The sequence below is a fragment of the Quercus robur genome, chromosome 7 (genome assembly GCF_932294415.1).
Source record: "Quercus robur chromosome 7, dhQueRobu3.1, whole genome shotgun sequence".
NCBI classification, from domain to species: Eukaryota; Viridiplantae; Streptophyta; class Magnoliopsida; order Fagales; family Fagaceae; genus Quercus; species Quercus robur.
In genome coordinates, this window is record NC_065540.1 from 12,647,791 (window position 1) to 12,718,939 (window position 71,149).

At 37.6% G+C, this 71,149-nt stretch overlaps 5 protein-coding genes across 11 annotated transcripts; 1 reads left to right on the forward strand and 4 right to left on the reverse strand.

Moving 5' to 3' along the window:
• Nucleotides 1-13,490: 13,490 nt before the first annotated feature.
• On the reverse strand, nt 13,491-16,416 carry LOC126692299 (reticulon-like protein B12). Of its 4 annotated transcripts, none has more exons than XM_050387856.1 (5): nt 16,296-16,416; nt 15,825-15,992; nt 15,297-15,506; nt 13,973-14,184; nt 13,491-13,858 (listed from the first exon to the last, which is right to left on the reverse strand). In XM_050387856.1, exons 2-5 carry the CDS (start codon nt 15,893-15,895, stop codon nt 13,689-13,691), a joined length of 663 nt encoding a protein of 220 aa, XP_050243813.1. In that variant the 5' UTR covers nt 15,896-15,992; nt 16,296-16,416; the 3' UTR covers nt 13,491-13,688. The 4 variants fall into 4 exon arrangements, with proteins under 4 accessions (XP_050243813.1, XP_050243814.1, XP_050243816.1 ...); XM_050387857.1 differs by lacking the exon at nt 16,296-16,416 and adding an exon at nt 16,092-16,201; XM_050387859.1 differs by lacking the exon at nt 16,296-16,416 and having other exon boundaries at nt 15,297-15,477; nt 15,825-16,203.
• Nucleotides 16,417-16,828: 412 nt separating this feature from the next.
• Nucleotides 16,829-23,724, reverse strand: LOC126692298 (ataxin-3 homolog). The gene is made up of 2 exons (XM_050387855.1): nt 23,188-23,724; nt 16,829-17,970 (listed from the first exon to the last, which is right to left on the reverse strand). The coding sequence occupies exons 1-2, from the start codon at nt 23,485-23,487 to the stop codon at nt 17,245-17,247; spliced, it is 1,026 nt and encodes a 341-aa protein (XP_050243812.1). The 5' UTR covers nt 23,488-23,724; the 3' UTR covers nt 16,829-17,244.
• A 2,773-nt stretch (nt 23,725-26,497) lies between these two features.
• LOC126692301 (OVARIAN TUMOR DOMAIN-containing deubiquitinating enzyme 3) lies at nt 26,498-31,374 on the reverse strand. Of its 2 annotated transcripts, XM_050387860.1 has the most exons (9): nt 31,210-31,374; nt 30,927-31,083; nt 30,540-30,627; nt 29,212-29,259; nt 29,070-29,133; nt 27,827-27,932; nt 27,644-27,698; nt 27,467-27,520; nt 26,498-26,879 (listed from the first exon to the last, which is right to left on the reverse strand). In XM_050387860.1, the coding sequence occupies exons 1-9, from the start codon at nt 31,232-31,234 to the stop codon at nt 26,736-26,738; spliced, it is 741 nt and encodes a 246-aa protein (XP_050243817.1). In that variant the 5' UTR covers nt 31,235-31,374; the 3' UTR covers nt 26,498-26,735. The 2 variants fall into 2 exon arrangements, with proteins under 2 accessions (XP_050243817.1, XP_050243818.1); XM_050387861.1 differs by lacking the exon at nt 29,212-29,259.
• Nucleotides 31,375-41,755: 10,381 nt separating this feature from the next.
• Nucleotides 41,756-48,671, forward strand: LOC126692302 (acetyl-coenzyme A carboxylase carboxyl transferase subunit alpha, chloroplastic). 3 transcript variants are annotated; one of them, XR_007644961.1, is made up of 13 exons: nt 41,756-42,126; nt 42,549-42,926; nt 43,029-43,103; nt 43,787-43,894; nt 44,023-44,183; nt 44,336-44,450; nt 44,539-44,693; nt 45,972-46,023; nt 46,103-46,171; nt 46,542-46,619; nt 46,705-47,863; nt 48,077-48,133; nt 48,225-48,671. XR_007644961.1 is itself a non-coding variant. In XM_050387864.1 (12 exons), the coding sequence occupies exons 2-11, from the start codon at nt 42,576-42,578 to the stop codon at nt 47,860-47,862; spliced, it is 2,322 nt and encodes a 773-aa protein (XP_050243821.1). In that variant the 5' UTR covers nt 41,757-42,126; nt 42,554-42,575; the 3' UTR covers nt 47,863; nt 48,225-48,671. The 3 variants fall into 3 exon arrangements, 2 of the variants coding, with proteins under 2 accessions (XP_050243821.1, XP_050243819.1); XM_050387864.1 differs by lacking the exon at nt 48,077-48,133 and having other exon boundaries at nt 41,757-42,126; nt 42,554-42,926; XM_050387862.1 differs by lacking the exon at nt 48,077-48,133 and having other exon boundaries at nt 41,758-42,126.
• A 2,708-nt stretch (nt 48,672-51,379) lies between these two features.
• On the reverse strand, nt 51,380-52,310 carry LOC126692303 (steroid 5-alpha-reductase DET2). The gene has a single exon (XM_050387865.1). It carries the CDS (start codon nt 52,261-52,263, stop codon nt 51,478-51,480), a length of 786 nt encoding a protein of 261 aa, XP_050243822.1. The 5' UTR covers nt 52,264-52,310; the 3' UTR covers nt 51,380-51,477.
• Between the last annotated feature and the right edge of the window lie 18,839 nt (nt 52,311-71,149).

Here is a 71,149-nt window from a genome sequence, read left to right on the forward strand (position 1 = left end):
AGCATGTAAAAGGAATATCAATGAGACATATAGGCATGTTCACCCAAGCATATCATGAAAGAAACAAATAATGACTTGTTAAGCATTTATTCAAGTATGTGTAGAAAGTTAACATAATTAACTACTTACCAGCATAAAGCATAAATTAAAAGGAGGAAGTGATCACTTAAAGGGCTAGGGAGAAAGCAAGGAAGTACTAAACTACAACCAAAGTAAGAACAATGGTTTCACAATAGCTTTTCTTTTCTGCTTTCTCACTAGCACTCCAGAGAGAATTCGGGGGTCCAGAAAATGAAAGAGGTCTTCTCTATTTATAGGGGAAGGGATGGCTTAGCTTTAAAGCTAAGTTATTAGCTTTCTTCTGAAGATAAGGGAGGAGATAACCTGTATAAATGAGCTGGAACGGATTTGGTGTTGATCCCCATTTGAATTTTGAAAGGAAGTTGAAGATGATGCTGCATCTACTTCGTATTTTGGCTCTAACTTTCTGCTCAAAATTCCAATTGATTCAAGATTGGTGTTTTTTGAAAGGATATTCAATTATCTACAACTTTTTCAGAAATAGAGAAAACTAAAATTTCAACATTTTCCAGGCCAAAAATGCATTTCAAATTGCTGCTGAAAATAGTAACATTTTTTGAGCATTTTTGAAATTTTTCACAGGATGTATCTGTTGCTCTATCCAATTTATTTTTCAAAAAACTTTCTTCGGAAGCTAAGGGAAAGGATAAGACTATTAGATAAGCTTGAACAGATTTTATGTTGATCCCCATTTGAAATTTTGAAAGAAAATTGAAGATGATGCTGAATTTGTGTTATCTTCTGCACCTGTTTCGTATTTTGGCCATAACTTTCTGTTCAAAATTCCAATTGATGATAAACTGATATTTTTTGAAAGGAAATTCAATTCTCTACAACTTTTATAGAAATAGAGAAAACCAAATTTCAACGTTTTCCAGGCCAAAAATGCGATTCAAGTTGTTACTGAAGATAAAGACGTTTTTTGAGCATTTTTCTGTTTTTTTTTTTTTTTTAATTTTCATGGATCATATCCTTTTCTATCTCCAGATTTTTTTCAAAAAAGTAGATAAGATGCCATAAAGGAAAACATTTTTTATTATTTCATAAAAAATGAAATAAAATAAAATCCAATAAAAAATCATACTTAATTAATTTTAAATTAATTCTTGTGAAAACCAATCAAAATTAAGTGTTTAAAATAGGACGTAATTGGGCCTATCATGTAGGTGAGCCATGATCATTGAAAATTGTTTGTATGATAACTTTTGATCAGGTGGTTTGATCAAAACCCATACATACCATTATGATCGTTAGAGCATCAAGATGTGTTTTGTATCACAAATCTAAAGATCTACCGGTTAGTTAAATGCAAGTTGCAAAATGGGATGTCTACACAATATTATAATTATGTAATTTAAATATTTTCTATTAAATTATGCTTTTCATGTATATATGTACAAAGAATCACTAAGCACCTTATAAATGTGGAGCCAAGAAGAGACACAGATCCCTTAAACTAGAAAATTCACATTTTTTTTTTTTATACAAGATAGAATTTTTACTCTAGCCTAATCTAATAAGTGTATATATGTGTGAAGCTCTCTCTTGGAGACTTGAACCCCGGCCTTTGTCCCCCATACTTTACAAGTATTTATACTTGTAAAGTGACTACTGCACCAAGGATGCGCAGTGGTTAGAAAATCCACTTTTGACTTAGAATGCTACATGATAAACTTCATAAATACATTGATGCGAAAGTTGACACTCATCGTTGCCAATTCAGTGTTCAATTAATAAGGTGGCATCCATCAAGATATTGTATTTATTCATCATATAATTTTCTATTTTTGTTAATCTTACTTTGGAGACTTCCACATCTTTTACTAGTAGAGCTAACCACAGGCATTTGATACAAAAATTTTGGGGGAAAAAAAAGCATTAGCAAGGTTTAATTTAAAATGGTTCAAACAAAAACTTAGGAAGAAATAAATATCAGAAATAACTAACGCATTATAAAGATTTATACAAGTAATATGTGGTAAGAAAATTCACTGAAACGGATTACATAGATGATGACCCAAACCCAGGCTGGAGGATAAGGGAGTATACCAACAGAATTACCGCTAAAACTACTATATTAGGGTTTAAATATGTCATGTCAATTTGACCTCTTAGAGGTTTTCAGGTTGTAGTGATTCTAAGATTACAAATTATTCAACTTTTTGCTCTAATTTTATTGTGACAGACTGTGAATAGCTGGTTATTACTTACAAATAAATCTATAATTTTTTCTTCACTACTCACACTCTATCACGTATGTCCAATTGTAGCAAAGAAATTGTATAATGGTTTATGGTACTATGCTGCGAGTACCAAATACAAGTAGAATCGGATAAGAAGAATGTCATATTAACATATGTGTTTTCCTAATTCAATTAAAAATTTTATATTACTGGTCATAATTATAGACACTACTGGAGAGAAAAGTCAAACAAATAGGGGCACCATAAGCACAAATGAGGGTTCATTGCTGGTTCCTTCATCGTGCAATTTGGCATGTGGAGGGTAAAGTTAAGTGATGCGAGTGGCGATTCCAGTTCCACATTCAAGTCAGGCTGTTTACAGGAATACCTGACTTGGAAAAAAAAAAGCGCATATATATATATATTTGTAAAAAAAAAAATTATATACTAAACTAGTCTATTTTGATGATCTTAAAAAATAAAATATAATATAATAAAATTCTGACTTTATAATCAAAAGAATTTGGCACTACAAAAAACGGGACTTTAAGCTGCGTTTTCTAGCCGCGTTTTTGCAAAACGCGGCTAAAAAAGAGACTTTGAGCCGTGTTTCCTAAACCCGGCTATAGCCCAGTCCTTAAGCCGCGTTTTAAGCTCTTCAAGCTGCGTTTTTAGGGGTAAGGCTGAAGCCGCGTTTTTAAAAACGCGGCTTCAGACCCATTCGTTTTTTTTTTTTTTTTTTCCAAGATTGCCCAAAGCTGCTTAAACAACTGAACTGAGCTGCGTTTTATAAAACGCAACTCAAACGTGAATTGAAGCTATGTTTACATTATTTTTACAATTTTTTTTTTTTTTTATGTGGATGTAGCATAACTTTAAAAATAATTATGGCCTCCAAACATAATCAACCCCTTGAAGAAAAGAAAAGAAAAGAAAAAAAAACTTAAATAACAACAATAAAATTATAACAATAATCATTAACCCAAATAAAAATAAGACTAGGCCAAACAACAAGTGAACTTTCGACAAAAATATATTCAAAAACCCAAAATAAAAATAAAAATCTCTGATCATTCAAATATGTAACTCATTCAACCCATTACATAAAAATAATTCCCAATTTAATTTTTGATAAAAAAAAAGGGTATCAAGAGATATATTATTATAGCCGTGTGCTCACAGTTTTAGCAAGTATCATCAATGTCTCTCTCTCTTCTCTATTATCATTTTAGACTCTTGCACTTTATTACTCTCATTTCAATATTCTTAGTTCTCATTTTATCTTTTATTAATCCCAAATTGAATGGTGATATTAATATATTCAAGTTATTTATTTATTAGATTTTATATCATCTAAGTTTTTTTTAGTGACTACCTGTGAAAAACTCCTATAACTAGAGGATCATTCATAGCCTATAACATATATAGGCCATAACAAAAGCTTAATTACATGGTAAAAAGCAAACGAAAGTGTAATTTCATAAGTGAAAGCATAGCACCAGAAATCCAAGTTGTCCACTTTGATTAGTAAAGGTCTGTTTGGTAAGCATACTCAAAAAAATATTTTCAGTTTTTAAACAATATTATACGTATTTCCACGTACTTTTTCACCCACACATATATCAAAAAAAAAATAAAAACAACATTACTCAAACTCCTCTATCAAACAGACCCTAAAACTCAAAATTAGAATAAATTATCTTTTAATCAATGAAATAATTAACGGGGAATGCAAAGTAAGATTACTGTAGTCTAAAATGCATGAGAAAATAGCAGTAATAAAAGCTGTTACAACTTCAGTCGCTAACAATTGTTAGAGCATTCAAATTGCAATGGGGGTAGAGGAACTGGTGTTGGCCACAATGGTTGCGAAAGTAAGAATACAGATATTTCACTCCAATATGATCTTCTTAGTTTGCCAGCCAATTGCAATTCCCTCGTCGACATGTTGCACACGACAAGGTAATGGCGGAATTTAAAGAAGACAATTTCACCATTGTTTGGGTGAAAAGCTAGGAATTCCACCAGTGAATCAGCGCAGTTCTCTGTTAACCCATCAAGCCTAGAATCTTCATAAACCATGTTTTCGGAGCAAACTTCGTGCTTCATGCACCACGTACCTGCATTATTGTAATCCTCAAGTTCCCAAACATAAGAGCTGAAAGTATGGTTGAGTTTAGCCTCAGGATTCAGGAATATGCGAAGGCGCCCACGAAACGCTCCAAAGGAGAAATCAGGGGAATTGGTCGCGATAAAATTCATATGTCCGCATCGAAACGCTCCAAAGGATAAATCGGGGGGAAGGTTTTTGGGTAACTTAATATAATGGAATCGTTTTGCATCGTTGAATGGATCGAACACCACAAAGCATTTGATCATTCCATATTCTTCTATATCCATCCAATGCAGCTTCCCATTGCAAGCAACAACATCATGAGCACCCTTAAACGAATTTCTGACGGGATTCAATACCCGCGGTGACGAAACAACTGATTTGCACCATTTACCAATCTCGGAAGAAAAAATCTCCATATGTAATTGAGTAGTATTGGGTTCATTGTGAGAATGAACGAGTACCACCACCTTATATCTGTAATGCGCAATTTTGTCACAGTTATAGGCATCGCAAATAAAGCCAACCTTAACGATTCTGTTCTCTCTCAGAAGTGGGAGCTTAAGCCATTGTTTGGTAAGTGGATTGCAGATGTAGTGCTTGCGAAATCTTAGAGGAGGAGGCCTCAATTTCCTTCTAATACTTCGTCTGTGACTGTATACTAGCAATAAGTCATTGAATGATGCCACTATGCCAAACTTATAAAACAAGTTTTCGTGTTTGAAGTGAGGAAGAAAGTTGAGAAAACCAAGTCCGGATTCGCCGGGCCTCAACTCAGAATTTTTGGATGGAAGAACCTGGATTTTTTCCTTAAGAAAACGCGCATGCGCTAACAGAAGATTAAAAGGATCTGAGTCTGAGTATGAGTCTTGGTGGCGGTGGTGGTGAATGAAGCCGCGAGCAAAGAGAGGATCGGAAATAAGTGAATACCAGCTCTTCGAAACCAATTGGCTTTGGTGAACAGTTCGGCAAGGTAGTCGATAAAGGATCTCGGACAACATAGAATCAGGGATTTTGTTGAAGAATTCATAGGACGGTTCAGGTTCATGATCAGGATGTTTTATTCTTCGAATTCTTTTGCGACATGGAGGCTGAATTGAATCCTCTTCTGGGTTTTCTTTTCTTATTTTGCGACGTGGAACCAAAGAAACTTCTGTGCTTGACTCTAATGCCATGGCAATCGCAATAGCAATAGCAATAGCAATAGTAGAAGCACAAATTTGTTAGGGTTTTGCTTTGTAAATTTATAGTTTAATACTCTGTTTTCAGTGTTTTGTAGGTGTGTAGGTCTCCCTTCTTGTTGTTTGCTGGCTAAGGCGGCGTCATCCTCACCGTTTATAGAGTTATTCACCAATTTGACTTTTCTTTATTTTATTTTTGATTGAATAAGGAATTTTTAAATTTTATTAAAGTCATCACTCATCATCCTCTCTCTTTTTTTTTTTTCTTTTTTTTGAAAAAACACTCATCACCCTCCTAATCTATATATAATTCTTTTTTATTTTATTTATATATCCTAATCCCAATGTATAATTCTTTCTCCATAAAAGTTTCAATTAATTTAAAATGTTGCTTCAATTGAAACTTGAAACAATCCTTAGTGTTGTGTTGTTAGCTTTTTTTTTTTCTTTTTTTTTAACCTAAAAAAATTATTAACTGGGCCTCATCGACTTCAAATTTTCTTGATTAGTATTGGAAAATATAACATGATTGCTATAGATGTCATTATGATAAAGTGTTTGGGAGTCTTTTTTTGGTCGTGACATGCATAGTGTTTTGTTAGGTTAGTGGTTAGACAAAGGCTCTTTAGGGTGGTCAAGTATTAATAATCATGCCAATGGGTCACCAGTTGGCTGCTTTTGTCGAGTTTTTTTTTTTCGTAGGCAAAAACATAATATAATGTAAGTAAAATAATGAATTAATGAGCAAATTAATTTTTCCATATCATGTACATAAATAATTTAAGCTATAAAATATAATTAAAAAAATTACAGGAAATATGTCAAGCTATGGGGCATATAAAATTTTTTTTTTGGAAAGAGTTTTAACCTATGGCATTCGCTCTTGATAATAGTTTTTTATTATCATACCAAGACACCAATCAGTTTTTGGTGTAGGTGGGGATTGAACCCCAGATCTCTTATACAACCATCAGAGACTTTACCAGTTGAGCTAACTGGAACCCACATGGGGCATATAAAATTGAAGTAAAGAAATATGTTTAAGAAGGTAAAGCCATATATAGAATATTAAACGAATATATTTGTGTATGACCAAGTTGATACATACATACATACATACATACATACATATATATATATATATATATATAAAACATTAAATTCATGAAAATAAATGTCCTATGCAATATCACATGATCATCTATATATATATAAAAGAGCATTAGCACAATGTGCTGAAAAAAACCCTATTTATATCATGCAATTATCTACTGTTGAAGCTTTTTTATTAAAAAAAAAGAAAAGAAAATGAAGGTATACATTTATACTAGACACAATCCTAACATAACCTTAATTAATATATTAGTATTTATTGGATTATTAGCAAATTGTGTTTAATAATGTGAAATATATAAATGAATAATATAAGTATGGTGTTTTTTATTCTCTTATCCAATTCATTTTATTTTTAAGGCTTCTATAAATAAGATTTAAATTCAGTTTATGTTTTCTTTTTTCCTTATCCTTTATGTGATTCATTTATCACAATGGATTCTTCTACAAGATTCTTTTTATTAATCATTAATTTTGTATTATTTAGTTTGTCTTCATTTTTAATCGACCATTTATATAATTTATAATCTATATATTCATGAATCATAAGTTCATAACTAAAATCGTGCAAAGCACTTTGCTTTCAACTAGTTATCTAAAAAGTTTTTGCCCCTATTTACTTAATAGAATAGCGCATAATTTTACCATTTGGGCTTTCTTTTGTTTGACTTGGAGAGCATGCCCATCAATATTGTCCTTCCATGTGTTTCCTTGTTGATATTGATGGGTATATTCCCCGTAGTCCATTCTTTTTATATCTCCCCAATAAAATAAAATTTGGCCTTGTAAGGACTAGAAATTCGGCTCACCAACGATGGATGATTGTTAAAGAGTGAATTTTATAGGAGAAAGACTCTGCAAATCAAGTATGGGTCTTTATTGATGGGATTCGTACCACGAAGATAACAAAACACAATATAAAAGAAATAACACTCCTTGGTCAGATCCGAGGATGAAGTGTTCTTATATTCACTCAAGTTTTTCTAAGTACAAGATTTTTCTTCTTTTTTTCTTCCTTCTTAGCTTACTTACCCCTTTTTTCACGGGAGTCTTTTCCTTATATAGCTCTTCCATCCTTCATCCTAGCCTTCCACTTGTTGATCTTATAGGTGATCTCTTGGATGCTTGTCCCATCAGAAACTTTCTTGAAAATTTGTGGATAGCTGTAAACTTAGATATCATTGTTCAGGTGTCATCTCCACATAAATGCGGTCAGGTGGTTTGGTATAGAGCATTTAATGTGGTGGTGGCAGCCTTCTCCTCAAATATTTCCTCCCTTATTGTTGGCTACTTTCCTTGAGGAACAGTTCCCTTTTGTATAGAACTTCTGGGATAGAAGGGCTCCATCCTGCCATAATATCTTATCAAACCTTTTAACCATCCTCGGGTTCCTATATGTCCTCGAGCACGGTCCACAGCCCAATACTCTTGCTCGGCCTATTTATCCTCACAGGCCTCATATACTGACCCAAAAAAAAAAAAAAAAAAAAAAAAAAAAAAAAAGGAGCACCATTGCATGCGTGCATTTGGATCTGGGATGCTATGAAATTCATTTGAGAGAGTTCTAAAAAAGATTTTGTCTATATAATTATATTAAGACCTATAGTTTTCTCAATTCCCACTTTATTTTTTGTCTGTCCCAAATTCAATTGTAAAGTTTCATGTATTTGCGTGGTAACACTGATATATTCAAATTGTCTATTTATTAGATTTTATTTCATTTAAATTTTTTTGGTCACGACGTGTAGAAAAAATTCTTATAACTAGAGAGGACCATTCATAGCCTACAACATAGGTCTTAATTACCACATGGTAAAGAGCAAACGAAAGTGTAACTTCATAAGTGAAAGCATAGCACCAGAAATCCAAGACATCCACATTGATAAGTAAAACTCAGAATTACAATAAATTATCTTTCAATTAATGGAATAAAAACGTCGAATGAAAAGTAGATTACTGTAGTGCAAAATGCATGAGAAAATATAGCAGTTGTGTAAAGAGAAATAATTAATAAAAGCTGTTACAACCTCAGTCGCTAACAATTGTTAGAGCATTCAAATTGCAATGGGAGTGGAGGAACCGGTGTTGGCCACAATGGTTGCGGAAGTAAGAATGCAGAAGATAAACTTCCCCGTTGTGAACAATTTAGTTTGCCAGCCATTTTCAACTCCCTTGTCCGCATGTTAACGTTGCACATGACTTGGTAATTGCGGAATTTAAAGAAGACAATTTCACCATTGTCTGGGTGAAAAGCTAGGAACTTCACCATTGAATAGCGGAAATTCCTTGCTAACCCAACATGCCTAGAAAGGTTATCTTCAAAAACCATGTTTTCGTAGCAAACTTCGTGCTTCATGCACCATGTACCTGCATTATTGTAATCCTCGAGTTCCCAAACATAAAAGCTGAAAGTATGGTTGAATTGAGCCCGAGGATTGTGCAATATACGAAGGCGCCCTCGAAACACTCCAAAGGAGAAATCATCTGGGACTATGAAGGAGAATTCATCTTGAGGGGAAAAGTTTATGGGTAAATCGATATAATGGCATCGTTTTGCATCGTTGAATGGATCGAACACCACAAAGCCTTTGATCATTCCATTTATTTCTGTATCCACCCAATGCAGCATCCCATTACAAGCAACAACACTACCAGCACACTCGAATTTTCTCTTGAAAGGATTTAATCCCCGCGGCGACGAAACAACAGACTTGCACCATTTACCAATCTCAGAAGAAAAAACCCTCATATGTAACTGAGTAGTATTGGGTTCACTGGGAGAATGAATGAGTACAACCTTATATCTGTAATGCGCATTTTCGTAGGCTTCGCAAATAAAGCCAACCTTATTGGTTCTGATGAGAGAGTGTGAACTTCAGCGAGGGAGCTTGAACCATTGTTTGGTATGCGGATTGCAGATATAGTACTCGCAAAAGCCTACCTTCTTCCTGACCGATGTAACTCTGTTGTGTACTAGCAATAAGTCGTTGAACGATGCCATGCCAAAATTACTCTTATAAAATCTTCCTCGTTTGAAACAAGGAAGAAAGTTGAGAATGTTATTTCCATATTTTCCATTAAAGCACAACTCAGAACTATTGAATGGAAGAACCTGGATTTTATCCTTAGGTGCCGTATACAGAAGATTAAAGGGCTCTGAGTCTGAGTGGCGGCGGCGGTGGTGAATGAAGCCACGAGCAAAGGAAGGATTGGAAATAAGTGAATACCAGCGCTTTGAAACGGATTTGCATAGGTGAGCAGTTTGGCAAGGGAGTCGATAAAGGATCTCCAACAAAATAGCATGAGGGATTTTGTTGAGGAATTCATAGGACGGTTCTGGTTCAGGTTCATCAGGATGTTTTCTTCTTCTTTTGCGACATAGAGACTGAATTGGATCCTCTTCTGGGTTTTCTTGTCTCATTTTGCGACGTTTTCTTATTTTGCGGCGTGGAACCAAAGAAACTTCTGTGCTTGACGCTAATGCCATGGCAATAGCAATAGCAGAAGCAGAGAAATTTGTTAGGGTTTTGCTTTGTAAATTTGTACTCTGTCTTGTAGGTTTAGGTCTCCTTTGTTGTTGCTTGCTGGCCAAGGCGGCGTCATCCTCACCGTTTATAGAGTTATTCACGGATTTGACTTTTCTTTATTTTATTTTTTGATTGAATAAGGAATTTTTAACTTTTATTAAAGTCATCACTCATCACTCTCCTAATCTACATATAATTCTTTATTTTATATATATATATATATATTCTAATCCCAATGTATAATTCTTTCTCCCTAAAAGTTTCAATTAATTTAAAATACTACTTCAATTGAAACTCGAAATTATCCTTGGTGTTGTGTTGTTAGCTTTTTTTTTTACCTAAAAAATTATATTAGCAGAGACTCATCAACTTCAAATTTAATTGATTAGTCTTAGAAAATATGACAAGGATCGCTATAGATGTCATTATGATAAGTTTTTGGGGTCTTTTTGTGGCTGTTAAATGTATTTTGTTTTGACAACGTTGGTTTTTTTAAGGTAGTCGAGTATGATGCTCATATCAATGGGTCACCTGTTGGTTTTTATTGTTGAGCTTTTTTGTAGGCAAAAACATAATATAATGTGTAGGGATGGCAAAATATGCCCGACCCGCAGGTACCCGGTCTGACCCAACCCCAATTGGGCGGGTTTTACCCGATTCGAGAAGCAAATGGGGCGGGTTTAGGTTTTAATTAAACAAAGAAACCCTGAAATGGGTTTGAGTTGAGTTCAAGTATTATGCAAACTCGGTCTGAACCCAACCCGTATACATATATAATATTAAAAAAAATTTAAAAACCCTAACCCTAAGTATAAATATCTTCTAAACTCTCTCTTCATCTCTCAGCTCTCTCACTCACACGGCCACCTCTCCCTCTTCATCTCTCTGCTCTCTCATTCACACGGCCACAATCAGTCAAGCACAACTCTCTAACTCTCTCATCTCCATTTCGCCCTTGCCAATCTCACACAACCCTCTCATCTCCCTCACCCATCTCGCACAACCCATATGGCCATATCCCTCACCCATCTCGCATTGATACCCTGCCAGTCAACCACCCTCTCACGACCTCACTCAATTGCCCCCCTCACGACCTTGCTTACCCTCTCACGGCCTTACAGCCTCACTCCACCTCTTTCTCCATCTTTTTTTCTTTTTTTTTTTTCTAGGTTCAATTTGTCTCAATCATGTGAGTTTGTGTTTATGATTTCTATGTTTGTGTTTGTGTTTGTGATTTTGAAAGGGAAAATCATAAATCTAAAATTTGTGTGTTCGTAATTTGTGTTTTTGATTTTGGGCCAAACATGACAGGATGGGGCCCAATGGGACCGGTTTGGGTTTAAAAAAAAAAAAAAAAAAAAAAAAAAAACTGATTTGTTAAACAGGCTAGGTTCGGGTCATAGGGGCAGGCCCGCAGGTCGGATTCAGGCATAGAAAAACTCGTCCCAAACCCGACCCGTTGTCATTCCTAATAATGAGTGTAAAATAATGAAACAATGAGAAAATTAATTTTCTCCTATTATATAAATAATTTAAGCTATATATGAGGCATATAAAATTGAGCTAAAGAAATATATTTAGCAAGGTAAAGAAATATATTCGTCTCAATCATGTGAGTTTGTGTTTATGATTTCTATGTTTGTGTTTGTGTTAAGATTTGTGTTTGTATTTATGATTTTGAAAGGGAAAATCATAAATCTAAAATTTGTGTGTTTGTAATTTGTGTTTTTGATTTTGGGCCAAGCATGACGAGACAGGGCCCAACGGGGCAAGTTTGGGGTGAAAAAACAACCAGTTTATTAAACGGGCCAGGTTTGGGTCACGAGGGCGGGCCCGCAGGTCGGATTCAGGCATAGAAAAACTCGCCCCACACCCCCACGCCCAACCCGTTGTCATTCCTAATAATGAGTGTAAAATAATGAAACAATGAGAAAATTAATTTTCTCCTATTATATAAATAATTTAAGCTATATATGAGGCATATAAAATTGAGCTAAAGAAATATATTTAGCAAGGTAAAGCCATATATAGCATATTAAATGAATATATTCATCTATGACCAAGTTGATATATAAATAAATAAATATATATATATAACATCAAATTCATGCCAATAAATACCCTAAGCAATATCATATGAAGATGTATATAAATATATGAGAGCATTAGCGAGGATGTGCTAAAAAAGGCCTATTTATATTATGCAATTATCTACTATTGAAACTTTTTTTTTTTTTTAAATGAAGATATACATTTATACTAAACACAATCCTAACATAACCTTAATTAATATTAATACTTATTGGATTAGTAGTGGATTGTGTTTAATAATGTAAAACAGATAAATGTCATACAAGTATGGTGTTTTGTAATCTCTTAATTGAATTTAAATTCAGTTCTAAATTATCTATAATTTTCTCACTCTTATCCAATTCATTTTAAGGCTTCTATAAGTAAGTAAGAAAGATCAGCCATCAATACTATCCTTCCATGTGTGATGTGTCATATAAGTATGGTGTTCTAAATTAGCACATGATTTTACCATTTGGACTTCCCTTTTGTTTGACTTTGGAGAGCATACCCATCAATACTATCCTTCTATGTGTCCTTGTTGATGCTGATGGGTATATTCCCAGTAGTCCACTCCTTTTGCCTCTCTTCAATATAAAGTTTGGCCTTATATACCGACCAAAAAAAATAGAAAAGAAAAAGAGCACCATTTCGTGCATTGGAATTAGGGGTGCTATTAAATTAATTTCAGAGACTTTAAGATTTTTTTATACATAATTATACCAGAAATGATATTGAATGTCTTAGGATAATAGTCAACAATCTATTTTTAAAAAAAATTATTAAAAAAAAAAGTAATTAATTTTTTACAGTTTTTTATATTTTTCATAAAAATGGTGTTAAAATTTTTCTAAAATGAATTATTAACTATTACTTTAAAGACACTCATTAGTATGATTCTAATTATATTAAGACCTATAGTTTTCCTAGAGTGCCATCTCCCAACATACACACATGGGATGGGAGGGGTGTTGTTAATGGCACTTTAGTACTTGACTGGAAAACATATTTAATAAGTGCAGGTCATATTTGCATTGCACCATCCCATGGGAGCATAAACAACCAGAAGTGATTCATGGGTGAAGTTAATTTGAAGATATACCAAATCCCAATTCCCTATTCCCTAACTTGGAAATTATGTTGACAAAACATTTTCTCAACGTTTCATTTCATGGGTCAAACCTAAAGGCAATTCTTTTAGAAGATGTTTCTCAAGATAAGATTACATAAACTTGTATCACTTTTAATTTAACAAAACATTTCTCAGCGTTTTTTGGAAAGCTCTTGCATGAAAATAAATACGCAAGGGAAGAAATCAATTTGAAAAAAAAGAAAAGAAAAGAAGATTTACAATCTCCCACACCCCTTCACATCCTCATCACTCCCAAGACCTCGAGAAAAAAAAATTAAGTAAGAAAGATCAGCTCAGTTTTTTCTTCTCCAAAATCCATTTTTGGACTCTACTAACATACTCCTTATCTAATTTCACATACAATTGATGTAAATTCTTGTAGCCCAGGATGACATATTTATCTATATGATCTTCAAAACTTTCATAGAGTGCTGGAACTGTAAGAATGACAACAAGACCTGCAATGAAGGAAACCACAGGATTGACTTAGTTTTTGAAACTATGTTTCTCACTATCTGAGGATAGGTAATATGTCAAAATTTATTTTTAATCAGACAACTGTCACAACTTACTGGTGTATCCCAAGGTAAGGAAATCAGTCAAGCCACCAACAAAAGAAATCAGCCATAGATATGCAGCTACTTTGAAGAACAACCTTGAATCCTTACCCAGAGCAATATCCTGGGAAACTGAGAGTAAAGCGTTGACACGCAAGCGGATGAAAGTTGCTACTTCATTTACCATTTCTTCTGATAGATGCAATTCTGGAAGAGGTGGAGCAGGTCTGCTCCAAAGGAATATGAACAACTGAGATACGAGATTTTAACAAATATACACGTAATTAACATGAAAAGCAATGTGTGCTTATATATTATTTAGTTTATTGCAGATGACAGAACAAGCATACAAAGCAACAATAATTTAAATTAGGAAGCAACTAATTTATTCTCTAGTGTAAAGCAAAATGGTCTACAATCCAACTTATTGTAAGTAAGAAGATTAGGAAGCAACAATGGCACTGAAACTTACAAGAATATATGAGAAAATATCAGTTCATCAACAAAAGAACCACATCTGCTATAGCCAAGTCATCATCTATACCAACATCTTGTACATGGACCTCAAAATTTTTTAATGCTTAGAAATCCCTTTTCATTTCAGGTAACTCTTGCTGCCTTGTCAACATAAAATAAAGAAAATGGGTGGAACTACACTCAACAGAGGCAATTTACAATTACAAGGAAGCACCAAGACTTGTCGTCCCCTGCCTTCTAGTCTGACAAATTAGAACGCTGTCACCACAAGCTCAAGAGTAGCCATAGCTCAAAAGTGCACCTGTTAGATCATCCTATAAGTTCAATTTTGAGAAACTTATTATTGAAAAGCTTGCTATTTTCTTAGCAAAGGGTTCAGTTCGTCAGTAAGATGGATCAAATACCATTTCCCAAGACAATACTTGCATTCATCTCTTTCACAAACGATAAGCAAATTAGGTATTGAAAGGCACAAGGAAACCATCTATGATGTCTGATGCATAAATATCATTCCAAGTATTTAACCCAGGAAAGAGCTGATTCAAAGTTATAAGACATCTTTCAAATAAAAACAGAGCTGGATCACTAGTGAAACTTATAAGAGACATGATAAACCATAAATAGCTCAAAATGTATACTCCCAGAGAAGCTTATAATTATTGTGCATAAAATGTGATCTCTAAACAACTTAATCAAATAAGGAAACCAACATATGTAACAGGAAGGAGTTGTGGAAAAAGAACGAAAATATTAGTAACTTTTTTTAACAAGAGAGGAAGCACCAAGTAACTAAAATAAGGATCAAAACTAAAACAAATATGATAAAAACTAAAATTTAGAAAGCACAAGTCTTTGTACATACCTGTTGAGAATCGCTGCGGATTTCGCCCAAGAAAAGAGAATGGCAATGAGAAGCAGGAAAACACTCGATACAAGTGACAACAGAGTATAGCCAGATCTCTCAAAGACCAGCCAAACAGCTAGAGTTACTAACAATATTCCCACTGTAAGATTCTTCCTCCTCCATAGGATCACATCTGCAGCTGTTTTAACCAATGCTAAACATGAATTTCTGTGACCCAAATCCAGTTAAATCAGATCAAAATTGTGACTTTGGTTCGTATTTTTCCTAACAATCTGTATTCTCAGAAGCTTCATAACATCAGGGATCAATGCAAAAAAAAAAAAAAAAAAAGTCCACTCACATTCATAACCTTAAAATATACTAAATTAAATGCTGAAAACCCAGATAAAACTCCCAATTGAATAATGAATTCAAACACAAAATTCCAAGATTGGATCCAATAATAAAATTATATCAATATATATATAAAAAAAAAAAAAAAAAAAAAAAAGAAAAGCACATGATCAAAAAGTGAGAGAGACTCACATACCAAAACCTCCTCCAAGAATCTCATGAACACTTCTTTGCCTGTTAAACAATCGATCCGATGAACCCATATTGAAGAAACTGAGAAAAAACTGAAGCTTGAATCCAATTTGAGATCTTATAAGAACCCCAGATAAAAAAACAGGCAGCTTTGGCCTTTGAGATAATCTGCAGGTAAAAGCAAAGCAATAGGTCCTCTTAGCCTTTTATCCAATCCTACCTTTTACTATATACATTAAGAGTCCTATGAGTATAGCATTTGTATACTGTTTGAAGGAAAGCTGTGGTTGGTGCCTTGGGGTTCTCAGTTTCCAGCCTAAAAGCGTCACTCATGCCACTCATTGCTTTTTCTAGCTTTTTCTTCCTAAATATGTATTATAAATATTGAATATACTTGAATATAAAGGAGTACTTATTTGTTAATCAAATTTCTAGAGTATTCAAAAATCAAAATATTTGAAAATTAATTACCAGCAGACAGAGAGAGAGAGGAGAGAGAGTTGAATATAAAGTCATTCTCCACCATGAGTGACTGTCGACTGACCGCCCAACTGCTGTGCATGTTGTTGGTTTGTTTGTTTTTTTCAATTCTTTTTAGGTTCCTATCTCTTCAAAGGGGTGAACATTCGAGGGCATTCCTGTCATTTAAGGAGGGTGCCTTGGTCCACTAGAGTAAGAACACAGAGAATCATCTGAGGGCATTCTAGGATTTTGAAGGATATTTTTGGGCATTTACCTATCAAGTAACGGTTATTGGCGGTAAATACGTCTCTCTTTTAATAATAATGGAATAAAGTAATTGCCTAAAACCATTGTACTTTTAATAATCTCCTTTTCTTTTTCTTTTTTTTGCTTTTGACTACTCAAGATTTAGGAAACAACGAAAAAGGCAAAAACAGCTTAAACCTTTCAATCTCCATACGAGATTCATCAATGAAAGTCATTAAGAAGTGAGGAAAAAAGAAAAAGAACGACCACAAAAGCACATCATAACAGGTAGTGGGGAAAAACAATATAGCTAAAATCTAGAAAGAAACAAAAATCATCCAATGGCCAAGATGAGGTTTCTTATGTTTTTACAATGTCAATTTAAAGCTAGCAAAGTATAACCAAGCTTTTATCCCAAAAAAAAAAAAATACAAAGAAGGTATAACCAAAATGTATATACCAACAAGTCTATGGACACATGTTTTCTCATAGCTACTGATGACAAGTTGCTAATAGTAGACATTAAAGTGGTGTGAATAGTGAGCTCATATGAAAATTAATAGCAACTTGACATCTCAACAAGCTGTGAAAAAAATCCTGCAAAAAATTGTCTATAGCAGCACTCGTATACTTGAGTTGTTGCACCATCAAACCCAACGTGGATTATTGTCCTCAACAACTGAACATAAATTCTAAAAAATAGTATTTCTTCTTATTGAATCTTTTCTTCACTGCGCTGGTTTTCATTTTGAGGGGTTAGGGTTTCAACACTGGCAGTGGCTGGGGTTTCAGCATTGGCAGCAGTTGGGGTTTCAGCATTGGCAGTGGCTGGGTTTTCAACACTGGCAGTGGCTGGGGTTTCAACACTGGCAGTGGCTGGGGTTTCAGCACTGGCAGTGGCTGGGGTTTCAACACTGGCAGTGGCTGGGAAAGAATCCATCAGGCTGGCAGCTATTGCAGCCTTCAAGTCCGCATCTTCCACTTCAGAAATCATTTCTGCTTCCCCAGACAAAGCAGATGTATCAGAATGATGCTGAGTCCGATTGATTCTCTGAGGAGCCTGTGTTGAGTTGCAGGATTTAGTTATTCTCTCAGCATCTTCAGGTGATAGCCACTGGCCGTAACCATTTGAAGCTTCAGAGGATGAGATGGGACATTCCTTAGGAAAGTTTCCCCTCACCAGGAAAATGCTCCAACCGAAGGTTTTAAGAGAGTCAAGATAGGCTGAAAGGTAAAATTTGGAAAGGTGCTGGGGGGCTGCATAGAGACTGTCAAAGTTATACCATTCCCCATTCACTTTCCTGATACAGAACCAATGGTCTTGCAAGTGACAGATAAATGCATTTTCCAGCTCAGGGTCAACTTGGGCATGCTCCGCAATTGGAGAATCAAGGGGTATGACTTGCAAATCCCATACCTCTAAAGCCTTTTGTAGCACCTGCAAGAAAGACTTTCTAATTAGTCACATCATAAAAATGTTAAATATTAGCTATCAGGCTACAATGATGGTGAAAAAATAATGCAGGAGTATAATATTTGCCCAGCCAAACTAAAACTAAAACTAAATAATAATAAAATACAAATCATCACTGCCTAAGACTAATTGGATCAGAAATTATTTCCCAACTCGGTGTAAAAGAGAACACCAATCCCTCAAACTAAACAAACTGATTAAAATGTGAAAATTACCAAGCCTCAATGCGTGCAAGAGATAAATATCCTATAAGAAGTATCTAATGTCAAAGAAACAGGATAATAGTCTACAATACATCAGATCAAAACATGTTTCAATTGATGCAAGAAAAATTCTACTAGCAATCTGACTATCCTATGGGTTTTCACATAATAAAGGGCAGGTGAATTACCTCTACTGTCACTTCAGATTGATTCCTAAAGGCCTTTATGAGGATTCCAAAATAAGACCCGAGTAAGTTTTTTGTGCATGTACATCTTCCTAGATTTGAATAGAATGGAGGAAAAGAATATATGTGGCCGACCCTCATTAGCCTGTTGAGGATCCATCATCGACCCCAAAATGTTAGGACTAAGCCTTTGGTTGCTGTTGTACATCTTCCTAGATCTCTAATCCTTTCTTTATTCGAGAAGGAAAAAATCATATCCAGCAGCCAGGGTTTCCCAGTGGAATTTCACATGAATAAAGAGAATAAATTACATCTCCCTATCACTTCAGACATATTTCTTAAGGCTTTCCAAGGATTTCAAACAACAATCAAGTATTAGTCTCAAGATACTGGGGTCGGATGCATTAACAAGGGTGTGTGTGACTGAGAGTATGCATCTCTTTACTAAAAAATTGTGGTTTCTAGTGAAGAACAGAACCTATATGGAATTTTAGTACTACATGATTTATTTCTACATGATTTACTTAAAAAAATGACTGCAGAAGAGGGCTCGTTCTCACTGATTGAATTTCCCTTACATCACAAGGGCAATGATGCCAGTGGGGCATGCCATGCTATGCAAAACAAGTTTTGATGATGAGGATAATAATTAGAGTTTAAAACAGTTAGAAACACTGCATGGGAACCATGGGACCAGTTAGGATGGAATACTAGAATGGTTGGCACACCAAATCAGTACTACACAATTTCAACTATAATCTGGTTACTATGTGTGTGGAGTTACTGACCACATTTGAAATTTAATAAAATATTGATAACCACTTTTGGGAAAAAGCAACAACTTAAAGCAATGGAAACCGACAAAACTTTGAAAAGTTTTGAACCTTTGGGCAACGAGGGTGGTGTTAGCAACAGGATTGCTAGTTGGTTTCAAGTCTATCACATGTACACAGCGCCCCCCCCCCCCCCCTCTCTCTCTCTCTCTCTCTCTCTCTCTCTCTCTCCTCAAAGAAGATAACATACAGAATATCAAAATTGAATATTTAGATAGCAGAGACGTCATTTTTTTTTTTGCAGAATGTTGAACAAGGTAAATGACTGAAGATGTCAGTATAGAACCTAAGTAGATCCAAGAAATGAGCTAAATTCAGCGAAAGTGACCCAAGCCAGGATCAAGTTAGACCGAACTCAGACAAGAGTTAAAGGCATAGGCTGAGTTTCTCCTACTCAACAATATTCGACTGCCCCCACTCTTTCCCTTTTTTCACCAATACATATATTAGGTGGGTTACTCTTGGAGTCACTCTTCTGTCCTCTGTTGTCTCCTCAAGACAAGCTTATAAAAGTTTAGACCCTTGCCCCTTCCCTATGTTGGACATAAGGATCCCCATCAACCAAAATGTATGGATATCCAAAAGTGAGGATCAAGATATTTATGAACTAACCTAGTTCCCAATGAAACTGATAAATTTGCCTGCAGAATTTCAGTCTTCTTGTTAAACACTTTAGCTTCATCTTGCTAATACATATCAGTGATACCATTTAGCACGTTAAGGGATGATACTAATTTCTTAATAATCTGTTATCCTACTTATTTTTCAGATACTTTTATAATGGTTTTGAAAAACGAAGTCAGCCAAAAAGCTAACATAATCTATCTCCCTTCTTGTTTGCAGTCCTCAGCACCGCTAACAAACATAACTGTCTCGTTCTATTATAAGCAAAGATATAATCAAGATATATATCATAACAAGCATAATTCCTTTTTTATGATTATAATAACCCTAGTTATCTGGACAATAAAAAAACACAATCCAGCATTTAACTGAATCCAAATATACAACCTAATATTGGACAATCGAGATTATGGAGGTTATACATGAGCAGTTCTATTGGAATCCTTTGTTCCTTTGTGCTATGTAGGATTGAGAAGTAGAGAACATGACACAGTTATTGGAGGATCTTTACAAAAGTAAGATCCGGTATAGGGAGGCGGACAGACTGGTGTGGGTCCCCTCACAACAAAAGGGTTTCCATGTAAAGCTAATACACAAAGAGGAGGGGGGGGGGGGGGGGGGGGAGGAGGGAGTGAACCATACTTTCCTCGGGAAAGTATATGGAAAACTCATGTGTCCAGAGGGGGGCTTTCTTCTCATAGTATGTGGCATTTGGAGGGTCTCGACAAACAAATAATTAACAAAAGAGGAGCATAAGGAGTGGTGCTTTATGTGTAAAAGTTATGGGGAGGATGTGAATAACTCATTCCTACATTGTGTGGTGGCCTAAGAATTGTGGTCTATAATTTTATGCTTATTTGGTTTCTCTTCAGTGATGCTGTTTTCAGTGCTAGAGATGTTAGTGTGCTAGCAGGAGCGGTGGGGTGTTAGGTCAACTTGCAATTTTACTATACATGCGCGCGCGCGCACATTGAAGTCATTTAACAAAAAATCATTGCAGGTAGGCTAAACTAATAGACTCATAGCAAGAAAATTTTTTATGACAATTAAAACAAGTTTGATAATGGAGAAGCAGTTCTGTCTGCATAGTTTTTCCTAGTAACTAAATAATATGATACGTAACCCACTTCAAGTTGTTTTTGTTTTTTTTTTCCTTTTAGAGAATTACAGATAGGGAAACTCAACATGATTACATGAGGCATAATGATAACATAAAATGATGCTAAAAGGGCAGTGAGACATCCTTCAAAAGGTCTGACTCACAACTTGATTAGGCCAAGCCATGCCTCTTCAGGGTGGACTAATTTCAGCCCCATATTTTGACGCCTAAAATTTAACAACCAAGCTGAGCTCATGTAATACCCGACATTCTAGTAACTGAATCATATGATACGTAACCCACTTCAAGGTTTTTTTTTTTTTTTTTTTTTTTTTTTCCAGGGAATTACAGATAGGGAAACAGGAAACTCAACATGATTACATGAGACATAACAATAATATACAATGATGCTAAAAGCAAACAGGCAGTGAGACATTCTTCAAAAGGTCTGACTCACAACTTGATCAAGCCAAGCCATGCCTCTTCAGGGTGGACTAATTTCAGGCCCATATTTTGAGGCCCAAAAGTTAACATTCAACCTGAGCTCATGTAATACCCAACATGCTGTCTAGGGAATTCCTAAGACTAATTTGATGGCTAGAGGTGTCCAAACAGAACGTATGGCTTTGCATACAATGAGCAATCCTGCCACATGCTACAACTGAATTTACATAAAACGACCTCTGGTTAGAGCTTTATCTTTTTGATTAGTTCAGACTGACCTAACTCTAGTTAATGTCACCTAACTTGCGCCCCCCCCACCCCCAAATATCTGATTTTGTTGGAGTCATATAACTCTAAGGTTTAAAGGACCAAGAGATTGAAATATTTGTATAAAACAACAAAAAAAGAAGAACTGGTAAATACGTATTTTCCAGCCCCATAACTCTTTGCCTAGAACATACACTGCAATAATGCTTCAGTCCTGACTACCAATGTCATTTAACACAAGGTTTAAAGCAATACATTTTGCGTCCCACAAGCCAAAGCACAAAAATAATGAAATTCAAATCCCTTCAGTTTTTAAAATTTTAAAAATACTATAGAGAGGGTAAGATGGAGAAAATTTTGGAAATTTCAATAACTGAAAATCACAAAGACGCCATCATTACATTTCCAATTATACCACTACTCTCTTTAACTGCATATTAAAACCTGCACATATATATCTATATGGAAAGTAGATAAGTAGATTGTAGGAGATTTATCCAAATTGATTTGGAGGAAAAAATTTTCCTAATAAAAAAAGGCCATCTCTTGTGATTTCTATTACTTATCAATCATCAGGCCTATCATTAAAGGTGTTTAACATGCCAATGTAGTGCAACATCCAGTCAAGGCTATATTCGTTGCCCACAAAATTATGGGTAGCTAAATTGTGCCATTCAATGTCTATAATTCTAAGGAGAAACTAATTAACCAGACCATGATGAGCAAAAGTAAAGTTACAACTGCAAATATTATAACTAAACATTATGCCTATCAAAAACAAATATTTTTGGCAGCCATATGTAAGTAACGTAACCCATGAATCTTGGCCAAAAACAATCACAGTGTAAATTAGTTCCTACAACAACAACGAAAACCACCAAGCCATAGTCCCAAAACTTTGGAGTGGTTATGGATCATCAATAAGCTAATCAAGATTGACCACATATATTCTTTTCCACCAGTCTGTTTTATCCAAGATCTTTTTTTAAGGGTAAAATTACTAGATAAGCTGCACCAGCCAGGAATCGAACCCGGGTCTGCACTGTGGCTCTACCCTAACTAAAATCAAACTCTTGATCACCTCCTTAATTGACACTCACCCCTATTGGTATCTTTCTTTTTTAATTATTAATTATGGACTTGAGTGGCATCAAATGATTCACTAAATGCCAAAGATTTGAGTCTTTTCTCATAGCAATCACCATGAATAATGAACACCACTAAACATTAATAAATATTCAAAAATAGAATGTTCACCCTCTTGTCGTTTGTGTTTTCTGTTCCTTGTTGTTCATCATCATGAACAACTTGTACTTTTCTTTTTTTCTCATTAATAATAGTTCTCTGATTACCTATCAAATAAAAGTTCTTTAACAACAATTCCACCTCTTTCTTTCTCTCTCTAAGCCATTTTTCTAAAACTGAAAAACACAAATATAGCAAAGATATCTTCTTTTTACTTTTTCAAGAGGAACCAAACAGGGAATATAAAAAGTGATATTGGCAAGGAGACCAAACCATTGTACCTGGATACTGAAATCACCATCCAAGGAGACGTTGTGGGACTCGACGGAGAGGAAGTCTCCGGAGGCGACACCACCTCCACCGCCGCCGCCGCCGCCGCCTCCTCCTCCTCCTCCTCCACCTCCTTCGAGCTCGAGCATCATCATCTGGCGCTCCTTGCGATCGAGATCGGAGGCGAGCGCGGCCAAATCGAATTCGGAGAAGAAAGGTCCCTGAAGCACCGTGTTGACGCAATGCACGGCGCACAGTTTCGACTCTTGTACCTCGTGGTACAACATCCCTCCATTGCTCGCTCCCTCCATTCTCTCTCTTAAATTGAAGAAATCGAGAAAACAAAACCCTAGAATCTGAAAAAATTAGCTCTCCGTGTGTGTGAAATTTGTATATTTAACTGTTTAGCAATATTTTTGGTAGAAAGAAGAGAAGAGAAGAATCTAAAAGAAGATGAAGGAAGGAAGGAAAGAAGGAAAGAGAGGAAAGGGAAGAATATCGGTTAGTTCTGTCTTGACTCGGACGTTGAGTCACCACGTGCAAACTACTGTCTGCCACGTATCCTTATATATATGTTATCCCTTTATTAACTCACTATTTAAACGACGTGCCGTCAGTCTCCATGAAAATATCTTTAGAAAAAAATCGAGGATCTTGTAACTTAACTGGTTAGCACTATTTAACGTTTTCAATGGAAACATTCAAAGTCAAATATCCCTTCTCAACTCTCAAGTTGTTACGAAATAGGAGTGTGTTCTAACTCAAGGAGGGATGTTTTTGAAATTTGGGGCTTTATGGTATTAAGAGTTTAAGATTATTATTTCAAACATGAGCCAAGTTTTAGTTGGGTCTTTTTGTTTTTTGGTCTAATAAGTTTGAAGTTGCTCCAGAGTAACTTAATTAAACTATTCTTTTCTCATATATAGTAAACATCACAACTGAAATTTTTACCCCTTCGCAAATTTAAGCTGATAATTAATAACTAAATTATAATTAGAGTTGTATTGTTTTAGTATATATAATATTATATATACTTAAATCTAGTCTCATACACTCTCGAGCTTGTTTACAAAACACATTACCATTCGAATTTGGTTTGTTTAATAGTTGAGCCTAAGTTTAGGCTTGAACTTGGCTCGATTGTTAAATAAATGAACATAAATAAGTTTATTCCTAACACATAGTTTAATTAAGGATTTTTACATAACACAGAAGTTTTAAATTGAAATTTTGGGTCAATACACAAATACTTTAAATTAAAATAATTTTGGATTTAGAATAGGTATTCTCAGCCCAAACCTGTCTTTTCTTATTCTTAAGTAAGTGCATTAAAATAGACCGAAATAAACCAAAATGATAACAATAAATGTTATATTTCAGCTTTTACATATTATATAGAATATAATAACAAAAAAAAAAAAAACAACCCATCATAATTTCATGGGAATGAGATGCCCAAACAGATTAAAGATTTAAATTTTAAAATTTTAGAACTACATAAAACAGTTTAGAAATTAGAAGACTCCAATTTCCATGGAGGACTTGAATTAATGAATCTAGCACCCTTCAATTATTTAATACATCATGTAATGTGAGTCATGTGCCACACTATTGGCTTTACCATATAATATACTAGTGAGACAAAACATGAATCGATTACACCAACATAAACATAAATTTGAAGACAAAGCCATTAGCAAGTTTTTAATTGTATGCCAAGATTTTGGAAGACAACCCAACCCAACAAAATTTGACATAAGAGGAAACGATCAAACGAATAGCTATATTACTAAGGGTCCATTTGGATTGAACTTATTGTTGCTGAAACTGAAAACTGAAAACACTGTAGCAAAATAATTTTTAAATGTGTAAATAGTGTCGTGGGACCTATGAACAGTGTTTTTTTTCCCTACACAGTAAAATCATGTGATTTTACTGTTCATGCGTAGGGAAAAAAAAAAAAAAAAAAAGCTTGAAAACGCAACGCCACTTTCAGCCACTTTAAGCCCAATCCAAACGCTCACTAAAAGAACTCAGAATCCTTTATAACCTCAGAGTTGGTTTCTAAAACAACATAGGACTAGGACTCACAATTCAAACCGTCCGAGACTGAGTTAACAAAACTCTCCCTCTCTCTGCTTGTAAAAAACTCAACTAATTAATAAATTAATGTGATATTACATAAATGAATTTATAAATAAAAACTCTATGTTAGGTACTAAATTAACAAAATTAACTATTTCACCCGTTTTCCATGGTTAAACCTCCATAACCAATTTCGAATCTGACCTAGTAACTGTGAAAAATCAGCATGACACACATAATCCTTATGACTTGACCAAATGGAGCTTATCAATAAATTTTATATATATATATATATTTGGGACTTCAATTGGTAGAATTAGAAAGTTGGGACTTTTAGCGAGAGAACATTTTTCCCAAAAGGTTTAAAACTATGTTATATTAACTACTCTCTCTTATCATTATTATTTAATGTGGGACTAGCTCAATCTAAAACATGTCTAACTAATTGCTTGAGGTGAATTTTTAAAATTTATGCTGGCTTTTCATGAAAAAAAAAAAAAAAAAAAAAAAAAAAAAAAAAATTAAAAGTATAAGAAATCAGTCTGTGTAGTCTAATCCATAAACCTATCAACTATTAAACTTATTAGCCGTGCAAACTGCCTCTTTTCTCTTCATGACTCTGAGGAAACACTCAATGAAACTTGAAAGAACACATGCAGCATATGAATAGTTTTGTTGGAAAGATGGCCTCTGTGAAACTCGAAACCGCTTCTGCTTCTTTGGTTGATATTGCTGCAACTGTTGCAATGTTGGTGCACTCTGCAGAACTAGCTTGACCTCTCTGTGATTGCAAACGATATATTTTTACATGAAGAAAGAACTCGTGCGTGCCGCATAAGAATGGTTTTGTTCAAAAGAGGGTTGTTCGTCATCAAACTCAAAGAGCTTTCTCTTATTCTGGGTTGGATTTGGCCGTGACATCAAAGTGGTGGCCTCTGCAGAACTATCATAAAGGTGTGAACTTGTGTCTATAGGTGCGTTGAGGCTAAAGAGTTGTTGTGGTTCAAGGATATATGGCATGCAAATATGCAATTTGAACCTACAGACTCAAAGGAAGTCAGTGATGCATTTAGATTAAGCACTTAATAGAGTCTTTCAAGTTGTCATAATTTGCAAATTATTATAAGTTTATCCTGTGATTTTTTCCTGTAACTAATCAAAACACAGCCACGAATAGTTATTTGCTTATCCCAAGCCAATACTTGCAAACCGTGGTCAAGATTCACACAACCAATCTCACCAAAAAAAATAAATATATGGTTTCATTCATTTGCTTTAAGCAACAGATGATACCTTACAACATCCTTTATATGTCTAACATTACTATTTAAAAATATATAAATATATATCCTGTGAAATGTTGTACATTTTCCTTGAATACAATTTCAAATGGCATCCCCATTCCCTAGTTTTTGTTTTTTTTTTTCTTCTTCTCCAGTATTGTTCTCTTATTCCTTTCAGGCACAATGAATCCTCAGACAAGCAGATCATAATGGTTCCTACCACTGTACAGTAGCCTCACAGCTTTCCTGGCTTTCTCTTTTCTTAAAGCCTTGCTGAACTCAACTCCATACTCTGCAATGGGAATAAAACCAGAGCTCCATCCACCCTTTGTATGCTGCAATTCAATTGGACAAGACGATAATGGTTAAATTAGTACATAAAACAGTACCTGCTTACAATCAATAAGTGAAGGGCACAGGGCATTGATCCCAAACACCAGAATATGCACACTTGCTTGACCATGGAATCAATGCATAAAACCATGTCAAATGTATTATCCAGAACAAAACAAGTACTTACAACCTCCAGATTTCAAGTTGAAGACCTCCAAAGACCAAAAATATTACCTGTGTCCCATCTCAATCTCAAATCCTCACAGCTAGCTTAAAGACCAAGAGATGGCACTTTTTTGACAAATGGAACACATGCCTTTATATAACTAATTCGTCCTCTTTGTATGTACAGAAGTTTCTTTAGACTTTATTATAAATGCCCAAACACAGATGCACCAACGATCAATACCAAATGAAATCATATTCATTATTCAGCAATACTATTATGATTATAATAATTTGGGGGGAATGCAAGTTCTAAAAGACCATGCTCAACCAAAAATTGAAAATTTTAAGACGCTTTATACCAACTAATACATATATAAGCACCAATTTATATATCAAAATTGTTTAAGGGCAAAAAATATACCTCATGCTCTGGTATGTAAACAATGATTGGCTGCCTACACAACTTTGACAGCACCTGGCAAAGACAAATATACCTAACCTTAAACTGGTGCACCAATTCTGGTGGAAGAAAAAGTCTTGATAATAAGGACTAGTTAGACTAACAGAAAGGACAAATAAGAATCGAAAAGGCACTAACCAGTAGCTCTGACTCTCCTCCCCAGAAATCAGGTCGTCCAATTCGTTGGCAGTATCTACAGAAAGACATTTATTAATATGCTGAATAAAAGTCCAACTACAAGCATAAGCTAAAGCATACTTCAGAACACCAAAAGTCGAGAAGAGAACATCCAAAACCAGAAAAAATAAATAAAGGACTTACCGTTTTAAGGACTCATCGACAGTAATTGCAATTAGTGCTTCTTCATGCTGGCGGCGTTCATTATCATTTTCACATATAACCTCCTTCACAGCCATTCGTAATTCATCTACGTATGTATGCAGGAAAAGTTTGTATTAGGATTTTCAGAAATTAATCCTAGCACTCTCTACAGATAAACAAAAGAGAAAATCCTTCTAAAGGCTCAATCATCTGGTTAACATTTTATAAGAGTAATTCTTAAACTATTAAAGCCAAGCAGAATTCCTCACTCCTTATGCTCCTTGCATGAAACAAAAGATAAATAAACTTTCTTTTTGTTGGTTGACTGCTATGTGAGTTAAAGAATAAGCAAATATAGACATTTCTATATGATGAAGAGATACAACACAACATAACCAGGCTACAGTGAGAGGTCATCAGATAGACGATGCTTGAGAGATGACTAAACTATGAGCAACAAAAAGAATTGAACATCCAAATTAACAACAAATTCTAGGCAAACCAAAAACTAATTTTGCTGATCTCACAAAATGCACACTGTGTTGTGAGCATGGCAGTTATCATTCTGATATTAGGGAGCCATAAATTACAAAGCTAGCTCCTGAAGAATAATTAATGAGGAGAAAGTACACCACCTATCAAGCACATGACCTATGCATTCACACTGATGAACAGTAGCCTTGAGTAAAATATAGAGAAGTTTTTCAAAGCAAAAAACAAATGAAATAGCTCCCTTGATGCGGGACACCAACTAACCAAGTTCTCAAACTAAAAAGACTAGCATCCCACTCAATAAGCTTTCCCCCCAAAAAAAAGAGTCAATTATAGTAGAATTGCTTTGCAAAGACCTCCTACCTGACATATACTACGTCCTATGATGCCTAGCAATGATAAGTGGTAATTACATCCACAATCAATTTATGAGTTCACCACAAGAATTGTGAGCATCTGCTTAATTTTCAACCCTTCCCCCCCCCCCCCCCCCCCCCCCACAACCCCAAAAAAAAGGGGAAAAAATAAAATAAAGTATGAGAAGGGGTTAAGTCTAGCAACCTTGAACTCATTCATCAAATTAAAGAGAAAGTGCCATAGCCATTAATTAATAAATACATTCAGATGATGCAGAGTGGAAAAATCAGAAAAAAAAATTCATCATGAAAGACTTTTTTTATTATTTTTAATTTAAGTTATTTATGCTCATGATTGGCATGTAGCTAAATGAACAAGAACATATCCAGCAAACCTGCATTCTCTCTCTCTTCTCGTGGGTTTAGAGAAATACTCTTGTTGAAAGCCATTCCTTTGACCTTAATTCATCAATTAGAAGTTAGTATAATAGGCAATGAAAAAGTACTCTAGAGTTTAATTGAACTTCAGATATATACCACAAGGATGATGGAAACAAGTGTTTCTTCCAGAAGAAACTCAGATTCCTGTAAATACTAGGAAAAATTTAGGTACAATTACTTAATTGTTGTACCTTAGTTTTCTATTTAAATTCAAACACATGGCTACTTTGACCAATGCAGCACAAACAATATTATCTTTCCCAAATACAATTGAATTCAATGCAGCCATATGCTTGAATATAATAGGCAAATCAAAAGTACAAGACCTAAAGAACCATACCTAAGTTTTACCCTTTGATTCTAGACTAAGGAGAACTAATATATTTTAATCAAATCCCAGACCTACTAATGGAAATAGATATTGAACTGTTCTACATGATTTTTTTTTTCATAAGAAACAAAAGAAGACAAACACTCTCACTAGTTATTAACCATTCATAATTCAAGGATTCAATTTTCTAATGAATTAGTATAAAATAAAAAATAAAAGTCAACAGCTCCTTAAAAGGTTGAAAAATAAACAAATATTTTCAAACTACCAATTATACACTTCTTTAATTTTAATCTCTTCCTATTTTTTGCTCCGCAAGGGACTGCATGCTTTATGTACTAAATTCCTATAAGGCAAAGGATACATGAATATTTACAATAAATGCTTCCAATTATGCATTGTCATTCATTAACTATAATAACTGTAGTTTGGATGGAGAGTAATTGATTTTTCCAGTGCGTATCTTCTTATACAAATTAGTTGAATTAACTATTATCTTTGCTTTGGTTGTAATCGCAATACAAATATACTGTCTTTTTCTTATCTAGGCTAAGTGGATTTATCCTTTTTTGTTGCTATTCTTTTCTTGGATGCAATTCTTTACTTTGAGCTTTCATTTAAAAGATAAATTTTCACTTTCTTTCAGCTTTTAATTAAAACAACCACCAAAAAATTACATTGTATAAATCGATATTCACACTTTTGGCTTCTTGTATGGTTTGCCAAAGTCTGTCATTACAGTCAATGGATCAATTTCTAATAACAACAAGATTACTAAATAGGCTATTGTGCCATCATGTCATTGGTTTCTTTGCTCTATCCCAACCTACAAGCACTAACTGCAAGCTCAAAATGCTAACTTGATCACAAACCCCAAATACTAATTCATTTGTCCTCTTGCTGCCAAACTTGGCCAGAAGTTTGGACTCTGAGTTTACATCAGTTTCCAGCTATGCACAACCACTACTTAACTCACTCTATAACATTCAAAAACTTAACTCTTATTACTTATCATAATTCAAATAAAATTAACTTTAAATTTAATCTGCAGAGGGTAAATATTACAAGAACAATCAACAAATAAAGATATTACCAGGGCACGAAAAAGACAGCGGCCATCTCCAGTGACTTTCTGAACTGAATAGCGCTCAATTTTCTTCATAGCCGGTGACCCTCTACCCCTGTTAACCAAAATCATATGAGAAAAACATAACTATCTTAAACACCAACATAGCTAACATTTTTTTTTATTAAAACCTATCCCATTCACTCCATGATGATTGTTTTTTTTTATCACTAAGCCAAAACACTAAATGGATTACCTATTTAAACACCATAATAAAAATGTTGAACATAGAAGTTGTGACCCAAAAAAAAATCCCATATATAATTCAACTAGGTAACTCCATTGCTGAAGTGACAGAGAATAAAGATTAGTTCTTTAGTTTTGTTTTTGTTTTTTTTTTTTTTTTAGGCTTACTGTGATGGTGCAATTCTAGCAAAGAATCTGTGGCTATTGTCTCCAAGGAAAGTGGCAGTTGAGCATGTTTGAGAGTTCAGAGTTGAAATTGAAGGAACAGGAGAAGAGACCAACTCGAATTTAGCAATCCCATGTTTCAGCTGCTCAAGAATAACCTCTGAAAGGTACACAAACAAAGGTACAAACTTTTTGAACATACAACGATTAAACGGAACATTGAAACTGAAATATGAAATTTTTAACAATAGAGGATGATATGAGAGAAGTTTAAGAATGAAATTACCATTTGAAAGCTTGATGTCCGCCATGAATTCAAATCTACTTTTCTAGTGTAAAAGGAAAGAGACACCGTAGATAAGGGAGAGAGTGTTGAGATTTAGAAAAATAGAGCCGTTTTGGGCTCAAAAAGGAAACGACGTCGCAAAGATATTTAGGGTTTGGTGAAATTACGAAAAAAAAACCCATGTGTAGTTCACATTTCAAATTAAGTAATGAGTTTTAATTTTATCAATTAAAGTCTAATTGTGTTTTTAAATAATGGTTTCTATGTCAGATTTTCGTCCATTTTACACTAGTAATGAATGAGGGTTGCTAATGATCGGGATCTAAAGACAACAACAATTAAGATTTGGAGGTTATAGTGAATGGTTTGATAAGTTTCAAGAGATGACAATAATTTAAAGAATGTTTGGGACTACAACTCAACTTAATCAATGAAATATGAGACCTTAGCATGAAAGATATGCGATTTTGGTCTGTTTGGTTCAATTGTTGAGCTAATCTTGAGGGTTTGAATGATGGTTGTGGTAAAAAAGTATTGGAAGTTGTGGTTTATTATGGGTGCAAATGGTTTTGGGGTTTGATTTTAGAGGTGGTGGCCCAACAAGTTTTTCTAAACTATGGGTGGATTTGGCCATGGCTGACAATTATGATGGAGTGGTTTGTCTTGAGGGTTTGTGATTGTGTGTATATGGGTTTCTTCAATTTTTGTTTTTAAGTGTGTGTGTTAGAGGTGAGCAAACACTTGAGGCACCTAACTCACCCACTCAGATTGGGTTGACCATAAGAGTTTTGGTCAATTTGATAGTTACAAACTTGTTAAATCGAATGAAGCTTTATCTCATTAGGTTAAGTGTCAGGTTTCCCATTTAGAAAGTTGACAAACTCAACCTGTCTAATGGCCCACTCAGTCATCACCACTCGCATGTCGTGTTTCCTCTTCAACAGATATCTTGAGAACTCCATTGAATCTTCTAATATATTGATGATCAGTAGTGATTCTAGCTCCAGCAAACTCGATTATGTAATGACACCTATATAATTTACCCTAAACTTGAATCTAAACAATCCATGAACACGTGTGTGTGTGTGTGTGTGTGTGTGTGTGTGTGTGTGTGTGTGTGTGTGTGTTGGGGGGGAGGGGTGGAGGAGGAAGGGGTTGCTAAATAGCCTCTCTTTATGTTTGGTTTAAGAAGAAATTGTGGGGAAAAAAACAAGATTATAGTTGTGAATTTAGGATTTGGGGTGGTGTGTTTATGGTTGAGAATGTCATTTTGAGGTATGGGATTTTTAAACTTGTATGGTATTTATTGGTTCACAAGAAAATAGTGGTAAATTATCAGATTTCAATATGATACATACATACATATATATATATATATACACTAGTTGAAGGCCCGTGCGTTGCATGGTTTTTGTAGAATATATATAATTATTATAACCAAATAAGTAATTATTATAACGAAATGAATAAATTGCATTAGTATAACAACCATCAAATATAAAATGATAGCATCTTAATACAAAATTATCTTGTAACATACCAATTGTGCTATTATAATATCATTTGTAGTTATACGCATCAAACTATTCGCATATGAATATTATATCTAATGAATTTACAATATAAGTGATTTGCAGTATTGTTAACAATAATATTAATGATTAAAATCTTTAGACAAAGTAACATAAAATTGATCACTTTTTAAAGATAGAACTATTCAAGGAATAAAACCTTTGTTCTAATTAAAAAAAAATTGCAAAGTTCTACATCTAAATTACAAACCTTTCTTTGGATGCTTGAAATCTTTCTTGACAATTAAAAAATAAAAAATAAACAGATTTTTAAAAAACTAAAGTACCATATAGATTGCAAAATTGTATGTAAATTTAATAGTCTATGATTGGAATTTACTACGACACCTTACATATATATTGGACAACAAAATAATTAAATTGGATCAAACCATTAAAATATGAATTAGATCAAACATAAAGAAATTACCCCCTCAAAAAAAGAAAAATATAAGGAAATTAGCTTTGTGGGGGGGGGGGGGGGGGAAAAAAAAGAGGCCCATTCCAATATCTATACTGGGCCAAGGGCCCAATCCATGGAAAAACCCCTCCTCGGCCATGGAAAAATCTCCTCGGATGGATATAGCCAAGGGTAAAAGAGGTAACAGACCACCGGTGGCGAGACTCTAGATCGTTCCACAGGGCAGGGAAAGCACGAAAGTAGAGAAAGACAACAGATAGAACGGAAGCGTCTAAGGGAAGACAGTTTTTATTGTATTCAGTGCCTTGTGCCTGACACAGCCATACTTCTCTATCCTTACAACCACTCCCCATAACTGGAGGTAGGGGCGAATGGGACAAGTACCTACCCTAAGGACCCCAGCAAGGAGGAGGAAAACGACTATAAAAAGGGGAGTAAAGAAAAAAAAAAAGGAGGAGGGGGAATCCCCAACACACCGGAAGCACCAAGAAAAGCTCCTTGGATTCTGCCGAGGACTAATTTTCTTTGTTAAATTTGGCTCATGGGAAATACCTTGATGGTCGTCATTCACACACCAAAGCCCAGTTCTGTAACCCACCCTCTACAAATTCATTGTCTAGGGCTCCTTGGGCTGGAACCACATAATTGTTGGGCCTGGACCCCGAATCGGGACCCTACAAGTCTAAACAAAAGGCAACAAATACATAAAACGTATTTAATTGATTATAATAAAAAATTAGAGTAAAAAATACATACCTACATGATTGTAGGTAGAAAAATGGAAGCCTGAATAAAAAAACTGTACAATAAATTGGAGAATGAAAAACTACACCAACTAACTGTGTATATATATACATACTCCACCTAGAAAATGAGTCCAAGTAAAAATCAAATACGCTAAACTCCTTGAAGTTACCTAATCAAGAAGTTTAGGTTAATTACATATTAGTTTTTTTTTTTTTTTTTAAATACTTTATCCCAAAAAAAATAGTTAACGTTATTAGCTATTGTTCTTAGATTTTTTTTTTTTAATTTTTTGTTTACGTTAAAGTTAATACCCAAAAAAAAAAAAAAAAAAAAAAAAAAAAAAAAAAAAACAACAACAACAACAACAACAACATACGGGAAGTAGTATGTTTTTTTATTTTTTATTTTAGAAATACACTTACTTTATGATAACAATGAATTAGAGTCCTTATTTTTTGAATTTGAGATATGAATGAATTAAAGTCTTGATTAATCTAATATTAATCTACAGTTTTTTTTTTTTTTTTGAGATACACTTACTTTATGATAACAATGAATTAGAGATAAAAATAAATTAGAGTCCTAATTATCTAATATTAATTTACCTACAATCTTACATGAAGTAGTTTTTATTTTACGCTTAATATATAATATTTTTTTTGATTAATCTAATATTAATATATACAAATTAAAATAAAAAAGTTGTGAGCAATAGCCCCAATTGAAACTGTGGGCCAGAAAATTCATGGCCCAGGCCCGCTCTACATATCAAGGCCCAGAGCCTGATATGAGGAAACCTATTGTCAAGGATAAGCTTAAGGCACGGATAGGATAAGTGAAAAGACTGCCCCGACTGTAGTGAAGGGCTCTGTGCCTGACAAGCCCCTATTCTTGACCAAGCAATTCAACCTTTACGTCTACTCCCAACCACTTGAGGTATGGGCTGATAGGACAAGTCCTCCGCCCCGAAGGAAAAGCTTACACGTGGACCCTAAAGAGAGGGAAAAATACGAGTATAAAAGGAAACGAAAGCCAAGAGACAAGGGGGGGAGGAGGGGAAGAACTCGCTGCTCCTCGGACTAAGTCCGAGGAGTCCAACCCTTCAGGTTATGTCGTTGTATGGCCCGGACGTTCAGGCCGAACCACCTTCTACACGAGCCCCCTCCCTAAAGTCAGGACCGGACCGTTGCCCTGCGATCCAGAGCAAGCCATTTAAGCTCACTCTCTACAAATTATATTGTGAGGGATCTTTTTTGCACGAGCCCAACGTCATTCTTGGGCCGTTAAATAATCGTGTCCCTACAATTGGCGCCGTCTGTGGGGAGGCTTGCGCGTTGGCGCAGGTGGCACTTGAGTCAACTCTCTAGCAAGCAGAGATTCGCAAGTTTTCCCCCGTCTCCGGTGACATGCAGTTGCTGTTCCGACATAAACTTCGGCCAGGGGCTACGTCCTGCAGTGCCAACGGCACGAGCAGCTCTAGGGGCTTCCGGCCTCAAGCCAACTCTCCCTGCCACGGGCAAGGGGCTGACTTGCGAAAAAAGCAAATAAGTACACCAAGTACTCAAAAAAGTTTTGGACAGAACCAAGGCCTTGCATGGTCCTCGGACTCAAGCCTATGGGGAAACCAAGTACTCCAAAAAGTTTTGGACAGAACCAAGGCCTTGCATGGTCCTCGGACTCAAGCCTATGGGGAAACCAAGTACTTAAAAAGTTTTGAACAGAACCAAGGCCTTGCATGGTCCTCGGACTCAAGCCTATGGGGAAACCAAGTACTCAAAAAAGTTTTGGACAGAACCAAGGCCTTGCATGGTCCTCAGACTCAAGCCTATGGGGAAACCAAGTACTCAAAAAGTTTTGGACAGAACCAAGGCCTTGCATGGTCCTCGGACTCAAGCCTATGGGGAAACCAAGTACTCAAAAAAGTTTTGGACAGAACCAAGGCCTTGCATGGTCCTCGGACTCAAGCCTGTGGGGAAACCAAGTACTCAAAAAAGTTTTGGACAGAACCAAGGCCTTGCATGGTCCTCGGACTCAAGCCTGTGGGGAAACCAAGTACTCAAAAAAGTTTTGGACAGAACCAAGGCCTTGCATGGTCCTCGGACTCAAGCCTATGGGGAAACCAAGTACTCAAAAAAGTTTTGGACAGAACCAAGGCCTTGCATGGTCCTCGGACTCAAGCCTATGGGGAAACCAAGTACTCAAAAAAAAGTTTTGGACAGAACCAAGGCCTTGCATGGTCCTCGGACTCAAGCCTATGGGGAAACCAAGTACAAAAAAAAAAAAAAAAAAAAAAAAAAAAAAACTACAAGTTTTGGACAGAACCAAGGCCTTGCATGGTCCTCGGACTCAAGCCTATGGGGAAACCAAGTACTCAAAAAAGTTTTGGACAGAACCAAGACCTTGCATGGTCCTCGGACTCAAGCCTATGGGGAAACCAAGTACATAAAAGAAGAACTACAAGTTTTGGACAGAACCAAGGCCTTGCATGGTCCTCGGACTCAAGCCTATGGGGAAACCAACTACTTAAAAGAAAAACTACATTACATGGACTCTCAAGTCTGCCCTCGGATTCTCAGTACCAAAGGGATTGATGCTATATAAGGCAATATGTTACCAAAAACACAATCGGAGTCCTTTATTGCTCGGTTACCCCTTCGGATGAATTATTTAGAGTTTATCGTTCTCGGACGGTCTCCTCGCACTTATTACGAAATATTCAGCTGCTATCTCGGTTAGTTTCCTAAGTTTAATTTACTGTGAATTATCGTTATTATGCCTGGTAATGTCGGTAAATTAAAATTAGTTAGACTATGTTTTGAGGTTTCCTGCTCTAAGTATCATTGAAGAAAAACACACATGGAGCACACCCATTCACAAAGTAGTGTTGCAAAAAAATAATAATAATAATCATAATGAAATAATATTCAAAACAAATAAATAAATTTCCCTTTTATTAAAACAATAAAATAATACAGCGTACAATGAAAAGCTGGAATCAGCTTATAGTTAAGTACATAATCGAAAAGAAAGATACAAGAGAATAAGATAAGGCCGAGGAGGTAGTCCCGAGGAGAGGTTGGCTACTGCTCAAGACTTTGTCCTTCCTCAACACTTTTACATGCCCATAACTCAGGCAGCAAAAGAACCCGGCGTGGGGCCTGCACCCTTGAAGAAAAGGTGCAGAGAGCGCCCAACCTCAGGCTAGCGCAGCTGAAGAAAAGGTGCAGGGAGCCCAACTTGAGGCCCACACCGTCGAAGAGAAGGTGCTGGGAGTCGGAAGTTGAGGAGCCTACACCAAAACTTGCCTGCGACGAGGCAGACGGCGCTGATGGCGGAGAATCTTTTTTCTGACACACCAAAAATCTGGCATGACCAGAACCTGCTTTGGATTTTGACTAAAAGATGGGAGGGTACCGTTCCCATCATGTCCAAGCGGGAAGACGCCTTAAATCTGTGCCTCCCCTGCCCAGACCACATCACTTTACGTCTTGGAGGGGTCCGGTGCCCCCGTGGCGGGTGAAGCTCCCCCATCTCCATCCAAGCCTCAAGCATACGGCGCAAAGGGTAGATGACACCGGAAGAGGGAACTGGGTATGGACAAAGGGTTATGGTTCTAAAGAGAGCAGAAGGGTTTATATGCCAGGAGAGCAATCACCTATCCCACTTATATAGAGGGTAAAGGGGTAACCTGTGATTTAATTTGAGCAGATTCCCAAGACGCGCTGCAGACAAAGTAGCTCTGGCTCAACTTCCCACACCATCCACAACCGTAGGATCTCAAGATCCTCGGGAAGGTGCACTTCGATTGCTGAAACTCCAGAGTACTCGCGAACGATGGGATGACTCTTGACTTGGCACGTCTCCCGAGTGAATGTGAAAACACAAGTATGGATGGAGTGCATAATTTGAGCAAGTCGTGATGTGGGCCTAAAGTCATCAAAACCCTCCTCCCCCAACTTTTAAGTTGGGCAGCAGGATTTTGAGGGGCTATTGTGGGCCAGAAAATTCATGGCCCAGGCCCGCTCTACATATCAAGGCCCAGAGCCTGATATGAGGAAACCTATTGTCAAGGATAAGCTTAAGGCACGGATAGGATAAGTGAAAAGACTGCCCCGACTGTAGTGAAGGGCTCTGTGCCTGACAAGCCCCTATTCTTGACCAAGCAATTCAACCTTTACGTCTACTCCCAACCACTTGAGGTATGGGCTGATAGGACAAGTCCTCCGCCCCGAAGGAAAAGCTTACACGTGGACCTTAAAGAGAGGGAAAAATACGAGTATAAAAGGAAACGAAAGCCAAGAGACAAGGGGGGGAGGAGGGGAAGAACTCGCTGCTCCTCGGACTAAGTCCGAGGAGTCCAACCCTTCAGGCTATGTCGTTGTATGGCCCGGACGTTCAGGCCGAACCACCTTCTACACGAGCCCCCTCCCTAAAGTCAGGACCGGACTGTTGCCCTGCGATCCAGAGCAAGCCTTTTAAGCCCACTCTCTACAAATTATATTGTGAGGGATCTTTTTTGCACGAGCCCAACGTCATTCTTGGGCCGTTAAATAATCGGGTCCCTACAGAAACGTTCAAAAGCATCCGGTGAAATAGATGGTAGGAGTATTTTTTTTTTTTTAAAAAAAAAAAATCTAATATGTAATTAACCTGCAAGAACTAATAGTTTTTTTAAAGAAAGTTTTAAAAAGAAAGTTTTTTAATATCTTTTTTTTTCCTTTTACGTTTTTTATAGAAAGTTTTAATAAGTTTTTTTTTTTTTTTTTCAATTTGATGAAAGAAAAAAAAATTACCTGCAAGGTTGTAGGTAGGGCAGAGAGGAGAAATGAAGAATATAGCAAATAATTGTAAAGTACGTAGTAAAAATAATGAAACATAAAAAAACTATGTGTATATATAGTGAGAATTTTAGGTTGTGAAGAAGAAGATATAAACAAAAAGAAGTATTTAGGTAAAACTCAAAAAAAAAAATTTTACTTAATTGTTAGGAAAAAGATGACATAAGATGCAAATTTATCCACCAAAAAAAAAAAGGAAAAAAAAATGCAAGTTCTATCTTTTTTTTTTTTTTTTTTTTTTTTTTTTTTTTTTTTTCCTTTTATGTTTTTTAAAGAAACATATGCAAATTTGTATATATGATTTCAATATACAACGGAAGCTCTTTTTCCAATTGTGGGAGTTTCAATTTCTAAGTGGATGCATTAGACCTCTTTTATGCAAATTTGTATATATGATTTCAATATACAACGGAAGCTCTTTTTCCAATTGTGGGAGTTTCAATTTCTAAGTGGATGTATTAGACCTCTTTTTTCTTTTTTTGGTAGTATATGTTGTTGCAATTTAAGATGCATTAGACCTCTTTTTTGTAGTATAAGTTGTTGCAATTTAAGATGCATTAGACTTCTTTTTTTTAGTGTAGTTTTATCTCTCTTTTTTATTTAAATTCTATCCTTAGATAATTATATTCTATTGATTTTAGGCTTTGTTGATAACATTTTAGATAGACACAACTGTTATAGTTGTAAATTAAATACTACTTTCTTTCATTTCTTAATTTGTCATATTTATCCAAAAAAATATGTATATATATATTCTTAAAATCTAAAAATTTACTAAAATTTCTGCAATTTGGTGAAGTCACGTGACGTAACCACGGCGTCTAATCCCAACTTTTATTATATATAATATGATATAATATGATATGATATTAAAGAAGATTCAATATGGTTTTTTTTTTTTTTTTGGAACCTTAAAAAGAAAACCATATTAAATCTTCTTTTAAAAAATCTTTGATGTCAATATTCAGATAGTAAATACTAAATAGTGTGTAGTGTAAAAATTGAAATGATAGAGGCCTAGCATAGCAATCTTACATGACTTTTTAAAAACTCAAAAAACATACAGAGAATAATGGATGCAATGCCGGTGACCCGTTGAGCCATACACAATAAGTGGGACAACAGAAGCCGACCAAATTTTGACATCAAAGATTTTCATATTAGGTTTTTCATTAATTATTAGTAATAAATAATAAATAATAATTGTTCTAACCAAGCAGATTAAAATAAAGGCGATGCTTTGACTTACATGTGTATCGGATAGTGGAAATTCAATGAGCATTTAGATTTGATATCTGCAAACCACCTAACCCAACAAAACAAGAAGACCATTAGACCATGGCACCCTATTCCTTTTTACTACGCAACCTTCCAAATATTCTGGACAGCACGCAAAAATGTATACTTTGCCGTGTTGCAATTTGCAAAGCCCCTATGACATGAATTCCCTTCTGATTTCATTTTTAGAGGACTATATTTTAAAGCTAGTCATGACTAAATCCTCACTATAAATAGAAAAAACAATAATAATCATATGTGTGTGTAAGATAAGCATAATTAGTTTTCCAAAGAGAAAATAACATATGTAAAAGATGCCTCTTTTCCCATAAAAAAAAAAAATACATCTTTCTCAAAATAAATAAATAAATACCTCTAATAATAATAAAGAGAGCAAAAACCTTCCATATTGTAGTTTAGTAAATTTGTAAGTGTATATAATAAGATTAGAATGGTGATCAAGAAATAATAAAAATAATAATATACTATATAAATTCTTCAATTGTTTTCATTTTGGTATTTTAAGCTTATGATTTTTTATTCTAATCTTGTACATTTGAGTCTGTTTTAAAAATGGTCTTCTCATTTATTTTCGTGAGTGATCTAGCCATTAAGTGGCAAGTAAGCACACAATCCATACCTAATCTTGACATGTCACCCCATTATTTGTATAAATTTTTAGTTATGCCATGTCACCCAAAGAGAGAGAGAGAGAGAGAGAGAGCAACATCCTCTTTGCACCTACCTCCTTCATTTTTTAAAAATCTACATGGACTCCTCAATAATCCCAATTTTATGAGTGCTCTCAACCAATAAACCAAACAAATCATTATTCCATAATTTTGATTGAATATTAATTTTATTCTATATTTTTTTTTTAACACAATTTTATTCTATATTTAAACCATACATTAGATCTTGACACAATCATACGTAATAAATTTCTAATACTATATATAATTCCATATACAAACCAATCATAATAAATGCATACTACCAACAACAACCATAACTATCAAATGTCAAATTTAGATTTAAAAAATCATATTACGTTAAAATTTCCTGGAAATTGTGTGAGTTACCAACTACATTTAAAATACTAATCCTGAGTCTTTTTTTTTTTTTTTTTCAAATGGGTAAAATTAGACTAGGCCTAAAATAACCCATAATCTTATAATCTAACAACATTATCCAGTTTTCTCAGCAACAAAAAAAAAAAAAAAAAAAAAACATTATCCATTTCTTACTAAAAAAGTGAACTTGGGTTTCAATCTTCTAATTTAGGCATTCCGTCAAGTTCTATTAAAAATTTTCCATTAAATATGTAATAAACTAATGAAAATTGGGAAAAAATTTCACTTCATGTAAGAAAAATATTTTTCTAATGACAATTTTGTTTTTATAACGAAATTGGACTAAAAAACCTGAATTGAATAAATTTGAAATTTAGAGGATTCAATTAAATGAAAATAAAATTAAATGACTAAAATAAATTTCAGTAAAACTTAGAGGTGTAATTTGCATTCTAAGCTTAAAAAAAATAAAAACAAAAATAAAAATAAAATGAATAGAAAAACTCTAGAGATTTCAAACTAGTTGAAGTCTTGCTTAAACCAAAGAAGTTAGGATCATAGAAGGCATCGCGGAAGCACAACACAATACACAACAGAGAGAGAGAGAGAGAGAGAGAGAGAGTCTGCACTGCACACGTGCCTAGTTCACAAAAACAAAAAAGAAGCTTTAATCTGGATCCCTTCTTCAACGGCCAAACCGAAAAAAGCTGGCTCATAATAACACATCACTCCCCGCACATCCACACTACACATTAGTCCCCTCACTTCCTCATAGAAACTATCGCCCAACTCTCTCTCTCTCTCTCTCTCTCTCACACATACAATACATAACAAAGCACACACAAACTTTTCTTTTCCTTGACGATCTCTACGAAGCTCTCTCTCTCTCTCTCATTGCTTAATAATTACCCCCCTCATTTCAAACCCTTTCTCTTAACCCTTTCCTCTATCAGATCCTCTCTCTCTCTCTTTCAGGATCTCAATTTCCGGTAATTTCTATTTCTCTTATTCTGATTTGGTTTCTATTATAGCATTCTTGAGCTCCTATTTCGATTCATGTTCACTGTTGTTATTCTGTTTGGTTTCCGAGAAAATGATTACTATAACTTTTTTTTTCTTTTTTTTATTTGTTGATTGTATATGCTTCAATTTGTTTTTAGCTTTATTGCTTTCTAGGCTTACGAGAACTCAGCTCAACTCACTGAATAATATTGATTTTTAGCTATTTATTTATGGATTTAGAATTGTGTAAAGAAAATGTAACTTTCTTTTTCGTTTTCCTTTTAACTGTGAAACTTTGAGAAAACAGTAATCGAATAAAGCATTTACTGTTAAAAAAGTTATTCCGAGAATTTTGGGTTTTTTTTTTTTTTTTTGGTTGATAATTGATGGAGCTGTGTTTGAAAATTAGGGAAGCTAATTGAGGGGGAATTAGAGAATGGCTTCGATATCGCATTCTCCAGCGGGATTCGTGGGGACTTCGGCTTCGGATCTTCTCCGGAGCTCGAGCAATGGCGTCAATGGCATTCCTCTGAGAACTCTAGGGAGGGCGCGATTTGGCGGCAGCAGCAGCAGCACCACGACGAGGAGGGATTCCAGGGTCGTGGCGAAGATTAGGAAGGTGAAGAAGCACGACCACCCGTGGCCAGACAATCCGGATCCCAATGTGAAAGGTGGGATCCTTACCCATCTCTCACATTTCAAGCCTTTGCCAGAGAACGAAAAGCCGAGGCCCATAACTTTGGAATTCGAGAAGCCACTTATCAATCTAGAGAAGAAAATCGTTGATGTAAATCTTTTTTCTTTTTTTGTGTGGTGGTTGTAGTTTCTTCATTGAGTTGGAATTTTTTTTTTTTTTTCTTAATCAGGGTTTTTCTGTATTTGAGTGCAGGTGCGGAAGATGGCGAATGAAACTGGTTTGGACTTCAGTGATCAGATTCTCTCATTGGAGAATAAATATCAGCAGGTTTGATATGCTATGCTGATGAGAAACCTAAGTTACTTAAATTCGAAACATGGCCTAAAATTTTTAATTTTAAATCGTTTATGAATTAAGACCTTGAATTACATGCTTATGTTATTTTTTCCCAACTATTGACTTGGAAGTATATTAAACATTAAAAGTTTTTATAATTTTTGCACTGGGTAGGCCTGCTATTCGTCTCTGCACTCCTTGTTATAGGATCCTATTGCTTGTTCACAAAGTGCCAATGCCACTTTTAAAGTTATCGAGACATTTAGTTCCTTAGGAGTAATGGAATTTTGCTTACTTTTATTCCCTTATCTTTGTAGAACCTTAAAAATTTGTTTAAGCATGCAAAATGTTGGGCTGTGAAGCTTGGCTCTTGTATCCCCAAGGAGTCTGAGTTGTAAGCCTCAATGTGGAAGTATGTTTGGTGAACCCAAAAACTAGATATATCTTATAATGAATTTCGGGAAAGTCTCAATTAGAATTTTTGTTGCCATCCACTTATAAATACATATAATGAGGAGAAGGCAGTATAGATAATGAATAATGCAAGATGATGGACGTGTCTTTCGCATTCTTCTTAGCAAGTGTTCTGGGAAGTTGATGCTCTATTGCATATTTGGAATTCAGTGAAATAGTTTCTGGTTCTGAATTGCTACAATTTATCACTTGTATTGCAGGCTCTAAAGGATTTATATACACATCTAACTCCAATACAGCGGGTGTATATTGCACGGCATCCTAACAGGCCAACTTTCCTTGATCATGTGTTTAACATTACTGAAAAGGTGCAGTATTGGAAACTTGTGAACTTGGCGCTTATTGTTTACAGTTTACTAGATTGTTCACCTTTAGGTTTATGAATGCTGAATTAATTACATTGATTAATGTCTTTGGATATACCTCATATGCACAGTTTGTGGAGCTTCATGGAGACCGGAGTGGGTACGATGATCCTGCTATTGTTACTGGTATAGGAACCATAGATGGTAGGAGGTACATGTTCATGGGTCACCAAAAAGGTAGAAACACAAAAGAGAACGTCAAGCGGAACTTTGGGATGCCTACTCCCCATGGGTACGTCAAATAATAAAGACTTGTATGTTCTATTAGTCTTAAGAAATTTCATCAGCAGTAAAATGGACTGTAATATTTGTTTCAACTTATTATGCCAAGTTCCTGGCCAGTCAAAGTTTCAGTTTCTGACACTGACGATTATATCCAAACAGTTACCGGAAAGCTCTTCGCATGATGTATTATGCAGATCACCATGGGTTTCCTATAATTACTTTCATTGATACTCCGGGGGCTTATGCAGACCTCAAATGTGAAGAACTAGGACAAGTATGTGGACAACTCTACAGTGAAATTTACATGATTGTCTTTTAATACTGGCCCAACTGATATATATATATATGTTATGTACGTGCAGGGTGAAGCCATTGCTAACAATTTAAGGACCATGTTTGGCTTGAAGGTACCCATTGTTTCTATTGTCATTGGGGAAGGTGGTTCTGGCGGTGCCCTTGCCATCGGTTGTGCTAATAAATTGATAATGCTTGAAAATGCAGTTTTCTATGTTGCCAGGTGATTTGAATTTGGCTTTCCTCACATTGCAACTCTTAATATTGTGCAAATATAATTTTGGACAAGTGCATGCTTTTCTAGTGTATATTAGATAGGTCTCAAAGAGATGGTATGCCAATATGCTGGCTTTATAGGTTGTTAATGCAAATCACATATGACTTGGAAGGAAGGGGCGGATTTGACCATATATTAGGAATATTCACATTGTCTTTGATTGTTAATTCAGAAGTGCGCCTAGTCCTATGTTAGAGTAGATTAGTAGTTCCCACTTACCAGACCTATTCCACATGTTTCCTGTCCTCATCTGCTGTTGTCATTTCTTCAAACGCAAAAGCAATCCAATCATTTTAGTTGTAATTTTTTTAGGTTTTGGTGATATACATGTCAGTTTCCATTTTACCTTTTTTTCTCTCACATGGCAACCCCTGTGATTTCAAACTTTGTTGGGCATCAGATATGTTTTTGTCAATATGTTTTTTTTTTTTTTTTTTGGGTTAAAATGGTTATGAGTAACGAGATTTATGGAAGGAGTGGTTCGTTCTAATCAGTTTGGAAAATATATATGATAAGACGTTTGTGTCTGACCTGAAAGTATTAACTTGGTGTAGTTATATGGCATGGTGTCAATGCATCATATTGATGCATTATAAACTTGTAAAACTTCCTGTAGTGCTGGAAATTCACCATTTGAGTAGGTGGGTAACGGGAATAAGACCTTCCATCTGAGTTAAAATTTTGATTACAGATATGGGCAATTTGACATTTAAATGATGGCTTCCAAGTTTTCATGAAGCATACCTTTACCTTAACATTAAAATTAATTACTTTGGATTAATGTCATACAAAAATGTACTTATATTCAGAAAGTGTCATCTGTAATAATTGCTTGTGAGGCTGCTGAATATATCCTTTTGCTATTGATAATATAGTCATTTGTAAAATGAGCTGAGTCTCCTTATAAGCATTAGAAGTTGCTAGCATAGTTCTCCATTTTGATTCTCAATTTGAGATGGGCAAAGAGCTGTTTTTGCTAAATGAGGTCATGTTTCTGTTGTCTAATGGTCCTGCCTTATAAAAAAAATAGTTTCATCTTTAGTTTTATTTGGCCACACACCCATGCTTTGGATTATGTGATGCAGTTTTCCCTTTTTCTTTCCCTTTATGGATACAAGTCCTTCGGTCCTTCCTAATTCAGTTTCTGCAAAATTGTTTTAATATGTTAAATCCCTACATTCTCATCTGTTTCTTTTGTTTCGCTCTATTCTTGTCATGGTTCAGTCCAGAAGCATGTGCGGCAATCTTGTGGAAGAGTGCCAAAGCTGCTCCACAGGTTTATACAGCATTCACTCTTATGATTTTCTGCCTGTTGTTAATTTAATTTTAATCTATTAACTGTTTCTTTTGTGCAGGCAGCTGAGACACTAAGGATTACTGCTACCGAGTTGTGCAAGCTGCAGATTGCAGATGGTGTTATCCCTGTAAATGATCCCTTCTCTATTCTATGCAGCTGTTTCTCTTCTATTTCTTACTTTCAGCGACTTTCATCTGCCCTAGTGTAGAAACCATGACTGATTGGCACCTTCTCCAAACAATAAAATGGGATGAAACATGGCTTTTTGCATGCATATTTGACGAGACTTTTTTTACTCTATAGGGAAAAAGAGACCTTAGAATCAAGCTCTCTCTCTCCCCACCCCCCCCCCCCCCCCCCTTTCCCCCTGGATGATTTTTCTCTCATTAAAATCACTGGGTCTGATAGAAGTGTAGCATTCACTAATACCCAGAGTCACATATTTTAATTATTTTTTTATTTTGTGACAACTAAAAGAAATTTTTATACTTTGACAGGAGCCTCTTGGTGGTGCACATGCTGATCCGACTTGGACCTCACAACAGATAAAAAATGCAATTAATGAATCAATGGATGTACGTGCTTTTCTCATAGAAATTCTTAAACGAGAATTAAATATAACTAGTTTTTCTCCTAACAACAATCTTTTGTTTTCAATAGGAGCTTATGAAGATGGACACAGAAGAGCTTCTGAAGCATCGCATGCTTAAGTTTCGAAAAATCGGTGGGTTCCAAGAAGGACTCCCAGTAGATCCTAAGAAAAAAGTCCACATGAAAAAGAAAGAAGAACCCATCATCAGGACTTCCAACCTAAATATAGAGGATGAGGTCAAAAAACTTATGCAGCAAAGATTGAATGCCAAAGAGTCCTCTGTGGAACTTCCAGAGTCAGATGTAAATGAAATGATAGAAAAACTGAAAAGAGAGGTTGACCGTGAATACTCTGAGGCTATTAAGGCAATGGGTTTGAAGGACAGGCTTGCAATGTTGCGTGAAGAATATTCAAAAGTAAATTTGCAAGACCAACTCATGCATCCAGTCCTAAAGGACAAGATTGAAAAACTTAGGGATGAGTTTACCCAGGGTGTCTCTGCATCTCCTAATTATGAAACCTTGAAGTCTAAACTTGACATGTTGTCGGAATTATCAAAAATCAAGAGTGCTTCTGAAAAGAACAAAAAGTCTGCCACATTAAAGCAGGCAGTCAATAAGAAGTTTGTTGAAATCATGAATCGGCCTGATATAAAGGAGAAATACAAGGCACTGGAGGCTGCAATTGAAAATTCTGCAGGTCAGGATTTGGACCATGAGCTGAAGGAGGAACTTGTGAAGATGAAGAAAGAGATAGAGTTGGAACTGGCTGGTGCTATCAAATCTCTGGGTTTGGATGTTGAGGTTGTGAAGTCAAAAGCAAAGGAGATCAGTGAACAGATTCCATTGGATGTCAAAGTCAAGGTAGAAGAGCTGAATGAAGAAATTAAGGGAGAAATTGAAAATGTTATCAAGTCAACAGATCTGAAGGACAAGATTGAGCTACTGAAGTTGGAGGTTGCAAAGGCAGGGAATACACCTGATGTGGCGTCCAAAAATAGAATTGCAGCTTTGGAGCAACAAATTAAGCAGGGCCTTGCGGAGGCCATGAATTCTTCAAACCTAAAAGAGAAGCATGAAGAGCTCAGGGCAGAAATTTCCAAAACCATCGAATCTTCTGCAGGATTGGATGGAAGTTTGGAAAACCAATTTCCAAAAGAAGATGGTTCTACGTATGATGAACAAGCAGTAGAGATGAATGTGGGTGCGAATCGTTCCTTTGCTTAATGTGAGTTCATCTGTTCTCATTATGTATTTTGCCCCCCCACCACACCCCCCCCCCCCCCCTCCCCACTCCCCTCTCTCTCCCACCAAGCTCTTACTTTTTCCCTCCCCATGATGCACTGTATAAGTCTTGCAACTTTATGGTCAGAATGGCTGGGAATTTACATGGTTTATTAATTCGTATATATGCCTTTTCTTTTGGTTCTAAAATGTTCAGATAATACAATCTTGGTAACTCCATTCCTGACTTGAAATGATCTGAAAGATAAATTCAGTGGGTACATTGTTTGTATAAATTGTATCATATCTCATTTTCTTTACTCTCCATTAGATTATCATGCTTATTAATTTATGAAATTGTGCAGTATGATATCAGTATTTTGCTGATATCCTGTGCTAAAGAAGGTGGATTGGAGACAAATGGAGGTTATTGATAAAACAGTTGAAGCTGCACTAATTCTAGGAAAGATTTTGACTTTCAGCTGTCTTCAATGCTACCAGCATTTATTCAGTCAAAAAAAAAAAATGCTACCAGCATTTATTGCTATCTCTTGCTCTGGTCCACATGGTTTTGCATCCACAGAAACAACAAGGGACAGCATAACTGAGTATTTTTCAGCTAGAATGCTTCAATTTGTATTACGTTGTTACAATTTAGCATCTCATGTTCCTTTTTTTTCTCCCTTTTTGGTAGAATATTTTAATTGTTAATCTTTTTTATTTATAGACACACAACTTTGTATAGATTGTGCTGAGTGCAAGGGAGGCTAGAAGAGCTTCTATATATTTGAAATAAGATGCCGTTTGGTTAATTATTCTTGTCCTTTGCTTAGAATTTTGTTGCTCCTTTTCTTTCGTTTTTGACTTAATTTCATGTTGTTGCTATTGATTGCTTTTGTTAACAATTTTATTGTCATTTTGAGTTGTGGACTAGGTTCTCAGGGACGTTACAGTTACATGTAGTTTGGATAAATTACTAGTCCATTTCCATGAAAGAATTTCATGGCTTTAGTGTTTTAAAGTGAAAGCACCTTTGGGTGAACATTATGAGCACCTTTAGGTCTGAATGACTGAATTGTTTTCCTTTTTTCTTTTTTCTTTTTTTTTTAATGCTCGAATTTTCTGCGTTTGCCAGCATTTATTCGCTACAAACTTATTCGCTTAAATGTTAGGTTAAAAAAAAAATGTGACTTTAAACAAATAAGTCAGCTTGTTTGTTTAAACCAAGCTTATTTGCTTAAAATCACTTCTCTTTTTTTAATCTCAACTTTAAGCAAATAAGCGCACTGTACACTTGTACAGGATATATCGTATGGGTTTCGGATGGTGGTTACGATTATGTTGGGGTTGGGCTGGCTAATTAATGTCCCTGAGGAGACAGCAGGGCTGGTGGTAGGAGTGATGATTCTGGTGCTGCTAGTGTGGGTAGTCAGCCCTAGAGTGGTGCTAACAATGGTGTTGAAGAGTGTAGAATAGTTCTGCACTTTCATAGAATCAAGTGGAGGAGGCTGTGGAGCCTACGAAATTCTTCTCTTTTTGTGCGTAGTCCATCCATATGAAGTTTGCTCAGATACGCTCGTAATCCTGCTTCTGAAACCACATAAATCTGTAAAAATGCCACTGTTGAAGGAGAACTCACCATGTCTGGCTTTACATTAGAAGATGTTCATGCAATCACCTGGGCTAAAGGAGGAATGAAAGAATGTTTTTCTATGGACTTTGATCCATATATTAGCACCAAGGTAGTCGAGATGATGAAAACTATGAGCTATTTTCCTAGAATGGTCCTAGGGAAGAGTAATCAAGGAGTACAACACTGAGGTTGACATTACTAGGCAAGATCTGGAAACAACCTAGCAGAAGGCAAGAAGTCCATTCTCGGCCTTTATCACTAGATGGAGGACCAAGGCGGCCTAAATGACTAATAGGCCCACCGAAGAAGAGCAATTGGCGATGATTGTGAAGAACCTACTACCAACTTACCACAAGTAGTTGTTTGCCTAATATTTTGCCAATCTTCAAGGCCTTCAGTACTTGTTTGCCTAATATTTTCCAAATTTCAAGGCGTTCAGAAACTCATATAGAAGGTGCACTCAATACAGGGACAATAAAGACAATAAAAAATGAAGTCGTAGCAAGGCCCAATAGCTTAAGGCCTAACACATTGCAAAAATAGAGCAAAAATTAGGGCTGTCAATTCGGGTTTGCGTGTCAGATTCATGTCATGTCAAAGTAAGGATATTCAACCAAATGGCTTAGCTCTAACTCAATTCGTTTAATAATCATGTCATGATCTTTTAACTCTAACCCGATCTGTTAGTGAGACGGGTTGACCTGACCCAACCTACTTGATACGCTTAATAAACAGATCGTGTTAGGTTGACAAAAATGTGATACAACCAATTTCAACCAACTTAATATTAAATATTGCACCCATCTAGAAATAAAATATTTTTTACATCTCAAAAATAGTGTATAGACGTCTAGTCTTCAACTCACATTCAAAATAATATAGTTCAATTTCCAATTATATTAGGGTTTGGTAAAGTTTCAATTTCCAATTATATTGATAAGTTTTTTGTAATTACTCACTTTTCAATTTAAATTTAAAATATAGATTGGATATAAAAGTTATTTGACAAATTTAAAATAAAATGAATATTTGTTTCTTATACAAGTTAAATAGGTTGTGTTAAATAGATCATTTTAGGTTGACACAAATAAATTGATATGTCAAATATGTTTATTGTGGGTCATGTGGGTTAACCCTCTTATGATCTGTTTCTTATTGTATTGATTTCGGATCAACCCATTTATGACCCAAACCCGCTAAAACCCAATTATAACCTGCAAAAACTCGTGTTGGGTTCGTGCCGTGTTTGTGGATTGGGTCAAACATTGACATCCCTAGCAAAAGCATGATGACTGCATGACATAGGATGGAAGCACAAAAAATCACATTGAGACTTATGTGGAAGGTTAATTCCACATATTGATTATGTACTGTCAAAATCAAATTTAGGTTCTTACATAATTTGCCAAGCAGAGTTATTCCAGCACAACTTTTTCTTTGCACTGCATTCAGTGTTCCCATTCTTGGGAACAAAATTATAGCAAGGCGCACGAACCAAACAATGAGGAGGCACATTTATAAAATGTAAAACATCAAAAGATTAAGCAAAAACCCATGTTGGGTTGAACATTGACATCCCTAACAAAAGCATGATGATTGCATGACATAGGAAGCACAAAAAATCACATTGAGACTTATGTGGAAGGTTAATTCCACATATTGATTATGTACTGTCAAAATCACATTTAGGTTCTTACATAATTTGCCAAGCAGAGTTATTCCAGCACAACTTTTTCTTTGCACTGCATTCAGTGTTTCCATTCTTGGGAACACAATTATAGCAAGGCGCACGCACCAAACAATGAGAAGGCACATTTATAAAATGTAAAACATCAAAAGATTAAGCAATTCATCATTGCAATATCAAATATAATCAATATCAATAGCTAAATCCAAATCTTTGTTTATAAAGTACTAATAGCAATTACACATCCAAATCCCCAAAAACCAACGCAAAAGGAAAACAAAAAAAGAACTTTTTTGTGTCAATACAAGAAGGGAATTACAGCTTTTCTTCCCTTGGGATAATCCTCCCCAAACTTATCCAAGTACCACATATGGTTCGCACGTGCCCTAGGCACCAAATTGGCACACGTGTAGAGGAAAAAACCTAGTCCAGCAAAAGACCAAGTCATCACTGCCCAACCAAGCCACTCCACAATCTCCCCAAAATAGTTTGGACAACTCACAAGCTCAAACAAACCTCCTCTTGGCACCCTATAACCTTTACCTTCCTTTTTCAGAGCCACCAAAACTCTATCTGACCAAATATTCACACCCATGCCACCTAAAAACACCACCAACCCAATAAAAAACCTCAACCAGAACCACCCATCACCTTCATAATCCTTATACTGAGACACCCATCTGGCTTGTAAGTAAGCATTCAAAAGATTGAACACAAAAGCCATCATTGCCACTGACACTGGGAAGCCGCCATTATTGGTCTTACTCTTATTGTTGTTGATGTGAAGGCGAAGTGGGTATATGCAGGTTCTGTGGAAATAGTGGAAAAGAAAGGGGGAGATGAGAAAGAGAGATTTGGGGTTCGAAGAGTGGGACCCAAAGGGGAAGAGAAGAAGGGTGAGCCATAAAGTGGGGCTTTCCATGAGGAACCAAGCTAAAGGTGGGGACATGGTGGGACCCCAACCAGGACGGTTGTGTTTGCCATATGGGGCTTGGAGGAACCTGAGGGAGATGAAGGTTGGGGGCCCTATGAGGTACAGAGTTAGGAGGCTGTAGTGAAAGAGGTTTTGATCTGATGAGACCATTGTTGTGTTTGTGACTTTGTGTTCTGTGTTTTTTGTGAGTGGGCTATAAATAGCTGGTTCCCGATAAAAAAAAGGTGATGTGGTTGAGTTGGATTGGAACGTGTGTGTTTTTGTGCAATTTTCTATAATTTAATGCTAATTCCTAGGTGGGGACTAATAATTGACTTTATTTTCTTGTTGATTATTAGAAAAAAAAGACTTTCTTTTCTTGTTAATTGATTAATGATTGGGGAGTAATTGGCACTTGGCAGTACCGCATTGGTAGGTTACATCTTGTGATCTCAAACAAAGTTGCTAATATTAATAAGGATTTTGCTAATGTGTGTCCTCAATTTTTTTTTTGGAAAAAAAATTTTGAGAATTGAAAAAGTATTGACAATTTTTTCAAATTTTGAGAAAATGTTTAAAAAAATGAATGGCTTAATGTATGCCCTTAGGACACACATTAACCGGACCCTGTTAATAAAGTACAGAAGTTGCGATCTATGTGAAATTGTGAACAGGAATTAGTCTAGTACATAGTTGTTAGTATTATACGATACACGATACGTATCGTACGATGCGTATCGTATCGTGTAGAAAAAGCTCTGTATTGTATCGAAGTATCGTAAGTGCTCATAAATCATACGATACAGTGTGCATATCGTATAAATTGTATCATATCGTAAAATCGTACATATTGTACGATACATAGACAAATATTTTAAAATGAGATTTGTTGTTAAAATTTGTACTTTTATTTGAATCTAACAAGTTGTTAGACTTTTTTTAGCAAAAAATTATTAGTTTACTTAATTTAGCCTACTAAAACAACATATTAATAAGTTTTTTTTCTCCTCTCTCCTACAATTGGACTACACAGTACACACTTACCTTTCACTTTAATATTTAAAAATTTATTTTTATCATTATTGTTATAAGTCCAAGAAATTAGAATACCAAAAAAAAAATTATAAAAAAATTATTAAAATAAAAAGAATAAGAAAAGATAGTAAATGTTAATGACAAATAACGATGAAGAAAATTTTAATGAATAAATAAATTTGCAAAATTATAAACAACTGACTTAGATGGGGTTGATTAGGCAATTTGATGAATATGATGAAAATAAATTATTATTTTTGGGTCATTTGTAATATATTATCACTTTTGAATTTAAGTAATTTAAATGTGTATGTTATGAACACATATTAGTTTGATTTATTTAGTTAGTTTGTTAAATATTATTACATAAGTGATGAATAAATCAGTCATTAGTTGAATATATTCAAAATTTATAATGAATATACCTGTAGGGGTATTGGGCCCAGGAGTTCGTTATCTATGTATATATTGGGCCTAAGGCCCAAGCCGAGGACGAGGGGTTGTTCGAGAAGGAGTAAACATTGTCAAGGGAGTCCGTGATAGTAAATGAAGAAATTAGTTTTGGTCATAATGGCCTAGGAGGGTGGGCCGAGGGTGAATGCCTTCTCGACTAACCAAAGCCGAGGTCTGTAGAGGTGGTCTGCCATCCAAGGAAACGTTTTAAGAAGTTCTGTTGGAACAGATAAGCATTGCATAAACATAGGACAGGGGGGAGTTCTAAAATATCTAAGGAGAAAGCTGCTACTATCACATTAAATGCTCTGCAGCTAACTCCCTGGCCGCATTAATGTGGAGGTGATATCTGAACAATAGTTTTCAGCCTTACAGCTACTACGTAAAGACTTTAGGAAGGTGCTGATGGAACAAGTATCAAACACCAGTCATTTGGCCTGCACGTGGAGGGTAAAGATGAAAGGGGAAGAGAGTATAAAAGAAGAAGGGATCCATGAGTGAGAGAGAGAGAGAGAGAGAGAGAGAGAGAAATTAAGAGCAAAAGGCTGTAGCAATCAAGAATTACATTTGTAACCAAACTTGAGAGAAATATATAAGAACTAATCTCCTCGGATTGTGCTGAGGACGATTTTCTTCAATGTAAACTTATCTATCTTCATTCTCTTGTCATCTGAATCCACTTTAGCGGTTGTCTGATTCATCCAAATTCAGTTTTCAACCACTCTCTACAAATTCATTATTTTGGGCTTTTTGGACCTAAGTCCATCCACCTTTTGGGTTAAGGACTCAAATTTGGTTTTTACAATACCCTTTATAAATGTATATTTATAATTTTTTTTTTTATATAAATTTTATTAAGTGTTTGTGTATCTTATAATACACAATACGATACGATACACGATACGAAAAAATTAAAAATCGATTCACGATACAATTCATGTTTTGACAACTATGGTCTAGTGTAACATATATATGGTTAAAATTCAAAACTGACCCTCTAAATTTCACATTTTGTCATTTTAGTCCTCTAAATTTTAGTTTTGTCATTTCAGTTCTCTAAATTTTAAATTTTTTCAATTCAATCCTCCGTTACGTTTCTGTTAAGTGTTGCCGTTTATTAAACCAAAACGACACCGTTTTGGATGATTTTTTAAAAAAAATTTCTTAATTGAATTTTACTAAAAAATGTTAATTAAAAAAAAATGAAGAAACTAAGGGAACGACATACAACAACGCTATCTAGCTTCTCTGTCTCTGAGACAATCAAATCAACCTAATGGGTCAAGGAACTCCGAGCGGTCTTAACTGGCAAGGCTTATCAGGTGATTGAAAACCCAATGGATTTGACAAGAAGGAGAAGAAATTCGAGCCGACGACGCCACCAGCTCGAGTGGGTCGCAAACAACGCAAACAGAAAGGCCCAGATGCTGATTCTTGACTTCCAAGCGTTACTCCACAGAGTCCACACACAAAGTGCTGTCTCTGACTCCTATAGCTCGAGCGTGTCAAAGATTATCTGTTAATGAAGGAAGAGTTAGTGAGCAACCAAGAAAGACTCAAACCCCAAGAGGAAAAAGCCGAGGAAGACAAATCTAAAGTCAATGAGCTCAAAGGCTCACCTATGAGTTGGAAATTTGGAAGAACTCATAGATGAGAATCACATGATTGTTTCATCGTCGGTGTGGTTGGAATAATATGTGGGGACTTTGTTTTTTATGGGGATTTTGTCTTTTGTGGATAAGGATTAGCTGGAGCCTGGTTGTGCAATATTGATGCATAACAAGGTGCTTTATGTTCTGGGGTTGTTGCAAGATGAGGTTGATCCTATGTGATGAAAGTTGAGAAAGCTCCCATGGAATCGTATGCAGATATTGGTGGTTTGGATGCACATATTCAGGGGATTAAGGAGGCTGTTGTTGAATTGCCATTTACACATCTTGTGTGTGTGTGTGTGTGTGTGTGTTTTTTTTTTTTTTTTTTTTTTAAGTTTTTCAGTAAAATTAAATTAAAATATTTTTAAAAAATCATCCAAAATGGCATCGTCTTGGTTTAGTAAACGGTAGCACTTAACAGAAGGGTAACGGAGGACTAAACTTAGAGAACTGAAATGACAAAACTGAAACTTAGAGAGTCAGTTTTAGATTTTAGCTTATATATATATATATATATATATATTAATAGGCAAAGTTTAGATAAAATCCAATTAGATTCTTTTGAATATACATTACTATCAGTTTTTTTTAAGATCTTCTCGTATCTCTTCGTGTGTGTGTTTTAAAAATACTTAATATTCTAAAAAATATTTATTTATTTTTAGATTGAGTTTTATTTCTTAATTTTTGAGTCAAGTGTGGGACCATATCAAAAATATTCATCCAAGCATGGCATACAAAAACCAAAGAGTCTACAATTAATAAACATAAATAAAAAAATAAAAAAAGACAATTAACATTTTCTACCTAATCTATATATCTATATATATATATATATAAATAGGTAAAGCTTAGATAAAATCCAATTAAATTCTACAATTGAAGTCTCATTTTGCATCATATGTCCTAAATTATTTATTTTTAGAGAGTGTTTTATTTCTTAATTTTGGAGTCAAATATGGGACCAAAAGCAAAATTACAAGCGAAAAAAACAAAGTTGTTAATAAAGTACAGAAGTTGTCATGGACTACAAGCAAAATAACTAGTGAAATTATGAACATAAAAACAAAAAATTTTAAAAATGGACAATTAACATTTTCTACCTAATAATATTTTTACAATACTTTTTAAAGAGTTAAAAAAATATATAAGAATAACTATCAATAATATTTAAATTAGAGAGCTGTTACGTCCACAACATTTTTACAACAAATCATATGGTCTCTTTTTTTAGATAAATCATCAACAAATTATAGGTGATTAGTTGTTATTGGTTCAAATTTGAACCTAACACTAAGATTATTTTTTTGCTCCAACAACAACAACTAGTAACAACTTGTCACTTAGGATTTTTATGAAATGTTATGGACATATCATTTCTCTTTAAATTATATATATGTAAGAATTATACTATGCATCTTGTATATCTTTTAAATATATCCATGCATATGCAAGCTTAAAAGTTAGTTATTTTAGAGTAATGCTACACTCACAACTACAAATTATTTTACAACTGTAAGAACCAAGTACAAGAGTTCTGGGCCTTAGATCCCTTGGACTCACAATTTATTTGTAGTGGGTTTAAGGATTTCCTACAATGGGTCGTTCTCGGCAGAGAGACTCAAAGCAACACTCAGTTGAAATGCTCTCTCCTTGACTATTTTCTCTCAATTTTTTCTGAACCCCTTCTTCTCCCAACTTTCCTCTATTTATAGCCAAGGTTAGTGGAGAGATCATGATCACATTTACCGTTAGTGCTATTGAAGGTCCAGTATTATCTGGTTAAAGTGGTTGTTTAGGTGAAAGGGCGGTGCAGCATTTATGATCTTGGAACTTGGCTCCATTTTCACCGATTGTGTTCGGCAACTCACGTTCCCATGCATATCATGACCTTCCCGGGTATTGACTCATGTGCTCTACCGGGAAATATTAACCGGTTAACCCCGGGAACTTAATACCCAAAACTTGTTTTTGGCTCTAAGGCAGTTTCAAGAAGGGCATAAGGTAACTGGAACTTTCTGCTGGGCCTGCGCCCAAGGCCGGTATGGGCTTGGGCCCGGGGCCTAGATGGGTCTGGGCCCAAGGCCAGTATGGGCTTTGGGAGCTCGGTGCCGTACAATAGCCCCCCCTTGATTCATACTCGGTCGCCGAGGAGAATCAAGGAGCTGCCTGGGCCTTTTGACCTCGGGAATCTTTTAGTCTGGGACTTCTGGCTGTCACTTCTCATTAATAGTCATCTCAAAAGACGCGCCGTTTCGCGGCGCCAGGCGCAGTCGTCATTATTGCCTGACGGTTCGTGAACCGAAGCGGCGCGCAAATCGGTTACGCTTGGCATTTGCTAGGTCGCTCGTTCGCTGTGCCCATTTATTGCTTGATCAAGCGTTTCTTCTTTCCCCATTTCTTCTGGCTCTATAAATAGTTCTTCTCCAAGCGTCACTCCATTTTTCCTTCGCCTCTGATCTTTAGTGCCTACTCTCTGCCGACCACATTTCTGTGTGCTTGCTTGCTCAGCGTTCTTTTCCTCCTTAGAACCCAAAGTAAGTCTTTCTTCCCCTTCCTGTTCCTTCAGCTTTGTTTCTTTGAGTTTATTCTTGTAGTTTTAGGCTTTATAGATGGGTTATTCTTACCTTCTAGATACCCCGGCTGCTTTGGCCACCTTTAGGAGTAAATTTAGTATCCCCAGTGACGTGGACGTGGCTTACTGCCATGAGAGTGATATGGAACTCCACCGAGGGCAGGGTACAGCCTTCTTTCCTTTGATGTCCATCTTAGAAGGTGGGGTTAGGTTCCCGGTAGATCCCCTCCTGATAAGCACACTCACCTACTATGGGCTGTGCCCCGACCAGCTTCCCCCAAATTTTTACCGGGTAGTTAGTTGTGTCGGCCAGTTGAACCATACCTTTAACTTACAACTAGATCACCATGATATTAACCAAATGTACAGCCTCTGTGGGAGCAAATCCACAAATTACTACTTAAAGACAAGGGATGCTCGGGTACGGTTGATATCGTGCCTACCCGATTCGAACAGGAACTCCGCCGGGGAGTTTGTCAGGGTGCGCGGCAATTGGTTTGCCGGGGAGATCCCTTGCCCCCTCACACGGCGTGAAGTGGGTTCGTACCCTCCCCTTCTTATAGTTGTTTGAGTAAAAGAAAATCTTTTATTGTTAAAAGCTAACGCGTTATCTGTTCTTTTGCAGACGGCAAAGTGTTTGCTCAGGACCTCAGAGCCGTCCACGTCAGGGACCTAAACTTCGTCCTTCGTTCCGAGATCTACGTGCATTGGGACGGGCAACTCCGGGCCTCACACCTGATCCTCGGCGTGGAACCGGTTTACTCTACTTGGCAACCTTTCAAGCAGGCGTTGATAGTTGACAGCCCCCTGCTCTCGTACATAGACGTCCGGTACGTGAATTTCTTGCCGCCGAAGCTTACAACCGGGGAAGCGAGGGAATTTGGTCGGCGGTTCACTGCCGCGGACGAACTAGTTCCCCTTCGAGACGATTCCGCGGAACAGGTATCCTGGCGCCTTAGAGAGAGAGCTCACGAAGCTATACAACAAGGGGACCAAGCCCAAGAGCAGCCCCATCCCGAGGATCCACCCGCCGAGCATCAACAGCAAGTGACAGACGCGGCTAACCTGCTAGCTGAAGCGATCCAGCCCGGTGCAAGAATGGTGGCAAGGAGAGTAATGACCCTTGACAGGTTCGTGCCTGGTGCCCGGCCGACCAACCAGCCCCCGCCTACTCAGGGTCGGGGTCCAGTTTCTCAACCTCCTCCCCCCTCGCAGTCCGGACGTGCCCGGAAGAAACAGAAAGTAACCGAGCAACATTCCACGGCCCCGGGGGACGCCGCTGCCAAGACTCCTCCCCGACCAACAGGGGGGATTGTCATCCGCGAGCCGCCGACCGAAGCCGGCACGAGGGGCGCGTCCTCCTCCCAAGTGGCTCCAGCGTGGGAGCCAAAGTTCCTTCTGGACGGCAAGCCATTGCCATCGACGGCCTCTGTTCGGATGTGGGATAAGGGCGAGGGCGGCCGTATTGCCCAAACCTTGGCCGGAGCTCTCCAACTTCCCGAGGACGTGCACGCCTTTGATGATGGGTCCGAGGAGTCCGTGGGGTGCCGGTTAGAGTGGCACGCCATTGCGGTAATTCTTTTGTCTATTTGCTCCATGTAGATTTCCTTTTGTCACCTGTAGATTTCCTTTTGTCACTTTGCTAACCTTCGCGCTTGCTAGGCCGCTCAACTGGCTCACATTGTGGCTGCCCGGGCACGGGAGCTTGATGAGGAAAATGAGCGCGAGAAGGGGGTGCGGGAGGCAGCAGTAAAAACGGCTAAGGAAAAGGCCAAGATTGCTGAGGCTGCCGAGAAGAAGGCTGCTGCCGCGGAGAAGTTCCGAGCATCGGCCGAACAGAGGTGTACTGACCTCCTGACCAGGCAAAATGAGACGGAACTCAAACTGGCCGAAGCCCTCAGCCTCAACAATTCTCATGCCGACGAGATAGCTGATCTCAGGGCAGGCTTGGCGGCCGCGGGGCAAAAATGGTACGACGTAGGTTTTGCCGATGCCGAGAACTCCGCAGAGCCGGTGGTGGCTCGGGCTCGGCATATGGGTTTCGAGGCCGGGTGGTTTGCTGCTCTTCAGGCAATGGGAGTTCCTGAAGACTCGCCGCTGAGAGACCCCGGCCAGATTCCATTTCCGAACCCTGTACCTGCCGTCCAGAACGCCCCGGCTTCTCTAGACGAGGAGGAGACGGCCAGTATGAGGGAGTTGGTTGAGCAAATCGACTCTCATGCCGAGCCCGAGGAACTGGAGGCCACGAGCATACCTACTGTGCAGGAACTTCTTGACGAGGCCCAGCCTTTCTCCCTGATCGTCCAACAGGAAGTGCCACCGCCGACTCAACCTCCTAGTTGATTTTATTTTAGCTTATTTTTATTTCATCTTTATTTGCCTATGTCACCGGGATGTGGTGATTGAACCGTTGTTTTAATTTCATTGGTTTTGTTTGCCCATGTCACCGGGATGTGGTGATTGAACCGTTGTTTTAATTTTATTGGTTTTGTTTGCCCATGTCACCGGGATGTGGTGATTGAACCGTTGTTTTAATTTTATTGGTTTTGTTCGCCCATGTCACCGGGATGTGGTGATTGAACGATTGCTTTTACTTGTTTAATTGGTAGTCCGTTTTCTTTTCCTGTTTCAATTTGTTGAATGAAATTATATCCGTTTGTGCTTTGCTTGAATTATACCAGCGCTATGGCCGCTTAATAGAATGGTACCCCCGAGAACCTGTTGTGCGGAGCTGAAGGTAGTTTTGAGAGCGCTATTTGGACTTAGTTTTTGTAAAAAGGGTTAGGTTTTTATCAGGTTTTGGTTTGACCGAGAATTGAGTTTCCGTCCTTCGAGCATTTGTTTGCAAAGTTTCCGTTTGTCCGGATATTCGATTTTAACCGAGAATCAAGTTTTTGTCTTCATAGATTTAATTGCAAGGTTCGCACATGCTCGGTGATTTTGACCGAGCCGAGGGTCAGGTTCCTGCCCTTAAGATTTATTCGTCAGGTTTTCACCTGCTCGGCGATATTGATCGAGCCGAGAGTCAGGTTTCTGCCCTTAGGATTTTGTTTGTAAGGTTTTCACCTGCTCGGCGATATTGATCGAGCCGAGAGTCAGGTTTCTGTCCTTAGGATTCTGTTTGTAAGGTTTTCACCTGCTCGGCGATATTGATCGAGCCGAGAGTCAGGTTTCTGTCCTTAGGATTTTGTTTGTAAGGTTTTCACCTGCTCGGCGATATTGATCGAGCCGAGAGTCAGGTTTCTGTCCTTAGGATTTATTCGTGAGGTTTTCACCTGCCTGGCGATATTAATCGAGCCGAGAGTCAGGTTTCTGTCCTTAGGATTTATTCGTGAGGTTTTCACCTGCTCGGCGATATTGATCGAGCCGAGAGTCAGGTTTCTGTCCTTAGGTTCTGCTGGTGATTCTCTTGGTGCGCGGCTACAGGGTCAAAAACAGCAAAGACAAAAAAGTTCATCATACTCTTAATCTTCATAGAATACAAGTTTCGGCTTACATCGATGGTTACGCGTAGAATTTTTTCAGGTTGTTGGCGTTCCATGGTCGGGGGAGCGGCCTCTCGTCCAGGTCCTCCAAGTAGTAAGCCCCTGCCCCTGCGACGGCTGTGACTCTGTATGGTCCCTCCCAACTCTGAGCAAGCTTCCCTGCAGCCACGTCCCGCATGTTCCCCACTACCCTTCTTAACACCAATTCCCCGGCACTGAATTCCCTGGTCCTTACATTTCGGTTGTACCTTTGCGCCAGCTTCTGCTGATACTCGGCAAGACGTACGGTCGCGGCCTCCCTGCATTCTTCTAGCCAATCCAACTGCTCCATCATAAGGTCGGCGTTCTGTACGGGGTCAAACCCGACGACCCGCGCACTGCACAAGCTCACCTTGGTTGGTATCACCGCTTCTGCTCCGTATGCCAGAGAAAATGGGGTTTCCCCCGTGGATCTCCTGGGGGTCGTGCGGTAGGCCCACAAAACACTGGGTAGTTCTTCTGCCCACCTTCCTTTCGCTCCATCCAACCTTCTCTTGAGCCCGTTCAAAATAGTCTTGTTTACTGCTTCAGCTTGGCCGTTGCTCTGGGGGTATGCCGGGGTTGAATACTTGTTCCTGATGCCGAGCTCGCTGCAAAAGGTCCGAAAAGCGTTGCTGTCGAACTGTAGCCCGTTGTCTGTCACTAGTGAATTCGGCACCCCAAACCTTGTAACTATGTTTTTCCACACAAACTTTTTCACGTCGGTATCCCGGATATTGGCCAAGGCTTCGGCTTCAGCCCACTTTGTGAAGTAATCCACGGCCACCAGTACAAAACGGCGGTTCCCCGTTGCTCGGGGGAATGGCCCGAGGATGTCGAGCCCCCATTGTGCAAATGGCCACGGGCTGCTGACAGGGTTTAGATGTCCGGCCGGCTGATGGATCGTTGGGGCGTGCCTTTGACATTGTTCGCAACTCCGAACGTATTCGGCGGCGTCCTTCTGCATCTGTGGCCACCAAAACCCCTGCGTCATTGCTCTGTGTGCTAAAGATCGTCCCCCGGCATGCCCGCCGCATACTCCTTCATGCAGCTCGGTTAGAAGCTCCTTGACTTTTTCAGGATGCAGGCACAAGAGGTAAGGGCCAGCGAAGGACCTTCTGTACAACTTTCGGTCCGAAGACAACCAGTACCTGGGAGCCATTCGTCGAATCTTATTGGCCTCGGCCTCATCCTCTGGAACTTTATCTTCGGAAAGAAAGTCTATGATCGGGTTCATCCAGCATGGTCCGGCCACCGCCACCTGCGCAACCTCTACTCCGGCCCGGTCGAGGGCAGTCTTCACACAGATGCTTGGTTCCCTTACAAGTTCAATCGTGATAAGCCTCGGGGTGTCCTCGGTAGCCGATGAGGCTAACGTGGCAAGAGAGTCAGCATGCTTGTTTTGCGACCGGGCTACCTGGGATATCTTTACCGTTCCAAACTGACCGATAATCTGCTTTGCCGTACTCAGATAAGCTTTCATTCGGAGATCCCGAGCCTCGAAGTCCCCAGTGATCTGATAAACAACCAGCCGAGAGTCTGAGTAGATTTCCACGTCCCTGGCGCCCAGATGCAATACTGCCCTTAGTCCGGCCAACAGGGCCTCATATTCGGCTTCGTTGTTCGAGGCTTTGAACCCCAATCTGAAGGAATGTTCCAGTCGCATACCTTCAGGGGTGATTATGACAATACCAGCCCCGGCCCCCATAGCGTTTGATGCGCCGTCCACAAATAACCTCCACGGGCGAATCTCCGCACTACAGATTACCTGGCCTTCATTCTTAGGTGTAAATTCCGCGATGAAATCAGCGAGAATCTGCCCTTTCACCGAGCTTCTAGGTCGGTATCTTATGTCAAACGATCCCAACCGAGTCCCCCATTTAGCAATCCGTCCTGTGAAATCGGATCTCTTCAACAGTGATTGCAATGGATACTCGGTGAGGACGAACACTGTGTGTGCCTGGAAGTAGTGTGGTAACTTCCTCGTGGCGTGTACCAAGGCCAAAACCAACTTTTCAAGAGGCAGGTACCTCGTCTCGGCGTCGACCAAGGTCTTGCTTACGTAATACACCGGTATTTGCACTCCCCGGTCCCTTAGTAATACAGCACTTACGGCATGATTGGTGACTGCAAGGTACATAAACAGATCCTCCCCGGGCTCCGGGGCCGTCAACCTCGGCGCCTTTGCCAAATACTCCTTTAGTTCTCGAAAAGCTTCATCGCAGCTCTCGTCCCACTGAAACCCCTTCCACTTCTTCAGAAGTTGATAGAATGGCCAGCAGCGATCGGCAAACTTAGAGATGAATCGGTTCAGGGCGGCCAACATCCCGGTGAGCACCTGCACCTCCTTAGGGTTGCTCGGTGGTTTTAGGCGATTGATTGCCTCTATTTGGTCGGGGTTAGCCTCTATTCCCCGAGTGGAGATCAGATAACCCAGGAACTTGCCAGCCCCCACTCCGAAAGTGCACTTTTCGGCATTGAGGCGCAGCCTATGTCGTCGTAGTATCTCGAATACTCCCCGAAGGTCTTCAATATGCAGCGACTCTTTTCTACTCTTTACTACCATGTCGTCAATATAAACTTCAACCGTTCAACCAATTTTTTCCCGGAACATCCTTGTCATCATACGCTGGTAGGTGGCCCCGGCATTCTTCAATCCAAACGGCATGACCTCGTAGTGATAGTTTGCGTTCGGGGATATAAATGCTGTCTTCTCTCGGTCCTCGGGTGCTAAGGCAATCTGGTGGTAGCCTTGGGAGGCGTCCAGGAAACTCATTCTCGGGTGCCCGTACGTGGCATCCACCAACTGATCAATCTTGGGCATCGGGAACGGATCCTTGGGACACGCTCTGTTTAAATCGGTGAAGTCCACGCAAACTCTCCATTTACCGCTCTTCTTCTTTACTACGACAGTGTTTGCTAGCCATCTCGGGAAGAATATTTCTTTTATGACCCCGGCTTCCTTCAGTCGCTAGACTTCCAGGTTTACTGCATCGACGTGCTCCTTTGATGCTCTTCTCGGCTTCTGCTTTTTCGGAGGAAATGATGGGTCCACATTGAGTTTGTGAACAATGAACTCGGGGTCTACGCCGGGCACTTCATACGGGTTCCACGCGAAGACATCTATGTTCTGCAACAGGAACAACAACATCTCTACCCTTTCCCGGTCATTCATGCTTGTACCTATCTGGAAGTATTTGTCACTATCCGGGAGAATTCTTACCTTCAGCACCTCCTCGGCAACGTCCGCCCCCTTTTCCTGGGGTATCTGTAATTGCTATGCAGTCTCTTTCTCGGCGTGCTCAGCTTGGCCGAGCTGTTCCTTTTCCCACTGGACCGCGGCTACGAGGCATTGCTTCGCCACTTGCTGATTCCCCCTTACCTCTACAACTCCGTACTCAGTAGGAAATTTTACTTTCACGTGAAGGGTGGACGGAACAGCCCCCATGGCGTGAATCCACGGCCTCCCCAGGATTGCGGTGTAAGGTGCGAACGATCGGACTACTATGAACGTAACTACAACTTCCTTGCCCTCCATGTCCACTGGGAGTGAGATTTGCCCCTCGGGAATCACAATTCTCCCGTCAAACGAGACCAATGGCGTGTTATACTTCGCCAAATCCTGGGTTTTTAACCCGAGCCCTTCGAAGAGGTCCGGGTACATGACGTCAGCCCCGCTACCCTGATCAATCATCACCCTCTTCACCAGGAATCCGCCTATCCGGGCGGTCACCACCAAAGCGTCGTCGTGAGGTTGGATGGTTCCTTCGAAATCATCTTCTCCGAACGAGATGTCTAGCCGTCCAACTCTCTTTTGCTTCTTGGATGATTCTCCCTCCGCGCAAGCCACTGTCATCACCATCCTTGCCGCTGCTGCCCCTCTCGGTGCGGCATGAATGACGTTGATTACCCCCCGGGGTGGTGGAAGGGGATTCCTTCTCTGTGGGGCGCCCTGCTCGGTCTCCCGGTCAGTGGAATCTGCTACAAACTCTTTCAGGTGCCCTGCCTTCACTAACTGCCCGAGATGATCTTTCAATACCCTACACTGCTCGGTGGTGTGCCCCTTGTCTCTGTGATAAGTGCAGTATAGGCTTTGGTTCCTCCGAGATGGGTCGCCCCCCATTTTGTTCGGCCATCTGAAGAATGGCTCGTTCCTTATCCGTTCCAGTATCTTGTGCACGGGCTCTTTAAACAACACATTAACCCCTTCGATCTGCACCTCTGGTTCCTGCATTCTGAAGTCCCTTTTCGGCTTTGGCGGTAAGATGCTTTGCCGAGATCTCCCCGTAAAAGGGGCTTTCCCCCTGCTTTGCAGTCGGTCATCCTCCAGGCGTTTGTACTCCTCTATGCGTCTCATCAGTTGCCTCATGTCCTCCGGGGGTCTTCTTGTCAGCGACTCCCGTAGTTCAGAATCCTCGGGGAGCCCCATCCTGAAGGTGCTAGCCGCAATTTTCTCGTTTCCCCCACCAATCTCATTGTAGAGTTCCCAGTATCGGCTGGCATAACTCCGAAGGGTTTCCCCGACCCTCATTTTCATGGAAAGCAACGCGTCGACCGGTTGTTGCACTCGGCTGCATGTTACGAACCTGCTGCCGAACTCCTGAATCAACTCGGCGAAGCTGTGTATAGAACCTTTCCGCAACCCATTGAACCATCTCAGTGCGGTAGAGCCGAGACTAGAGGGGAATACTTTACACATCAATGCATCGTTGTGCGCATGCAACGACATCATGTGGATGTAATGACTAACATGCTCCACGGGGTCTGTCCTCCCCTCATAGGAATTGAATGGTGGACGCGTGAATCTGCTCGGCATGGGTGCCCGTTCAATCTCATCAGAGAATGGAGACCGGGCCGCCATCCGCAAGGCCCTGCTCATAGCGTCCATCGCGGCATTGTGGTGCTGCCGCTCCTCTGGCGACTCTGACCCTTGGTTATCATATCCATGCGACCGGGAACGGTCCCGTCTACGACGAATATCCCGGGAGTGACGACGTGACTCTTGAGAATGGGATCGGTCTCGGTGTTGTTGTGTAACTGATCGGCTGGAACCTTCCTCGCCACGGTTCCTCCTGGGTTGAGGGTTGTGGTTCCTTTCGTGGCGCCGACCCCTTGCCTCCAGCTCCAAGTCCATTACCAATCTGCGCAACCGCTCCAGCTCCCGGTCTCTATCATCATGTTGCCGATGTGCTGAGACGTTTGAAATCGTCCGGTGCGTTTGGGCCGATCCTTCTCCCAATCCGGACCTTTCCTCTCCTCTTGAATGCTCCCTATCCTCCAGCCGCTTCTGCCTTCTCTCCCTCCACGTCGATCCCCGAGAAGATCCTGCGGAATTGCTCGGAACGTGCCCTCTTGAACGCTCCTCAGACATCTTCTTTGCTTGAGTCTCACTCGAACCACAGCTTCGTAGGATGGCCCCACGGTGGGCGCCAATTGTAAGAACCAAGTACAAGAGTTCTGGGCCTTAGATCCCTTGGACTCACAATTTATTTGTAGTGGGTTTAAGGATTTCCTACAATGGGTCGTTCTCGGCAGAGAGACTCAAAGCAACACTCAGTTGAAATGCTCTCTCCTTGACTATTTTCTCTCAATTTTTTCTGAACCCCTTCTTCTCCCAACTTTCCTCTATTTATAGCCAAGGTTAGTGGGGAGATCATGATCACATTTACCGTTAGTGCTATTGAAGGTCCAGTATTATCTGGTTAAAGTGGTTGTTTAGGTGAAAGGGCGGTGCAGCATTTATGATCTTGGAACTTGGCTCCATTTTCACCGATTGTGTTCGGCAACTCACGTTCCCATGCATATCATGACCTTCCCGGGTATTGACTCATGCGCTCTACCGGGAAATATTAATCGGTTAACCCCGGGAACTTAATACCCAAAACTTGTTTTTGGCTCTAAGGCAGTTTCAAGAAGGGCATAAGGTAACTGGAACTTTCTGCTGGGCCTGCGCCCAAGGCCGGTATGGGCTTGGGCCCGGGGCCTAGATGGGTCTGGGCCCAAGGCCAGTATGGGCTTTGGGAGCTCGGTGCCGTACAACAACATTTTTACAAATTATTGATATAGCAAATTTTTTATTAGTTTTTATCTGAACCTGCCATTAACATCATTTTTTCACTTACCAATAACAAATTACCATATCAGTAGTTTGTAAAAAAATATTGTAAAATAGTTTGTATCTCTAGTATTGCTCATTATTTTATGAAAAATGCTAGAACTACATAACAAAATTTCACAACAATTTTACAATATTCTTAAAAGAGCTTATTTGAGATGGACTCGCTACATGTGAAATTTAAATTCTTTTAATATCAATTAAAAAATATTATTTTTCTTTAGAAAATTAAAAAATATTATGAAATTGTTATGAATTTTTCTCATATATAATATATCTAGCTTTATTAATGTGATTACCTTTTCTTTTTTTTTCTTTTTTTTTTAATTGTTCCATTTGATAATTCGGTCTTTTTCGTGTATAGGCTTCTTATAGTGGGATTAGGATTTTTTTAGAGTTTTTAGGATAATACTATCTGTGAGGCCCAATAATTTATGGGCCCGGCCCACTTACTCATGGGGAGTCCAAAGGCCCAGGCTAAAGAAGGCTATGGCCCAAACTTGACAATATAAAGCCCAAAATGGCCCGGAGATGCAGCCGAGGACGGTTCAGTCCTCGGCAGACCTAAAGTTCCACCGAGAAGAGGGGCAAAAACGGTATAGGAACAAACTTGAAAGAAGATCCAAAATATCTAGGAAAAGCTACCCTTCCCATGCAGGGCTATGACCTAACCGAGCCGTATTCTTCAGCTTTATCAACCACCCCCAACGACTTTGGGTTTGGGTTGACGGGACAAGTATCAGTCATGGAAAGGTTGACCCTACACGTGGACGAAGGAAAACGAACGCAAGCTAGTATAAAAGAAAAAGTAGGTAATCTGGAGAGGGGGGGGGGCCAAAAAGAAAGGCCTCCCAGTCCACCTCCAGGAGAAAGACCCCAGGGGTGAAAACACCTTTAACACATATGAACACCACAAAAAAAACCCACCGCCGGGTAACCAAGGCCTAGCCTTTCAAACCCACTCTCTACAAATGATATTGTCTGGGCCATTTTACGTGCGAACCCAACACTGTTGTGGTTCGTTGCGTATCGTGTCCCTACACTATCATTTAGATAAGTTGTTTCCATAAAAAGGCTGTTTCTAAAATCTTATAAATTTATTTTCAAACAATTGAAATTAATTTTGATGTGTTATCTTATCGACATTTAAATAGATATTGATTATCATCATTATTTTGGTATTATATAAATTATCTATTGACTAATATTGTAAGGACGCGTTTTTGGACCCTGTACTTAAAGTATGATTGGATCCAAACCCAATAAGCCCAATATAATGAATTTGTAGAGAGTGGGTTGAACAACTAGGCTTTAATGAATGAGATAACAGTTAGAATGAATTTTAAAAGATAATCGAACAAAAATGAATTGGAGTTTATCTAAGTAAATTTGTCATCGGCACAATCCAAGAAAGTCTGTTCTAGTATATATTGATTGAAAATGGTTACAGGTATGGTTTAAACTGCTACAGTGCTTTCTCTTACAAATTTCTGATCCCCTTCTCTCATTGCTCCCTTCTCCTTTTATACTCTTTTCCCTTTTCATCTCTACCCTCTACGTGCAGACCAGATGGTGGGTACTTGATACTTGTCCCATCAGCCCCCTCCTAAAGTCTTTAGGTAGTATATGTAAGACTCAAAGCCACTGTTGAGGTATCACCTCCATATTAATGCGGCCAGAGAGTTAGCTGCAAAACATTTAATGCAGTGGTAGCAGCTTTCTTCTTAGATATTTTAGGACTCCCCTATATCCTTTGTTTCTGCAATGCTTATCCGTGCCAACAGAACTGCCTAAAACATTCACTCGAACGGTAGACCACCTCTACGGACCTCGACTTTGGTCAACCAGGGAGGCATTCATCCTCGGCACAACCCCCTGGGCCGTTATGATCAAAGCTGATTTCTTCATTTTTTAACATGGGCTCTCTTGACAATGGTTACCCTCCTCGGACACCTTCCAGTCCTCAGCTTGGGCCTTAGGCCTATTATATACATAAATAATGAGCTCCTGAGCAAGGTTTTCAGACCCGGACTGTTCATTGAACCGTAAAAGGGAGAGGTTCAAGGTTTTTGAGGTCGAACGAGGTCGAACCGGGGTCGAACCGTGATGACGTCATAATTAATTTAATAATTAATTAAAACTTAAATATAGATATTAAATTTATAAAACTAGCAAAATTGACAATATATCTATATATGTGAGGGAAATTTAATGATTTTCAAGCATATATTTAATAATTAAATAAGAAAGTTAATAAAATAAAATAATAACCATGAAAACATTAAAATTTATGATTAATTTTTGAAGTAAATTTGAATATCTTTGAAGGATTTTAATTATAATTTTTTTTATTCCTTGTAAGAGATGGATAATTTAATCAAGTAGAATAAAATTGTAAAAAAAAAAAAAAAATTGCTAGGGGTTGGACCACATGGTTCTCACCGGTTCGTGCGGTCCAACCCCGGTTTTAGCGGTTCACGGAATTAACAAAAAATCCGGTTCTTTAGGCTTAAAAAACCGGTTTTCATCCCGATTCCCGGGTTTCACGATCCGACCTTCCGGTCCAGTCCGGTTCTGAAAATTATGCTCCTGAGCCCAATACCCCTACAGTTATCATCATCATTATTTTGGTATTTATATAAATTATATATTGATTAATGATTATCATCATTATTTTGGTATTTATGTAAATTATTAATGATATGGTAAAGTCTAATATAATTTTATCAAATAAATTGATAGAATTTTAAAATTTTCATAATAAAATTACCTTAAAAATTTAAATGACCTTAATCTTTTGATATCATTTATATACTCTTGTACAGTGTACTTAAGCCTTGCCCAATATGTAGTCAAATTAAACTTGGGTTCACTTGTGGCCTATGATAAAGAACAATCTTCATTAAATGGACTTCATAGGTTAAAATACCACGTGTCTATATATATGGAGTCTTTGTTAATGGGTATCTTTAGGAAAATTGTTAATTAATAAACCATTTTAAAAATATTTTGAAACTCTTTTATGGGAAATATAATCAAAATAATTAAAATAATTTTTTCTTTTCCCATACATGCTTTGATATTTAAAAAAAAAAAAAAAAAAAAAAAAAAAAAAAAAAAAAACTAACTGAGACATATATATATATATATGAGATAGGTTCAAGTTACACCTGGTATAACTCTTATAGAGTTACACATTTTTATAGCCATTGATTTTCAAAATATCTAATGGTTAAAAAGAAAACATCATTATACATATTATTATTAAATACTTACCTAATTAATATCATTCTTATTATCTTTCTCCTTATTAATTACACTCACAAATCTACTAACTTTTAGTGGGAGAGAAAAAACAAACAGTAAGTATTGCTCCAATCTACCACCACCTTCTCTCTCAACTTGTGACTCATTTTCTCATTCTGTTAATTAGGAACAAAATTTTCATATTCTCTTTAACTGTTTTGTTTATTGGCTTTGTGCTCACCGACAATTGACTTAGGAATTTGATAGAGGTATATTCTTTAGCTTGATTACAAGAATAAATATTAGAGAGCAAAAACTAAGAGAAAACGCCATCCAATTTTTCATTTCAATTATTAAATTGCTAAAAAATTTATTAAGAGGAAAAAAAGGGAATGAAGGAATGATAAGAATCAAATCAACAGCACTCCAAGCAAGCAAAGTGATTGACTTTCAGTTTCATCTCTTTGTTATTCCATCT

Excerpts from the sequence above, each read along its gene's own strand:
- LOC126692298 (XM_050387855.1), bottom strand. The coding sequence starts at position 23,487 with ATGGAGGGAGCGAGCAATGGAGGGATGTTGTACCACGAGGTACAAGAG. Across the intron at positions 17,971-23,187 it reads ATGGTGATTTCAGTATCCAG|GTGCTACAAAAGGCTTTAGA; the intron begins GTACAATGGTTT and ends TCTTTCTTGCAG.
- LOC126692299 (XM_050387856.1), bottom strand. The coding sequence starts at position 15,895 with ATGGGTTCATCGGATCGATTGTTTAACAGGCAAAGAAGTGTTCATGAG. Across the intron at positions 15,507-15,824 it reads CTTGGAGGAGGTTTTGGTAT|AAATTCATGTTTAGCATTGG; the intron begins GTGAGTCTCTCT and ends TTTGGGTCACAG. Across the intron at positions 14,185-15,296 it reads TCCGCAGCGATTCTCAACAG|ACCTGCTCCACCTCTTCCAG; the intron begins GTATGTACAAAG and ends CCTTTGGAGCAG.
- LOC126692303 (XM_050387865.1), bottom strand. The coding sequence starts at position 52,263 with ATGGTCTCATCAGATCAAAACCTCTTTCACTACAGCCTCCTAACTCTG.
- LOC126692302 (XM_050387864.1), top strand. The coding sequence starts at position 42,576 with ATGGCTTCGATATCGCATTCTCCAGCGGGATTCGTGGGGACTTCGGCT. Across the intron at positions 43,104-43,786 it reads TGGAGAATAAATATCAGCAG|GCTCTAAAGGATTTATATAC; the intron begins GTTTGATATGCT and ends CTTGTATTGCAG. Across the intron at positions 44,451-44,538 it reads AATGTGAAGAACTAGGACAA|GGTGAAGCCATTGCTAACAA; the intron begins GTATGTGGACAA and ends ATGTACGTGCAG.
- LOC126692301 (XM_050387860.1), bottom strand. The coding sequence starts at position 31,234 with ATGGCGGACATCAAGCTTTCAAATG. Across the intron at positions 27,933-29,069 it reads AGAAGAGAGAGAGAATGCAG|ATGAATTACGAATGGCTGTG; the intron begins GTTTGCTGGATA and ends ATACATACGTAG. Across the intron at positions 26,880-27,466 it reads TTTACATACCAGAGCATGAG|CATACAAAGGGTGGATGGAG; the intron begins GTATATTTTTTG and ends ATTGAATTGCAG.